Source organism: Phodopus roborovskii, unplaced genomic scaffold, assembly GCF_943737965.1.
Source record: "Phodopus roborovskii unplaced genomic scaffold, PHOROB, whole genome shotgun sequence".
Lineage (NCBI taxonomy): Eukaryota > Metazoa > Chordata > Mammalia > Rodentia > Cricetidae > Phodopus > Phodopus roborovskii.
In genome coordinates, this window is record NW_026126362.1 from 6,111 (window position 1) to 78,199 (window position 72,089).

At 38.1% G+C, this 72,089-nt stretch overlaps 1 protein-coding gene across 1 annotated transcript; it reads right to left on the minus strand.

The window, feature by feature from the left end:
* Positions 1-7,799: 7,799 nt before the first annotated feature.
* Positions 7,800-48,466, minus strand: LOC127218702 (RUN domain-containing protein 3B-like). The gene is made up of 4 exons (XM_051179706.1): positions 48,359-48,466; positions 21,664-21,782; positions 12,307-12,428; positions 7,800-8,061 (listed from the first exon to the last, which is right to left on the minus strand). Exons 1-4 carry the CDS (start codon positions 48,464-48,466, stop codon positions 7,916-7,918), a joined length of 495 nt encoding a protein of 164 aa, XP_051035663.1. The 3' UTR covers positions 7,800-7,915.
* Positions 48,467-72,089: the final 23,623 nt, after the last annotated feature.

Genomic DNA, 72,089 nt, shown 5'->3' on the forward strand with positions numbered 1-72,089 from the left:
TTATCTTGAAACCAATATTGGCTCCCTCTTTTATGTTCTCTCTCTGTCTCTGTCTCTCTCTCTCTTTCCTATCTTCTATTCCTAACCAGGCTCAATCTTCCTGGTCGCACATGTTTTCCTTTCCTCCTCCCCATTTTCTCCTACATCTCTCTCCATTCGCTGTCCTCTCCCACTTCACCTGAGCTCTGAGGGACTTGTCCCTTCCCAGTTCTGTGAGGGACTTTATTTGAATCTCTTAGAATACACATTGTATCCTAGTTCATCTGGTGATGTGAATTATAAGCTGGTGATCATTTGATCTAGGTCTAAAATCCATATATGAGTGAGTAAATACTATGTTCCTCTTTTTGTGACTGGGTTACCTCATTCAGGATGGTTTCTTCAAGTGCCATCCACTTGCCAGCGAATTTCAAGATACCATTATTTTTTTCTGCAGAGTAGTATTCCATTGTGTAGATGTGCCACATCTTCATTAACCATTCTTCAATTGAGGGGCATCTAGGTTGCTTCCAGGTTCTTGCTATTACAAATAGTGCTGCTATGAACATAGTTTAACAGATGTCTTTGTTGCATGGATGTGAATCTTTTGGGTATATGCCTAAGAGGGGGATTGCCGGGTCCTGTGGTAAACTAATTCCCATTTTCCTGAGGAACGGCCATACTGATCTCCAAAACAGTGTCCAACCGAGAAAAATGCTACTACCAAGAAGTCTTGCTTGTCTCTGTCCTTTTGTTTCTAAAACCCTTTCTTAAGCTTTTGTTAAGTTTTAAGTGGAAGTTCTTATTAGCCATGTTGTCAGTGCCATTATGGGTATGTTTTTCCCCATCGCCATTCCAGCCACAAATAACACACAGAGACACTATGTTAAATATAAAGCTGTTGACCGCTTACTAGTATTTCTTATTGACTAGCTCTGTCTTAAATATTAAACCATTTCTGTTAATCTAAGTATTTCCATGTGAGAGAGAGCCCGGCATACTATCCTCTAGGTCCGCCATCTTGAATCTCCTCCCTACTTCTTCCTCTCTCCATCTAGTCCCATCTATCTTGCTTTCCTATTGGCCATCCGTGCTTTATTTATTAACGAATAAGAGAAACATATTTACAGAATGACATCTCCCATCACACATCTAAGCAATTTCAAGACTTTCTCTCCAGGGTGAAGGTTTTAATTTTACTGGTACTCCAAATTCTTTCATATCACTGCACCTCTTACATATACTGAGAACAGAATAAATTTTGGGTAAAATATAAGAAAAGTATGCCTCTTTCCTGGAAATGCCATCCCCAGGGAGGTATAAGAGAGGGACAAACGGGGAGAGGAATACAAGTCACATGCCTGCCAGGGTTGAGGTCATGGCTGCTTAGCTCAGCCCACTTTCCCCCTAATGAGTTTATTACTGCTTCTTTGCTTGGTGAAGGCCAAGTTCTGCCTGTGTGCTGTGCTGTTCTGTGTGCCTTGCATTCTCTTTTGAGAGCACAAGGATGACAGGGGCACTGAAGACCTGTCTGTGGCAACATCACCACACTGGAAACACATTTAGGGAAGCATGAATTTAGTTTTCTCCAGAATCAATTAACTCCTATTCCCTCGGAGATGAGACTTTGCATCAACTAGGTAAATGGCAGATATAAGATATTTAACCAGCCTGGACCATCTCCCTAGTTAGCAAGCATGCCCAGGAAGTGCTAGCCCTGCCTGTCATCATTCCCCCAGGACTGCATGCCTGAGATGTTCCAGCCCTGCACATGCCCTGCTGACCAGAGCACACCCAGTGGGCGCTCATTCCACACTGTGTCCTGGTGAAATCAGCACTCCTGTGAGGCTTCAACTCTGTTCATGACCTCTATAAGGTAAGTGTGTCTTCCCACAGGCTTCAGTCCCCACGCCATTCCCATCACCCTGGTGAGACAGCACAGCTTGCTCAGGAGGCTATAACCTTGCCTGTCACTCTGTAAGTCAGTGCATACTTGAGGTTTCAGCCCTAAGCACCCCACCCTATGGTGATAACCTAGTATCTTGTATACAAACACTTGCTCTGACAGAGTGAGTTTAAAAGAAAAGAATGAGTCCAACCAACAACTTACTTCAGATGAGCAAGAACACAAGAACCATGAAATCTAAGGCACCTTAACACTTCCAAAAATTTTCAGTTCCATTGCAATGTCCCCAGGGAAGTGAATTAGGTGGGAAAAAACACTTAGAAAGAATGTAAGAATGCTCAAAGAATTCAAAGACAAAAGCAAACTCTTGAAAGAATCCCAAGAGCCTGAGGCATAAGGGCACTGACAGGCAGCATGAAAGAACTCAACCAGGAGGTGGAAATCCTGGAGATAAACCAAACTGGTCACAGGAAATGAGAATGAAGTCAAATAAAAAAAAAAAAAAAACCCTGTGGACAGCCTCACCAATACTTCAGATCACGAAGGCCAGAAGTCCTGAGCTTAAAGACATGACAGAGGACCTGGCACATTCCAATAGCTAAAAACAGTAACTAACTGTGTGGGCTGGGCTTTTATCTATTTAGGACACAATGAAAAGTTCAAATTTAAGAATCATGGCTATAAAAATATGTGAAGAATTCCCTCCCAAAGTTTAAAACTGTTTTCGACCAAATCATAGCAGAAAATCTCCCTTTCTTGGGCAAAGGGATGCATGCTTCTGAGGACATAAGAAGCACTTAGAAGAACCTCTCAGCCTACTGTAATTAAAATTTCAGAACAAAAAGAATATATTGATGGAAATTTAAGGAAACAGAAAATATATTGAGAGTGGTAAGAAAGCTGCACTAAGCAGGACCTTCAGGACAGATCTTGGCATAACATCTTTCAAGTTTTAAAGAAAACAACTTCCGACCCCATCTATACCAGCAAAGTAATCAGCCACAGTAGAGAGAGAAAGGAAACTTTCCATGACAAAAACAGACTGAAGGAATTCACTAAACCAACTCTGCAAAGGGTACGGGAAGGAATTCTTTGGACTGAATAGAAAGACAAACACACCCACAGGCCTTGCAAACCACTTTAGATGAATAGGTAAGCAAGAATAGGAAACACAAAATTCTACAAAATCAACAAGATGACAAGACATAAATATACAGCACTCAAGTATCACTCTAAATAGTTATGATCTCAATTCCACCACTGAAGACATAGATCAATAGAGTGTATTAAAATGCAAGACTTATCTTTTTTTTTGTCTTCAAGAACCTTATTTCATAAAACACAAATGCTACCTTAGGGGACAGGATAGAAAAATGTATTTTGAGAGAATGGAAGCAGGAGCCAAACAGGTGTTACTTTTTTATTATCTGACAAAACAGACTTTAAGTCAAATCTACTCAGAAGAGATAAAAAAAAAGGGGGGGGCTCTCCTTATCGATTAAGTAAACAATCCACTAAGGAGACATTACAATCCTGAACATTTCAAGTGCAGGTATCTCTAATTTCATAAAACAGGTCCCAGTAATTGTAAAGTCAGAAGCATAACAACAGTGGTAAATTATGAGAGCCCATCCTAATCAACTGACAGGAGATCACAGACTGGATGGATTTAACAGACATCTATCAAGTATTCCATCTAAGCACTGCAGAAAATGCATTTTCCTCAGGAGCCCACAGAATTTACGTTTAAACCAGATATTCTATTAGGACAGAAATTGTGTCTTAACAAGTATAGGGAAACTGAAAAAGCTCCTGAGTTCCATCTGACCACAATGAATGGACTAAAATGGTGGATCAACAGCAAGAGAAAGTACAGAAAAGTTGCCTCAAATGATGGACTGGTCAATGACGATGAGATGAAGAAAGGAATCCAGAGTTCTTAGAATAAAAATAAACCAAAACACCAAAACAAAAATTTAATGACACACCTGAGGGACTTGGGAAAACCAGAAAGGCCGAACTCAAAGTCAGGTTGGAAGAAATAATTAGATCAGGGCAGAAATTAATAAAATGCAAATGAAAAACACCAAGAGTTAATGAAAAAAGGAGTTGATTAAGTTAAATAAGATCAACTAAATTTGCCAAAAACATGAGAGAAGGACTCGGATTAATAAAATCAGAGATGAAGGGTGAGCCATTATGACAGATATCAATGAAATTCAGAAATTCAGAAAATTGTTGGGATATATATATATACTGTTAAATTGGGAAAATCTAAAAGAAACGGATGAATATTTAGATGTATATAACCTACAAAAACTAATGCAACATTAAATAATAAACAGTTGCATAACAATCGATAGAATTAATATAGTAATAAAAACGCTTGAATTAAAAAAAAATGTAGCCAAATTGAGCCTTCCTCAGTAGGAAACACTTAATAAAATTAGTTGCCTTTTAATGAAAATTTAACCACCAAATAAAGGAGAGGAAGAAGACACTAAGCTTAATTCTCTAGAATAAAACCTTAACCCAGCCCTTGTACACCAAAACACATTTAAACAAGTATATAAAAATCAGGTGAACATCAACTATGTGCAGTTTACAACAGATTCAGACAGTCTTTGTACAATTTTTAAAAAGCCTGTTTACTACTATACTCTACCAGATCTTCAAAGAACCAATACAAGGCTTCTCAAACTTTTCCATAAAATAGTAAAAGACAGAACACGACTAAACTCATTTTATGAAGCTATAGTTATCCGGACACCAAAACTACATAAAGACACATGAAAAAGAAAACTATAGACCAATCTACTTGATGAAAATAAACCCCCAGACCTTCAGAAAACATCAATCATTTTTAGAAAGAATATTGAAAGAGTGCAATATTAAGATCTTCAGATCACTGTCATAATGAAACTTATTATTACATATAATGAATATATGCTATTACACTTAATCCACTTCCAATTTACTGGTTTTAGCATACTAATGAAACAGCTTTCTATTGTGATTATCAAACTTGGTTTAAAATTCATATTACAGAAAGAGCACTTTGCCTGATTGCTAAAGTATGTTATTAGAGTCTGAAGGTCATTGCCTGCTGCCTGCACAAGAAAAAGAACTTAGACACAGTTTAGGACAGAGTTTGTCAGAAAAAAAAAATATTCAGCTTTCTTCTGCCTTGCTTTAGTCATGTTACCATGGGAGGGGGTGGCAGCAGGAAATGCACTTATGTAGATAATACTGCAATGAAGGGACTCTTTGGTAGGAATCCCTGAGTCCATTATATACCATGGGCAATGTCCTGAAACTTCTGGAAAGTTCCAAGAAATGCCCTTGAGGAGGATAAAGGAGAAATTTGTTCTATATTCAGTGAATTTTAACCTTATCTTTATTAGAGCAGGTGACTACAAATTGCAATTACATCACATAACCACAAGATGACAATGTGTATTTTCGGGACTATGACTATAATTTTGGTGGGATTTTGCCTGTAAGCTTCTGTTTGATTTAACTTTCCTTATCTTCCCCTATCCTTTAGTGCTTGAATTATAATAACTTTAGAGTATATCAAAATTTCTCTCAGCTTCATATTATATGGGACCTGTCCAGTCAGTAATTCTAAAAATGTCATGTGGTCTATAAAGAGTATTTAAAAAAAAGTACATATATAATTCAGCTTGAATAAAAGGATTTCTTCAAATCACATTCATTAGTATTTTAGGTATAATTAATCCACATTATTCATTATATTTGCTGGATTAGAAGTTCAGTGAACCCTTGAATTGGGTAATTATTTTTGTCAAGGAACAAGACCATAACTGTATTATTAAAAAAAAAAAAAACTTTAATATACATGCAAAAAATATAGTACATCAAGGCAACAAAATACACATGGAAAGAGACATAATTCAGCATTCTTTGAAGGGTTCTGGAAAATAAAGACTACCACTGAAAATTAAAGGTTGAGGCACACACTGTTTATTCATGCAAACATTTATAAACTGCCTCTGGTTTGAAATGAACTGCAGGAACCTGAATTTCATAGTAGCAGATGAATTTTATACCAAAGCCACTATCCTCAGGTGTCATGTCTCAGCCTGTGGTTTGCAGCAGGGTTACATGCACAAACTAGCATTTCTATCTGACAAATCTGAAAAAGTGTACCAACTAGGGAATCTTGCATTGCCTCCTACTTTATAAAAAAATGTATCAAAAAATTGTAACAAGGCTTTAATATATGAAAGAATCAAAACTGTCAGGTGAGAGCAGGTCAGGATGATAAAGCATTAAGCATTTAGTTCTTAGGAAAGTGGAGGCATATGTATGACCAGCCTGAAATTCTCCAATTTCTCCTGACCATCTATTTCCTCATTCCCTCCCTCAGGCCCAAGGTTTTCATCCTCTATCCCCATACTAATTAAAAGTGGCTTTGGACGCTGTGTTTTTAATATAGTGTACACTATTCAGAACAGCTGGAGGTGTTACTTTTTCCAAGAATGTATGCATCTGTGCAAGTATTAAAGCTTTCAGCTATGGGAAAAAAGCTCTCAGCATGTTCTGAAACATCCAATACAAAATCTGTCATGAGCTCCCAAGCCTCGTTTGCCCCAGAAATGACTATGTGTATACTGCCTCCCTGTAAGACTGAATCACACCACTATTAATTACTTCATATTCCACATCATGAGACTAAGCTCCAAGCATTTCCAAGAACCTCCAATCCCTACACTTTGGACACACAGTCTTATAGGAGGACCAACTTCCTCCATGTCAGAGCTGCTAGGTTTGAATATGAAAATTAACAAACAAAAACACCTCATGAAGTCCGCAGTAAGTTTTGTGACGTCTTCATGTAAACAGCATAGAAAACTTCTTTGGCACACTTGTTTTCCTCATCACTCACTACAGAAAACATATTTCATACATTTTCAATATGGTGTGATTTTTAGGGACATGTGTAGCTGTTTTAAGAACTACAAAAAGATTTGGAAATATGGCTATTAAAAAAAAAAACACTTTTCCCATAGACATAGGATTTTTAAACACTGAGATCAGTTTTTAAAATGAGGTCATGGTATAATTATAAAGGGTGTGACACATCCAAGGTGTAATTAATTATTGCACACGGGGGAGATAACATTGTAGCTCAGATGTATATTCAGTCAGGTATGCTGGTCACACAGGAGTTCTCCATTTAAACGTTTCTCAAATCCTTAGTTACACTGGAAATTCTGATTTAAATGCCACCTTTCCAACATCTGTTTTGCATTTTGGAATGGTTCCGACCTCTCAGGCACACCTGATAACGTTTTAAGATCGATAATTTAAAAAGAAAATCCTGAGAAGATGCATCTAAGAAATGTATTCATTTTCTTAGATATAAAATGTTTTTCTTAGATATAATATGTTTTTCCTACATACCTTACTAATTAATTCAGCAAATGCCTAAAAAGGTACATAGTTGCAAAACTGTGAAATGCTAAAAGTTGGTACCCAATGATAAATGTTAAAAGGAAAACTAAAGAAGCCATTGTGGTTCTGTGGCCGGGAGCCTGCTCCTGTACAAACACATTGTGTGGACACTGGAACTTAGGAAATACTTAACGAAATTAGTTGTCTTCTGTGCAAATTTAACCACCAAATAAAGGAGTGAAAGAAGCACTCATTTTAAGTCTTGAACAAAACCTGAGCCCAGCCTCTGCACCAAGATGAATGTAAACAAACAAAGATATAAAAATTATTTAACAACTTTGTACAGTTTACAATGGATTCAGGCCTTTGAAAGATTCTTTAAAGCCATTTCAATTTCAAACACCTTCAATGACAAACGTAAGATTTTTAAAAAAGAAAAATGGCAGACTATTTTCCCTCAGACTTTACATGGGCTGGGCTGACATTTCCAAACAACAAAATGCCACACGTGTTCCAGAATAATATAAAATTTCAAACATCTCTCCAGCAGTCAAACTTATGGAAACTGAATATATACAATACAGAAACTTTGGGTTTTTCCGTAGTCTTTCAGGATGGAGTTCGGCCTGGACTTGTCATCTCAGCTGTGGGGCTAGCAAGGCAGTCATTGGATTTTAGGCTCGTGAGGGATTTGTAGCTTGCCACTGATGTTAGTGACCCACAGAGACCAAGCAGTGAGGGAGTATCTTCTTTACCTGATAGTTAAGATAAAAATCACACAGAAGTAACAGCCTTCATGAATCACACAGCGAGACCATAAATCCATGAAAAACTCCCATAGCTGGGGAAATCCTTGTAGGTCTCTGGACATTTCTCTAGAGTCAGTTTTCTATTCAAACCTATATTGACTCCTTCTATTATGGTTATCTCTTTTTTTGCTCTCATTTATTCGTCCCCTGACTCAGTCTTCCTGTGACCCCCCCAACTAACAATCTGAGCAACAATGGAGAGGCTACCTTAAATGCCCTTCCCTGATAATGAGATTGATAACTAATTTACATGCTGTCATAGAGCCCTCATCTAGAGGCTGATGGAAACAGAAGCAGACACCCAAAGTTAAACACTGAGCCAAACTCCAGGAATCCAGTTGCAGAGAGGGAGGAGTGATAAGAAAAGAGTTCAAGACCAGGCTACAGAAGCCCACAGAGATAGCTGACCTGAACAAGACTGACAGCTGGGAAACGAGCATTAGACCAACTCAGACCTCCTGAACATGGGTCTCAGTTCGAAGGCTTGGGCAGTCTAAGGGACCTCTGACAGAGGAACCAGGATGTATCCCTGGTGCACAAAAGGACTTTGGGAGCACATTTCCGGTGGAGGGATACTCCTTTAGTCCTAGAGACACGAGGTTTTAATGATCCCTCCTGGAAGGCCTCACCATCCCTGTGGAGTGGGTGGGGAATGGGATAAAGGGGGCTCGTGGGGCATGGGAGGGAAGGAGAGGGAACTTTCCACTAAACATGCCCAGTGAAAAGCTGGAGATGAAGAAGTTCTAGAATTAAGCATTCACGACTAGCCTGAGGAATGGTTTGATTTCTCAGCAGGCTGTCATAATAAAATAAAATAAAATAAAAGCCAGACAGTGGTGGAGCATGCTTTTAATCCTAGCACTAGGGAGGCAGAGGTAGGCAGATCTGTGAGTTGAGGCTAGCCTGGTCTACAGAGTGAGTTCCAGGATAGCCAGGGCTACACAGAGAAACCCTGTCTCAAAAAATGATAGATAGATAGATAGAGAGATAGAATGAGTAAAATATTCTGAGACTACTATGAATAACTAAAGTCCCCTTTATTCTTTTTTACAGGTAGACAGGGAAAGGAGATAATTTAAAAAAAAAAAAAAATGTATGCTTAAAATTCTAAAAGAAGCAATGAAAAATCTGAAAAAAAAAACTGAGAAAATAATTTGATTTATAATATAATACAAAAGAATGGCATACATAGAAGTAAATTTAACCAAATAATGAAATACTTATACACTTAAAAAATTTTTTTCCCCATATGTAGCTTATTCAGGACAGACTGACAAAGGCTATTCGGGCTTAATGAGAGCAACTCTCCTAACGGTGAGTGGAAATAATACAGAGATCTATGACTGCAAATGCTGAGAATCAAAAATAATGAAGGGCTCATCCCTGATTAAGATACTTATACCACTTAGGGCTCAAGTAAGGGGGAGCCTGTGAAATGCCAACTCCTCAACACAAGGTCAAAGCAATCATGTGAACAACTCTGAGCAAATGTGCCTACTGGCACTGGGTCCACACATGTTGTGGCCTCCCAGCAGTCAGCCATGGAAAGGAAGAAGCTCACAGGGTCCTACACTGGTCTACTGGCAACATAATGGATTCTGGGAGAAGAGTCAGAGACATAGCATCTACTTGTAAAGGCCCCAGGGAGCAAGGAGTCTCTGATGGATAGTTATAAACACAGGGGCGTTCACACAGCCCTAGTTAAACTCTGTGAGACACAAAACAAACAACAGTAATTATTATGAGAAAAAGATCTGTAAGGAAGGGGAGGGGCCTGCAGGTATGGGAGGAAAATGAGAGGCTGAAGGGGTAACCAATATTTATTAAAACATGTATGTGATTATCAATAAACACAATTTATTAAAAATACACTTTGATTATACTTAATTATTATTTATTTACAAATGTGTGGGACATGTTTATAATCCCAGAGACCAGAGTCAGAGTCAAAAGGATTACAAATTTAAGGTTGGTGTGGGCTACAGAAGAAACTTTGTTCTTAAGGCCAGATATGTTAAACTACTCACTAATACCAAAGCCATTTCCTTCCTGTCTTTGTTAGGGTTACTATTGCTGTGATGAAACGAAACACCATGATAAAAGCAATTTGGGAGGTGAGGGTTTGCTTGGCTTATACTTCCATAACCTAGTTTATCACTAAAGGAAGTCAGAGCAGGAACTCAAAACAGAGTAGGAACTTGGAGGCCTGAGCTGATGCAGAGGTCACAGAGGGGAGGTGCTTACTGGCTTGCTCAACCTACCTTTTTACAGAACCCAGGACCAGCAGCCCAGGGATGGCACCACCCACCATGGCTGGGCCCTCCTTTATCGGTCACTAATGAGGAAAATGTCCTATGGGCTTGCCTACAGCCCAAATTTTTCGAGGCATGTTGTGGGACATTATTTTAAGGTGTGTTATATTTGTATATGCTGTGGAACATTTGCTTAATGTGTTGCAGTCTTTTATGTTTCACTTGTTTAACGCTGGAAGCTGTGATTCTTTGCGTGTCTAAAACACCTGATGGTCTATCCCTTGTGCACAAAAGGACTTTGCGAAACATCCCCCATGGAGGGATAACTGCCTTAATCTAGAGACAGGAGGGAAGCCCTAGTCCTTACTTCACATGACCTATCAAATCTACATGATCCCAACTGGATGGCATTCCCCTACATATGGAATCAGGGTGGGGGGATGAGAGGGGAGGGTGGTTAGAGTGCATGTGAGAGGGCAGAGAGGGTAAAAGGGACGGAAGGAGGGAAGGAGGGAGGGAAGGAGGGAGAGGGAACTGGGATCCACACGTAAAATAATAAATTAAATTAAAAAAAAAAATTCTTTGACTCCAAAATTTAAGTTGAAGGACAAGTTACAGGGGAAAAGGATTTCTATTTTTGTTTCCACAGAAAATGAAAAGATGTGGATTCCTTCCAGACTAATGTGGTTTGATCAAGCCAGACCGCCTGAAACAGAGTAAGAGGTGATCCTACATTCAAAACAGCTGGACAAAGCAGCCTTACAGACTACAGCCAGGATTTCTGAATCTTCTTCGAATCCCCCACGACAGTGCCCCTTACCAACAGGAAGTAGTTTGGAAAGAACAACGCCCATATTCCCAAATATTGTGTATAAATGTTTGTTTTCATTTAAATGGACTTTGTTATATAAAATAAATTTTAAAAAATTTAAAAAAAAAAACAAAAAAAAAAAAAAACACCTGGAGAGCAGAATGGCCAATAGCAAGGCAGGAGAAATGATAGGCAGGGCAGGCAGGGAGAATAAAGAGGAGGAGAAATCTGGGAAGGAGGAAGGATCAAGATAGAACAGGAGATAGAGAGGAGAAAGTCAGGGTCCAGCTCCCTTGACACTTAGCTAGCCACAGTGTAAGAGTGAAAGTAAGTGACACAGAGGAAAAGGAAAAAGCCTAGAGGCAAAGGTAGTCAGTATTATTGAATTTAAGAAAAGCTGGCTCCTGGAATCCAGTTGCAGAGGAAGGAGTGATGAACAAAGGGTTCAAGACCAGGCTGGACAAACTCACAGAAATAGCTGACCTGAACAAGTGGGAACTCATGGATCCCAGTCTGACAGCTGGGAAACCAGCATAGGACCAAACCAGGTCCCCTGAAGGTGGGTCTCAGTTAGGAGGCCTGGGCAGTCTATGGGGCCTCTAGCAGTGGAACAAGGATGTATCCCTAGAACTTCAGGAATTTCCCATGGAGGGTTACTTCTATAGCCTAGAGACATGGGGGAGGGCCTAGGCCTGGCCCCAAATGACTTGACAGACTTTGAATACCCCTCATGGAAGGCCTCATCCTCCCTAAGGAGTGGTTGGCTGATGGGATGGTCAGTGGGGGGGGCATGGGAGGATGGGAGAGAAAACTGGGATTGGTATATAAGATTGTTTCTCATTTAAATAAAATTTAAATATAAAAAACAATTACATGACAAACAGATAATTAAAAAAAAAAGAAGAAGAAGAAAGAAAAGAAAAGCTGGCAAGCAAAGGCTGGGTGTTTATTAAAAAAAAAAGAGTAAGATTTCAGGTGTCATTGTGTCATTTACTCCAGGGGGTGGGGGAGGAACAAAAGAACAAAGAATAAACAATCAACAACAGAGACATTTTCTTAATTGTGGCTCTCTCCTCTCAAATGACTTTAGCATGTGTCAAGCTGGCATAAAACTAAGAACACACTTACCTTCACCAATGAAATTGAATGAGTCTTGTTTCCCATCTCCTTCTTGTGAATGGCTGGGATCCAGTGAGGCCTGAGAAAGGCTAACTTCTGCTGATAACTGTTCAAGGCTTTGGTAACTTTTACTGAAATAAGGATAAAAAAAATATATTGAAATTTTTTTCTCACTAAAGAGAATATCTTGTGATAGTACTTAATGGTTTATAATGCATTAAAATTATAACTAATTTTCTCATAGCAACTTCCCTAAAGTTTGCCTTTATCATGGTGTTTATGTGACTTCTCTTACCTACTTTGGAAGCTTCTCTGTATTGTTCATTGGAAAACAGAAAAGAATAATAATTTGTCAAGCAAATTAACATTATCAAATTGATTACCTATTCAGACAATTAAAATAGGAACTTCTAATCTAAGGAATACTACCAATAAAGAAACAAATGGCACCAGGCAGTGGTGGCCCATGCCTTTGACCCTAGCACTTGGGAGGCAGAGGTAGGTGGATCTCAGAGTTTGAGGCCATCCTGGTCTACAGAGCAAGTTCCAGGACAGCCAGAGAAATGTGATCTTGAAAAACAAACAAACAAAAAAAACAAAACAAAACAAACAAACAAAAAACAAACAAAAAACAAATGGCATAATTTAATGATGACTATTATTTCGAATACTTCGGGATTTTTCAGTGCCTCTGACAGCTGCTATGCAATAAAATAATTATTCTATATTCCTTCAATTTAAAAGTTTAAAAATGTTAAACTTAATGGCATAATAATTTGCCATTAAGACAATCTCCTTCCCTTGTCTGTTTGGTGCTTTAAGACCTTTTTGTATTGGGCTAATTACTTATAAATTAATTATATCAGAGAATATTTCAGTTAGAAATCAAAAGTTAATAAAAGCTTATTATTAACCTTTCCTCAAATTTCGTTTTCAGGATAAGGCCAACAAAAAAGGTTATTCAGGTTTGGTGTCTTTTGTAGTTCATGTAAAATCAGAACTGATCACTGTTTACCAACACAAGCACACTAAGAAAAAGTTTTTCAAGATGAATGTCTTTCATATAGTAGTCAAATCCTATATAAAATCCACAAATATATATTTTATAACATTTACAGGGAAGCACATATGAATCAAATTATCTCTTTTTATAGTTGTCATCAGCAGACACAAAAGTGTTTTGAAATCTGGGTACAGTGACACATGTCTTCAATCTTAGCACTTGGGAGGCAGAGGCAAATGGACTTCTGTGCATTCAAGGCCATCCTAGTCTACATAGCAGGTTCCAGGCCACTCAGAACTACAGCATGGGACCCTGTCTGAAGGAAAGCATTTTGAATACTTATGTACAGATATTATCTTAAGCTGTTAGGACTCTTAACTAAAAAGAAGAGGAAATAGAAAAGTATTCCTTTACTAAAAGTAGATTGTATATTAACAATATCTTGAACACAAATTACATTAATAATAACAACCAATACAATAACAACAACAAAAGGCAGGAGCCAATAAGTTTACTAAAAATAATAATTGCTATAAATTGGTTCTGTATTTATTTCCCATCAGTCTTATTAAGATAAAATTTTATAGTCTGTTGTGGTGATGGAATGCATTTATTAGGGATGAAGAATGAGATGGCAGAGTGACTTTACTAACCTACTTAATATAATGTTCTCAATTTACCTTATTTTATTTTTTAAAAAGATTTCCTTATTTATTTATTGTGCAGACAGACTGCTGTCTGGATGTTTGCCTTCATACCAGGAGAGGGCATCAGATCTCATTATTGATGGCTGTGAGCCACCATGTGGTTGCAGGGATTAAATTCAGGACCTCTAGAGCAGCCAGTGCTCTTAAGCTATCTCTCCAGTCCCTGTTCCTAATATATAATAAGATGGCTTCTCAAATGTTTAGCATATAAAAGTCCTTAGTGATAATTTTAAATTGGGAAACTTCTGATATAGCAGATAATACATCTATAATCTATATGCTATACAAGAAAGTGATACCCAATATTTGTAAAGCACTTGCACCTGCTACAATACAGTGCTATACATTTAAATTAAATTTATATGCCAGATACTTGTATGAGCATATGTACACTATAAAATTTTATAGTACCCTAGGAAGTTATATTATTATTACCTCTATTTTGTTGAAAGAAAACAGGGTCCCACTTAGACTAAACAACCCTAGCAGTTTGGCACTGGATGTAACTATTCCTCTAGCTACTGTCATACCCACTCTAGCCTCAGGAAGAAGGATCTGCCTTCCTATGTCATTAGGGAGTCTTCTCAACTTGGCTTTCATTAAAGTCATATTTTCTTGGCTATAGATGATGGTAAGAATGTCACAGTTTGTTTTTATGTGTGTATGTGTGTCTGTTTACACCTGTGCATCATACATCACAGCAGGGCTCTGACCGAGTTTTACTATAGGCCTCTCCATGTTACTTGAGATGAGGCTGCTCCCTGACATGGAGGCTTGTTGTTTTGGGGCAGCTGACTGTTAAAATCCAGCCCCAAGCTATGCTTGGGTTACAGATAGGAGCAGCTGCTGTGGAATATTTCTTTACACCATGTGAAGACATGTTACTGTGACAGGTTTAATAAAAAGCTCAATGACTAATAGCCAGGCAGGATTTCTTAGGCAGAGAGGACTCTGGGAAGAAGAGAGACAGAGACTCTAGGAGACAGAGCAAACAGGATGGACCTTCTGGAGATGAGGTAAGGATGCCATGAGGGAGGAAATAAAATAATAGAAATGGGTTAACTTTAGTTGTAAGAGCAAGTTAGAAACAAGCCTAAGCTACTGGCCAAGCTTTCATAATTAATGTAAATCTCTATGTCATGTTTTTGTGAGCTGATGGCCCAAACAAAAGCCTGACTACAGCAGCCATGTCCAGCTTTTCAACAGGGGTGCTGGGAATTCAAACTCAGGACCTCATGCTTACAGACTCAGCACTCTTAGCAACTAAGCCACCTTCCCAGTCTAGAACACAGGATTCTTTTTTTTTAATTTTATATAACAAAGCCCAATTAAATGAAAACAAACATTTATACACAATATTTGGGAATTTGGGCGTCGTTCTTTCCAAACTACTTCCTGCTGGTAAGGGACTGTCATGGGGGATTCGAAGAAGATTCAGATGTCCTGGCTGTAGTCTGTAGGGCTGCTTGTCCAGATTAGAACACAGGATTCTAAAGGGTAATTTTAAACATTTCTTCACAAATTATTTTCTATGTTCAACACATAAAATTCTCACCTTTAAACTGATGGCTTAAGATGAGTTTCTGGCATTTTTTTTTCATTATAAGAAATGTATTAATATTTTCAATTTAAATTCATATGCAGAAACATTTGAAAACAAAAGACAGGAATTTATTGAATACCTTAACAGAGTTTGGCAGCACATACTTACAATAATCTTCAGTTGTGCCACTTACTGGAGGGAGGGAACTTTGAAAGAGGCCCTAAGAATTACAATGCTGGATGAGCTTCCCATAAAGCTGAAATTCAGAGGAACTTATGTTGAACCTTTTTAATTTTTCCCAGTTAGTATCAAATTTTGAGTTTATAGTTGCTACTTAATCAAGGGAAAGGAAGGGAAGAAGTAGGAAACAATGATGGTTTAGAACAACAAGTATTTCATCCCAAAATCTCTTTATTCATAAGATATTAGTAACATTACCTGACTATACTCTGCCTCCCTTATTATAGATGAGTACAAACCCACCAGCAGGAAGGAGACTTCACCTTCAGATGATGAAGAATGGTGTTTAGATTACATATTCTTACCCGATTTCTAATGACACATCCTCATAAACATTTGTAGGTTTGTAGGAAACTATCCATAGGAGTTCTGCTAAGTCCTGAGAATTCTAGATTCATTAACATAAGATTTAATGTAGCCAAAGGGACACGTCAACTAATAACATACTGCTGCTCCCCAGAACAGAATTTTTAAAATATAAGTAGTTTAAGGGCATAAAAATGAGAACCCAGAGCAGCGAGAAGCACACCTTCTGGAAAAGAACTTGTAGTTTATTACATGTCACTAACAATAATTTAAACCAGAAAGAATGGTATCATATGTCATGGGTAGTTATATATTTGCTCAAAAGTCAGTAATTCATGTTATCTGGTATTCACTGAACAACACTCCATATGATACAAAAATGGAAGTGAGTATTATTTACAAGGAGAAATTGTGTACATGATCAACACAATCCACAGACTCAGAGAGGCTAAGAAACAAGGAGGGTTATGGGGGGACAGACAGATTTCCAGGGAAGGGGAAATAGAACAGAGTTTGTGGGTGGACTGTGGGCAGGTGGGGATGGGAACAGGAGGGAACAGGAGGGATCAGGTGGGGAGGGGACAGAGAAAGAGAGTTCAAGGAGAGATGACTGGAATTGGGGGTCATTTAGGGAAAGATAATGGAAACCCAGTACAGTGGAAACTACTTGGAATCTATGAGGGTTACTACAGTGAGGACTCCTAGTAACAGGAGTACAGAGCCTGACCCAGCCATCTTCTGTAACCAGGCCCAGGCAAGACTTCCAGTAAGGGACTGAACACCAACCCAGCCTCAAAATGCTCAACCCACAATCTGTCCTGGCTCCAAGATGTGCTGGGTGAAGGGTAGTTCAGAGCTTATGAGAGAGGCCATCCAATGACTTGTCTAACTTGAGACCCACACCAGGAGAAGAAGCTCATGCCCCATGCTCCTTGGAAGGCCAGGATCCTACCACTGACCTAGGATAAAACCAACCAAGTCTGGCCATAGGGGCGGGGGTCAAGAAGTCAATAAAATGACTCTTAACAATGTTCTGCTATACTCATAGATGAGTGCCTAGCCCAATGCCATCAGAGAGGCTTCATCTAGCAACTGTGGGAGGAAATGTACAGACACACAGGAAGTACTGTAGGAGCCAGAGGGTGGAGGTCACCACAAGAACATGACCCACAGACATCAATTAAGCAGGGCTCATGGGGCTCACAACTGACATGACAACTGCAGAGCCTGCATGTCCTCTGTATATGCTGTGATTGTTTAGTTTTTTTTTTTTTTTGTTTGTTTGTTTTTTGAGACAGCATTTCTCTGTGTAGTCCTGGCTATCCTGGAACTCACCCTGTAGACCACATTGGCCTTGAGCTCAAAGAGATCCACTTGCCTCTGCCTCCCAAGTGCTGGGAATAAAGGCATGCATCATTACCACATCATTATCTTGGGGTTTTGTGGAACTCCTAACAGTGGGGGAATGAATGTCTCTGATTCTTTTGCCTGCTCTAGGGACCCTTTTCTTCCTACTAGGTTGCTTCATCCACCCTTGATAATGTGTTCAGTTGATATCCCTGAGAAGCCTGCTCTTTTCAAGGGAAGCAGAGGAACAGTGGATTTGGGGGAGAGTAGACGTGGGGTGGGGCTGTGAGGAGCGGAGGGATGGGAGGCTGTTGATGGGCTATATTGCATGAGAGAAGAAGACAAAAAAGAATTCATGTACATGATATTCACAGGCATATATATGTACATGTAAACAGAAAAGCTATTTTTAATTCTTGTTTATCTTAGGGACATGTTAAAATAATAAAATTGTTGGGGCTGAAGAGAAGGCTCAGCAGCTGAAGAGCATTCACTGGTCGTCTAGAGGATCCAGGTTCAATTCCTGGCACCCACATGGCATCTCCCAGCTGTAACTCCAGTTACTGGGGTTGTGGCACAACAGACACATGCACACAACACACACAAAAGTCACCATCACTTCTTTTGCTTGCAAACTTTAACAGCCAGTTTCGTATTCAAATGGAAACCTAATTCAGGCCTATATTTTAGTAACAGTAACAACAAGCCAAGTTTCCACCAACCCAGAGGGCCAGCTTATCACATCACCCCCCCCCATACAAGACCAATGCCTCTTCCCTCCACATTCAAGGGAGGGTCACACTTAAACAGAACCAATCAGATATTATCTCTCTTTTGCTTTCTTTCCTTTATATAAGCCACTGCTCTGCTGCTGGGTGGGTGTTATCCAAACCTGCCCAGTGCTGCCTCATTCACTAATTTGCCAGTAGCTCAAATAAGTGCGGTTAAGCCCAACTCATCCCAAGCTTGCTTCTGACACTTTCTTCTTGAATACATCTTAGGCTAGTTGTTAAGAGTAATCTACTAGATCTTTGGGCATTGCACATCCTTTGCAGGAGAAGCTTATTAATACCAAAACAACTGAACTGTAAGGCCAGCTGTCAAGAGAGCTAGCAGTCCTTATTAAAAGAGACCTCACCATTCCCTCCATAATTTGTAGATTTTCACAAATGGTGAAAAGGTCTGCTCAGTTTTAATCATCTATAGAAAGCTCCCTATCCTGAAAATGCAGACCTTCACTTTTAAATGAAGTAACTGAGATTACATACTCTGAACTACTAAAGATAAATCAATTTTCGTTAAGATTCAGAAAGCATATCTTGGAATGTGAGATAGGTCTGCACTCCTTTGTATGGAAAATTAATGAAGAAAAACTCATGTCAACTATACTCACTGAGAAGTATTAAGTTCCAGAGGGTGCACTTGACTGTTAGACAGGCCTTATTTTGGTATTATAGATGCAGAAAGAGAAAGGGAAGGGAAGGAAATATCACACAGCAGTGGCTACTGACAACTACTGAGTCTGAACTCCAGGTCCAGCAGACCCTGTGCACTACAATGCTACACTTTTTGCTGAGGGTCATCAAAAATAGTAAGAACATAATGAGGATAAGTCAAGTTAATGGGATAATACTAGAAAAGGGCACTTTCCTTCCTCAGCTGATGTGAGTCAAAAAGCACAAACTAAATTCATGCTGGATAGACAGGCTGGTCCACTGCCTCCATTTCAAGACTGCTGAGATACTGCTTCATAAATGTGTTACCATTACACAGGAAGACATAAGCTAGCCATAGACATCCTCTGCTTGTCATTCTTTATTTTAAACCTTTATTGATTACTACAATTATATGTGTGTGAGTTTGGGTTCATTTCTGAGCCAGGCCCATTCTGGGTTCTTTATCTACCCAACACATAGGTAATGTGTGAATAGGTAAAAGCACACATCTACTGTCAAAATATTTTACCTTTTTATAATGATGTGTACATTGCAAAGAAAGTCTTATTTAGTTGCTTTATTAATGCAATTCCAGTGTGTGTGTGTGTGTGTGTGTGTGTGTGTGTGTGTGTGTGTGTTCATGTTTATATGTGTGGGTGTCAGTAGCATGGGCGCATATGGTTAGAGGTCTGAGATCAACCTTGGATGCTATTCCACAGGAGCTGTCCACCTTGGGTTTTGAAAACAGACCTGAGGCTTTCCAGCTAGGCTGGGCTGCCTTTTTAGTGAGTTCCAGAGATCCATCGTACTCTGTCTCCCCAAGACTAGAATTACAAGTATGACCAACGATACTCAGATTTTTACATGGGAGCTAGGGATAAAATATAGGTCCTCATGCTGGCATATTCAACACTTCAATGACTGAGCTCTGTCCACTGCCCTTGTCACAATAGTGAGCATGTGTACATATATGCATATGTATGTATCCATCTGTGTGTGCAATGATGTTCATATGCATACGTTTGGACAGGGTCTCTCACTGAACCTGGAGATCTTGGGTTGGACAAAACTAGCTGGCCAGTGGTTTGCAAGATCTCCCTATCTTTGCCTCCCCAGAGTTAGGATTATGTGTATGTAACACTTCTGACTTTGTATATGTGTGAGGGAGATCCAACCTCAGGTCCTCATGCTTACACGACTAGTTCATGAATAGTTCATCAACTGAGCCATAACCCCAGCATATCTCTGTAAATTTAAGAGTCTCCCATATGTCATATAAAAAAGTAAGTATACCATTTATTTCCATAAAGTATATCATAAATTTGATACAATAGACCAATACAAATATTGTTCTATCAATTCAGTATGACACTGAAAGCATAAGCTATAGTTACCTGAACTGTTTTTTTTTTTTTTTTTTTTTTTTTTTGAGACAGAGTTTCTCTTTGTAGCTCCGACATCCTTGAACTAGCTCCGTAGACTAGGTTGGCCTTAAACTCAAAGAGATCCACCTGTCTCTGCCTCCCAGGTGCTGGGATTAAAGACATGTGCCACCACCGCCCCCCCAGCTATTGTAAATTTTTATATGAGTATATAAAGAAACTCTGCTTGTCTATGGAATGCCCAAAGCCCCTTGAGTCAGATGAAATGGTTTAATAGATGAAAAGAATTCTGATTTATTCCACAAATAGTCTGTTCACCTCTACTTGCCTTTAACAATCAATAAGACATTGAAGAGCTCAATTTTCTAGTACTGCTTTTAATAACAAAAAGTCAAATTTAATTTGCACTCTATCCTTGTTAAACAACAATCCCAAACATCATGAGAATAAAGAAGGTGGAAGTTAGGCTTTTGCTAAAACATGTCTGTTCGAGTAACTAGTCAAAATGCAGAAAAGATAGATGAGTTCCAGACAGACAAACAGAAACACAGGAATCCTAAGAAGCCTAGGTAAAAATGTGTGACTCTGCCAGTGATTTCTAAGCACAAGGACATTCTAAGAAGAGTAGACAATGCAGGGGAGAGAAGGATGGAGAGAGAAAGAAAAAGAGTAAAAAAGAGAAATAGAAGGGACAGAGATAAAAGTGAAAGGGCCTTGGAGGGAAGATTAGGGAGAAAAGTTAGAAATTTAACTGAAGAGCAAATATAGCAGAAACAAATGATTAAGATAGAAAAGTGTTACAATCCAAAAGATGCTAATATAACTTGATTTTCAAAATGTAAATTATCTAAGATTTTTCATCTTATTCAATACCCATACAATGTGGCCAAATGAAAGGCTGAACATTAGGACAAAGAAATTACAGCTCAGAAGCAGAGTGATTGTATTATAGGTTCTAAAAAAATAGACTGATTAAAATGAACAAAATTCAGAACCTCTGAGAACTGGATGGATACTTTTAGGAGATGGAATATGGCATTTTAAAAAAAACAGTATGGAAAATTAATTTCAGGCTACTACATCTTAATGCTAAAATGTAAAAATAAATGCCTCATGAAAACAAGTGCATAGATACAATTGAAGACTGAATGGAAATATAACATAAGCAGGAGACAGCTGGTCTGGTACTATTACCTAGGAATCCCTTAGTTATTTTGCTGCACCAGGATGCCTTAGCTTCAAATGTTAAGACATCTGCTTCTTAAGGGACCTCATCAAAGGAGTCCTAAAGCCTATCTTTGCTAATAATAAGTTCAGAAAAATAACTAAGATGCCAAAGTGGATAGCCACATGTTTTGGTACAACTACATGTGTAATTAGTTGGAAAAAATATTACACTTACTCATACCACTGTTTATTGTGTTTTCGGTAAAGCAACATATCCAAGGCAACAGCATTGACATCCGAGCTCCTGGGGAAGGCCACTGGTTGGAGAGGTGGGCAGTTAACTCTTGCCTTGATCTTAAATCATTATTCTTTAGCACTGTCCTGTGGATATTAAGATGATGAGTGCTTTTGTCTTTACTCTTTTTCTATTCTCTCAATGGCAGGGAGCCTAACCGGTACTTAGGCCCCTAAGTAATCATTTACAGATGGTATGACTACAGACTGAGCAGAAACACAGCAAGGCTGCCTGGGGCTCGGACTGTTTCCTCTCCTGAAGAGCACATGCTTTTCAGACTCTCTGTGTTGGTTAGGATAAATTACTACTACTGAAAATCACACCTTCTGTCTTCTCCAGTGAGGTGTTGCTAATGAATTAGAGGGTTCATCAGCACTTTAAACTTAAATCAAAAATAACATTATCCTAGATATAGACTATTAGATGCTAGCTAAAACACAGATTCCTAAGGATTTCCTAGTTTAATAACTTGGAGTAATAATTGAAAGTAATTTAACTCAAGTAAAAAAGATAAGTTATTTCAATGAAAAAGTAGAAATATATGAAATTTTAAAATGCATGCAATACATTTTAAGGAATATTTTTATCTTAAAAATTCATTTACTCATTTCCATTTTAATTTTTTAATTATGTCTGTATGTGTATGTGTCTGCATGTGGTATGAGAACATGAATACTGAGCCTTTTGGGGCCAGAAGAGGACTTCTGGTTCCATGGAGCTGTCTGATGAGGATGGTGAGATCTAAACTCAGGTCCTCTTCAGGGGCAACACTTGCTGCTCTTAACTGCCAAGCCATCTCTACAAATCCATAAAACTGTTTTTGATAGAAATGACTATTAATAAAGTTTTATGAAAATAATGAAATTAATGCTAAAACTGTACTGACTGCAATAATCAACTGACAATGTTTTAACATGTTTTTCTTCACTTTTTAAAGAACTATTACTTGACAGGAGCAACTTGCAAAAGATTTAAAATTTTGGCAAAATTTCAATTTAGACAAACCAACTGACTATTGTCATGAGTTCAATTCAACATTGAAATTGATTTAAAAAATTAAAAGCAATCATCTTACTGTATCTCTAAAACCTTACAGAACATCTTGGCAGCATGTATTCTCAAACAGGAGTCTATGACCTTTGTATACTGTCAAGGGAAGGAAAGTTATGTATGCCTACTGCTAACCTCTACCCTACTAACTAACCCACAGTCCTGTTCTGGGTGCTAGAGAGGGGACACTGAGTAGTTGGCAGCACAATCCTACACTAAAGATAACTGGCCAGCACAATCATCTAAGTGCCAATACATAATAACCATGATTATATGTCTCTAATGGGCTATGGTATATTTCTGATTTCACACAGCATAAAGTAACTGTATGTTAAAATACATGTTTTACTATATACAGTAAGAAACATAATCTAATATGTCACTAGACTTTTGTCTCATTAAACTAGAAAGTCAGTGAGAATGAAACTTACTCAGACACTTTTTTTTCTGCCACAATTCTTTTCACTAGAAACAGACTTAAAACTCATTTAAAGGCTTTCAAGGTATTTTAACATTGTTTACTTACTAAAGACAAAATTTTACAGCAGTTTTAAGATTGTTAGAAAAAGAAGTAATAAAGATTACTGGCCTGATAATCTACCACAATGTTTTGCACTATTTGAGCTTTCTTAGTAGATATTTATATATTATGTATTTGCTGCACTGGAGGTTTATAGTGAATACCAATGGAGAACTCAAGTTCTATGTCATGAGCATATCTCAGGCAACATTCCCACCAGGGTGTGAGAAATGTAATTGTGCCTATGTTAACACTGGCAGAGTTTGTTAAGGGTGAGTCACATCACAATTCCCAATTTATAAAGCAGTTTCTTTTGCAAAGGGAAGCAACTTTAGATATCATAAAACAAAACTTGTTTCACAAAGGTTACAACACGAAAGTTGTCCAGAACCAAACTTTTGCCTAAACCAAAACTTTTGCCTAAAACCAAATTCAGGAATTATCACATATTTAGTGTATTGGTATATAGGGGTATAAGGATAACTTAAGAGTTTGTTCTCTCCTTCCATCATATGGGCTGTGGGAAAAAAAAGCTAAGGTCATCAAGTTTGGGAACAACTGCCTTCACTAACTGAATCATCTTGCTGGCCCTCAGTAATATCTTTAGACCTTTGTCCTTAGAAATCTCAATGGTATGTTTCTTTGCACAGCTACTTGGTCCCTTGAAAAGAGATAAGAGACCTCAGTGTGTGGCATAGTTTTGGTTCAGGTAGTACCTAATCAACACTTTTTATGGGAAATGTGCAAATAGGAAGTCCTGGCATTTGCCCTACTCCTATGAAACAAAGAGGCCCCTAGAGAATTCTTGTACAGTAAACTGTAGGTAAGTTTCCATTCTTGGGTACACCACAGAACAGGCAAATGAGTTAAGTTACATTAAAAATTCCATTCCATATTTTAGATATTGACAAGGATCTAATCTGAGTGACAAATAAGGAGGGCTATTCATGTGTGGGCCCTGATTAAGATCAGCAGAGAACTTTCCATAGTTTCTACTTTCAGCTTACTTGTCTCTAGACATACTTCTCCATTCTACTATCCTGAAAACTTGTAGCAGTTTCCCAGTAAATGTCATTGTACCCAAGAATTAACTGCAGATGTTTTCAAACTAAACAATCCCATAATTTCCCTTAAAATCATACCAAATTCAAAGCAAGATCTATTCAAAGTGAATCAAACAGGGTTTGTAAAGAGGAGCCTAGCTTAAAAGTAACTTTACATTAAATTACCAAATACCATGTTAAATCAGTGACTAATGATAAATACGTATTATTTCACATTCCACTAAAAACTAGTATAGAAATTAATTGGCTAATCTAAATGCAGAAACATTCTATATGATTGAAATAAACCAACTTATCACTCACAAAAAGGGAAAGATTCTACAGAAAGGATCACTAAAGAAAAATTTTAATCAAACAACAATTTTATATATATATATATATATATATATATATATATATATATATATCAGTTAAATTTGAAAACTTTTATGGTATTTATCTCTAAATAAATAAAAGCTCATTTCTCTTAGGATTTTTAACAGAAAGTATCAGGGAATTTCATACCTCAATGTAATTCAGTCTTGACGAATATAAAGATTAAAAGATCAATAAAGAAAGAACTTCATTACATGGATTTTTAAGCTGGATTTAGCCCATGAAGCTTAACCATTCTGATATATCTGATACTGAGCAGTGACATCAAGAGGTAAGTTAGGTTCAAAGTCCCTAAAGGAAGGAAACTTGTCCCAAATCTAAGTTTACTTAGATTTTTACTTACTATTGAAAAGTTATCATCTTCTTGCCTATGTCCTTTAAACACTAATCATATCTCAGCTGTATTTTAAAAGTCCAAATTCTAGGGCTTGGTGGTTAGAAGTACTTGTTGTTCTCCAAGGGACTCAAATTTGGTTCCCAGGACCCATGTGGGTAGCCGTTTCTGGCCTTTGAGGATAATACACTCACAAATGTACATAAAGAAAAATAAAAATATTTTTTAAAATGCAAATTCTATCCATTCCTCAAAACTGACTTCTCTTTCTGATTCTCCCATGAAGATTTTTAGCCATTTTACTTGACCACTGTAATATATTCTAAGAAGGTCATCCTCTCTCCTTTATCTTATTCATTTCTCAGATCAAAGGCATGCTTGTGTTCACGATGACCTCACACTTATATCAGTTGGATAAATACTATAAAATTTATGATCCTGTGCCCTAAGGGAGTTAACATCTGTGGTTCCAAGTATTCATAAAAGTCCAAAAGGTCCATGATGTGAAGCAATTTTAGTTTTTCAAGATAGGGTTTCTCTATGTAGCTTTGGCTTTCCTGGAACTCACTTTGCAGAAATATTCTATATGTTTCGAACTCATAGAGATCCATCTGCCTCTGCCTCCACAGTGCTGGGATCAAAAGCATGTGCTACTACCTCCTGGCAATATGAAACAATCTTTAATTATGATAAAATAAAACATTTGACTCATGGAAGTCAAGATGTAAGTTTTAAAGTTGACTATCAAATTGCACCAGGACTGACTATTTTTTGAATGCATCCATCCAGAAGCATTTTTTGGGAACTAACTTACTTCCAAAGGCAAAAGTGTTGCAGATGATGCTCATAGGAGATGTTTAAGTCACAGACTAATATACTAATGCCACTTAATCCATGCATGGACCAACCAATGGGCTTGAGAGTACTTAGATATCTTACTTGTTCTTCTTATGTCTTTTTATCTTCTACTGGGGGTGACAGCACAAGAATGACCTTCATCACATACTGGTGTCATGCTTTTGGATTTTCTGACTCTAGAACTGTGTTCTTTACAAACTGCAGTTCTGGGTACCCTGTTACAGCATCAGAGAATGAACTGAGATAGCACTCCAGTAAACTTGAGACTTCCTACCTATGACTTGTCTAATGTGCCTCGATTCGTGGTTTGTATTCCACTTTTCTGAGTCATGGCATACTGAAAAAAATCCCTTTATGAAATTGAAGAATATATTACAACTATAGTAATGCAGATTTTTAACTGAAGTTCAAAGAAAGAAAGAGAAAGTCACCAAAGATGAAGTAACTTCACTAGAAATTACTAATACCAGGGGGAATTTGAACCATCATCCATATTTACTAGACTACTCTTAGCCACTGCTCTAAAGCAAGGCAGCACTGTGAAGGCAGAGAGTTTTACCTGCTCTTCTGTCACCAGCACATGGGATTCGGCCTGCCTAATCATATAATTTTTTCAATTAATGCTTACCAAATGAATGTGAGAGCATTTAAAAAAGGCAAACATTAAACACAAGCAAGAGTAATGAGAATGAGTATAGTTTTATCCATGGAATGTTTTATAGAAATCGGAGAGCCCCAATCAGTAAAGCTCTCCATATACAGTTCTAGCTAGTAGGTAATGAAGGATTAACAATGAGGTAGCACCACTGCATAAACCCCAATTAATCAATGACTGAACTGCTTTAGGTATTGTTCACTCATGGCTCAAGGCTTTGGAGGAAAGGCTGGTGTGAACTTTCATGAAGAGAAGTCAGTTGACACAGTCTGAAACCCAGATTTCATCCATATGATCACTATGCTTCCTAATATGCCATGATATGAACTGAAGTCATATTACCTCTAAGACATTCTTGTCCAGAAAGCTCATTTAAAATTTACATGAGTCCCTTGAGAGTAATTTTATTCCCTGAACACACATCAGAAATTCCAGGGAAGCTTTTTAGTATACATTTGCCTGAATTCTACCTTTTACCAAATAAAGCAATAACTGGTCAAGTCTCACTCCTTGTATGATTTTTCTCTTGTTATTTTATTTACATTACACATAATAAAAGGTTTATATTAAACAACTACATCATGGATAAAGAGGAAAACAATGGGGATAAAGGAATAGGGAGAAATAGAGTGGCAGAGAGAAGACTAGAGGGGAGGAAAAGATGGGAAGAAGCAGAAATCTTACATTACAAATTCTCAAGGGAATCCAGGAAAATGTGCACTTAGGGACATTTGTGAAGAACTGTAACTATAAGAGCAGATCGTCCAGATCTTAGAAGCCGAATGGGAATAAATTAGACAATCACTTTCAGTATTTTTTTTTTAACCTTAATGCAAGCCATCAACATCTCTCTACTTTTTCTGCCACTGCAAACATTTACTTACTTTTTCTTACTACTATATCATCTATTTGAACACATGTCTGGCTAATTACAGAACAGATAGGCTTATTGTGATATTTATGGTCTCTCCTGATCTCCATTCCTTCTCAAGTTCTTTCCATATATGTGATTTGGAACAAGCAGAACTCATTGATCTGGATGCAGAGGATCTACTTTACAGAATATGGGCATGTCTCAAGCTTTAATGAGTCATTTAAACACCTGGGGAATCTTATTAAAATTCAGTTCTGAGCCTGCCCTGGATTTCAGTAATCTGTCCTGAAATGATGCTAATGAAGCCAGTGATTTAGAATAAGGAACACATGGAGGTTATCTAGTAGAACTATAAGTAGAGTCATGCAGTCACTTGAGATATCCTAGTAGTAATTCTGATTCAATAAGGTAAACTATAGAAAAGATATTTTTAGAGAACTACAAAAATTTTGTTATTAATGAAGACTGGATGATAAAAGAAATGCTTCTAGTTTTATTGGCCATGATTATGTGAGAAAATGTCTAGTTTTTAGAGATGTAAAGGATGTAGGAATGAAAACACATAATTTGCCTCAGAAACAATTCAGAAAAGAAAATTGACCAGTCTGCATGATGGCTAACTGGGTTTATTGTCACTCTTTATAAGCATTTGACACTTTATCAATGAAAACATTTCTAGCTCTAGGTTCCAAATTATACTTTTTAAATTTAAAATTATTTTGTGGTAAAACGTACATGATATATAGCATCTTGCCAGTTTTGATGACACAATTTTGTGATATTTAACACATTCATAGGATGTAAAACCAAGAGCCATCATCTACCACTTAGACTTTCCTCCCTTCTTGTTGGTTGAGGGATTTCTGGGCCTTGCATGTGGTAAGCAGGCATTCTGCTTTGAGTTACAGCCTCAGCCATATTTTAACTCTTCATTTCAAGATAAGGTCTCATTAAGAGATAAGGTTTCTGAGGTTGGCTTTGAACTAACTGCACAATAAGCAATTATACAATAATGGTGATTTTCTTCCCAGCCCTAAAGAGGTGCTACTGGTGTTTTCCTTTTTTTGGGGGGGGGGGTGTTCTGTGCGTTTTGAGGCAAGGTCTCACTTTAATACTACTGGCTGATCTGCAATTCACAGAGCTCTAACTTTGCCTTCTGAGTGCTGGTATTAAAGATACTTGCATATTCTATTAATTCTCTGTCAGATATCTAGCTGGTAAAGATATCCCATTCTATGGGATTCTTCCTCAACTGAAAGGGATTTTTTCCTTAGCTCATAGAAGCCTTTTAGTTTTATGTGGTTCCATTTGCTAATCTTTGGTCTTACATCCTTTGTAAATAAGTTCTAGCAGAAAACCCTTTTCTACTTTTTTTTTTAACCTTTTTTTTATTCTTTTTTTTAATTTTATTTAATTTGATATAACAGTCCAATTAAATGAAAACAAACATTTATACACAACATTTGGGAATTAGGGCGTCGTTCCTTCCTGCTGGTAAGGTGCGCTGTCTTGGGGGATTCGAAGAAGATTCAGATATCCTGGCTGTAGTCTGTAGGGCTGTTTTGTCCAGCTGTTTTGAATGTAGGATCAGCTTGTACTCTGTTTCAGCGATCTGGCATGATCAAGCCACATTAGTCTGGAAGGAATCCACATCATTTCATTTTCTGTGGAAACAAAAATAGAAATCCATTTCCCCAGTAACTTGTACTTCAACTTAAATTTTGGAGTCAAAGCATTTTTTTATTTTAGTTTAATATATTATTTTACATGTCAATCCCAGTTCCCTGTCCCTCCCTCTCTCCCTCCCTCGATCCCTCCCTCCCTCCTTCCCTCACTTTTTACACTCTCTGCCCTCTCACATGCACTCTAAACACCCTCCCCTCCCATCCCCCCACCCCGATTCCATATGTAAGGGAGTGCCATCCAGTTGGAGTCATGTAGAATTGACAGGTCCTGTGAAGTAGGGACTAGGGCTTCTCTCCTGTCTCTAGATTAAGGCAGTTATCCCTCCATGGGGGATATGTTCGCAAAGTTCTTTTGTAAACCAGGGATACATCCTGGCTCCACAGTCTGAGGTCTCTTTGACTACTAACTCATTCTGCCTGAGACCCATAATCAGGGGTCCTTGAGTCAGTCCCATGCTGGCTTCCCAGTTATCAGTCTAGTGGCCATTAGCTCTTCCTTGTTCAGGTAAGCTGTCTCTATGTGTTTCTGCAGCATGGTCTTGTCCTCTCCATCTGTATCTGGGTTCTAGTTCGACTCAGTGTTTATGTATGGGTGTTTGATCCTGTTTTCAACAGACATTAGTTGCGGACTTCATGGAGAAGTTAGTTGTTGATCTCACTCTCTGGGAAGGGCATTTATGCTAGCCTATCCATGGAAGCTCAACTTGTTAGTTGGGAGCACTCTTATAGTTCTCTAGACCTTTCTTTGTGTTCAATTTTATCTTGAAACCAATATTGGCTCCATCTTTTATGTTCTCTCTTTCTGTCTCTGTCTCTGTCTCTCTCTATCCTATCCTCTATTCCTAACCAGCCTCAATATTCCTGGTCGCACATGTTTTCTTTACTCCGCTCATTTTCTACTACTTCTCTCTCCATTCGCTGTCCTCCCCCACTTAACCTGAGCTCTGGGGGACATGTCCCTTCCCAGTTCTTGAGGGACTTTATATGAATCTCTTAGAGTACACCTTGTATCCTAGTTCATCTGGTGATGTGAATTATAGGCTGTTGATCATTTGATCTAGGTCTAAATCCATATATGAGTGAGTAAATACTATGTTCCTCTTTTTGTGACTGGGTTACCTCATTCAGGATGGGTTCTTCAAGTGCCATCCACTTGCCTGCTAATTTCAAGATACCATTATTTTTTTTCTGCAGAGTAGTATTCCATTGTGTAGATGTGCCACATCTTCATTAACCATTCTTCAATTGAGGGGCATCTAGGTTGCTTCCAGGTTCTTGCTGTTACAAATAGTGCTGCTATGAACATAGTTAAACAGATGTCTTTGTTGCATTGATGTGATTCCTTTGGGTATATGCCTAAGAGGGGGATAGCCGGGTCCTGTGGTAAACTAATTCCCATTTTCCTGAGGAACCGCCATACTGATCTCCAAAATGGCTGTATGAGTTTGCACTCCCACCAGCAGTGGAGGAGTGTTCCACTTTCTCCACATCCTCTCCAACATAAGTCATCATTGGTGTTTCCAATTTTAGCCATTCTGGCAGGGGTAAGATGGTATCATAAAGTTGTTTTGATTTGCATTTCCCTGATGGTTAAGGATGTGGAGCATTTTCTTAAGTGTCTTTCAGCCTTTTTGATTTCCTCTATTGAGAATTCTTTCTTCAATTCTATACCCCATTTTTTAATAGGGTTATTTGGTGCTTTGTTGACTAGTTTCTTGAGTTCTTTGTATATTTTGGTGATCAGCCCTTTGTCGGATATAGGATTGGTGAAAATCTTTTCCCAGTCTGTGGGCTGCTGTTTAGTCTTGTCAACTGTGTCCTTTGCCTTACAGAAGCTTCTAAGTTTGAAGAGGTCCCATTAATTAATTGTTTCTTTCAGTGTCTGTGCCCCTGGAGTTATATTCAATACCTATTAGTTTAAGGGTACCTCCTACGTTCTCTTCTAAGATGTTCAATGTGGCTGGATTGATGTTGAGGTCTTTGATCCATTTGGACTTGAGTTTTGTGCATGGCAACAGATATGGGTCTATCTGCAGTCTTCTACGCATGCTCATCCAATTGTGCCAGCAGCATTTGTTGAAGATGCTGTCTTTGCCCCATTGTATAATTTTAGCTGTTTTGTCAAAAATCAGGTGTTCATCGGTGTGTGGATTAATATCAGGATTTTCAATTCTATTCCATTTGTCTACCTGTCTATTTTTATGCCAATACCAGGCTGTTTTCAGAACTATAGCTCTGTAGTAGAGCTTAAAGTCAGGAAGCGGTGATGCCTCGTGATGTTCTTTTATTGTATAGGGTTATTTTGGCTATCCTGGTTCTTTTGTTTTTCCATATAAAGTTGATTATTATCCTTTCAAGGTCGGTGAAGAATTGTGGTGGGATTTTAATGGAAATTGCATTGAATCTGTAGATTGCTCTTGGTAAGATTGCCATTTTTACTATGTTAATCCTACCTAACCAAGAGCATGGGAGATCTTTCCATTTTCTTGTATCTTCTTTAATTTCTTTCCTTAGAGTCACAAAATTTTTATTATATAGGTCTTTTACTTGTTTGGTAAGCGTTACACCAAGATACTTTATGTTGCTTTTGGGTATTGAAAAGGGTGATGTTTCTCTGATTTCTTTCTCTGCCTCTATGTCATCTGAAAAAAGTAGGGCTACTGATTTTTTTGAGTTTATCTTGTATCCTGTTAGTTTGCTGAAGGTGTTTATTGGCTGTAAGAGTTTATTGGGTCGCTTATATAAACTATCATATCATCTGCAAATAGAGACAGTTTGACTTCTTCCTTTCCAATTTGGATGCCCTTGATCTCCTTTTGTTGTCTTATAGCATTAGCTAGAACTTCTAGTACGATATTGAAGAGATATGGAGAGAGAGGACAGCTTTGTCTTGTTCCTGATTTTATAGGAATTGGCTTAAGTTTCTCTCCATTCAGTTTGATGTTGGCAGTTGGTTTGCTGTATATTGCTCTTATTATGTTTAGTTATGTTCCTGTTATCCATGACCTCTCCAAGACCTTTATCATGAAAGGGTGTTGAATTTTGTCGAAGGCTTTTTCCGCATCTAGGGAGATAATCATATGGTTTTTCTCTTTCTGTTTGTTTATATGGTGAATCACGTTGATAGATTTTCTCATGTTAAACCATCCCTGCATTCCAGGTATGAAGCCTACTTGGTCATGGTGGATGATTTCTCTGATGTATTCTTGAATTTGGTTTGCCAGTATTTTATTGCATATTTTTGCATCGATGCTCATCAGGGATATTGGTCTGTAGTTTTCTTTCTTAGTTGTGTCTTTGTGAGGCTTGGGTACCAAAGTTATTGTGGCCCCATAAAAAGAGTTTGGCAATGAACCTTCTGTTTCTCTTTTGTGGAATAGTTTGAGTAGTGGTATTAGTTCTTCCTTGAATGTCTGGTAGAATTCTGCACTGAATCCATCTGGCCCTGGACTATTTTTTGGTTGGAAGGCTTTTGATGACTGCTTCTATTTCATTGTGGGTTATAGGTCTATTTAAGTTGTTTGTCTGTTCTTGATTTAATTTTGGTAAGTAATAGTTATCCAGAAACTTGTCCATTTCCTTTGAATTTTCAAATTTTGTGGAATACAGGTTTTCAAAGTATGACCTGAAAATTTTCTGGATTTCCTCTGTCTGTTGTTATGTTCCCCATTTCGTTTCTGATTTTGTTAATTTGCATGTTCTGTCTCTGCTTTTTCGTTAATTTGTATAAAGGTTTGTCTATCTTGTTGATTTTCTCAAAAAACCAACACTTTGTTGCATTGATTTTTTTTTGTATTGTTTTCCTGGTTTCTGTTTTGTTGATTTCAGCCCTCAAGGTGATTATTTTCTGGCATCTACTCCTGCGGGGTGAATTCGCTTCTCTCTGTTCTAAGATTTTCAGTTGGGCTGTTAATTCTCCTATGTGACTATCCTCTGTTTTCTTCACATGGGCACTTAGTGCAATGAACTTCCCTCGTAGCACTGCTTTCAAGGTGTCTCATGAGTTCGGGTATGTTGTATCCTCATTCACATTGAATATTAGAAAGTCTTTAATTTCTTTCATTATTTCTTCTTTGACCCAGGAGTGGTGCAATTGCACATTGTTAAGTTCCCATGAGTTTGCAGGTTTTCTGCTATTTGTCAAGTAGTTGAATTCCAGTTTTAAAGCATGGTGGTCCGATAAGATAAAGGGACTATTCCTATTCTCTTGTATCTGTTGAGGTTTGTTATGTCACCTAGTATGTGGTCGATTTTAGAGAAGGTTCCATGTGGAGCAGAGAAGAAGGTATATTCTTTTGTCTATGGATGGAATGGTTTATAGATGTCTGTTAACCCCAGTTGAGACATAACTTCTGTTAAGTCTTTTGTTTCTTTGTTGAGTTTCTGATTTGTGGTCCTGTCTAGTGTTGAGAGTGGTGTATTGAATTCTCCCACTATAAGTGTGTGAGGTTTTATATGAGCTTTGAGTTTTAGTAGTGTTTCTTTTATGAATGTGGGTGACTTTGTATTAGGGACATAGATGTTCAGAACTGAGACTTTGTGTTGATGGATTTCTCCTGAGATGAATATGAAATGACCTTCTTCATCTCTTTTGACTAATTTTGGTTTGAAGTCTAACTTGTTAGATATTAGGATAGCTACGCCTGCTTCCTTCTTATTTCCATTTTATTGGAAAATCGTTTCCCAACCCTTTACCCTGTGGTAATGTCTATCTTTGAAGCTAAGATGTGTTTGTTGTATGCAGCAGAAGGATGGATTCTGTCTTTGTATCCATTCTGTTAGCCTGTGTCTTTTTACAGGTGAGTTAAGACCATTAATGTTGAGGGTGAGTAAGGATCATTGATTGTTGATACTTGTTTGATTTAGGTTTGTTGTTGGCAGTGGTATTGTGAATATATTAGTTCTGTTTCACCCTTGGTTTCTGGTGTAGTTGGATTATCTGTTGCCTACATTTTTGTCGGCGTAGTTACCTTCCTTGGGTTGGAATTTTCCTTCTAATATTTTCTGTAGGGCTGGATTTGTAGATACTTATTGGGAAAATCTGGTTTTGTCATTAAATATCTTGTTCTCTCCGTCTATATTGATTGAGAGTTTTGCTGGATATAGTAGCTAGGCTGGCATCCGTGTTCTCTTAATACTTTTAGAACATCTATCCAGGACCTTCTGGCCTTGAGGGTTTTCATGGTGAAGTCAGGTGTAATTTTGATAGGTCTGCCTTTATATGTTACCTGTCCTTTTTCCTTTGCTGCTCTTAATATTCTTTCTTTATTCTGTATGCTAGGTGTTTTGATTATTATATGTCGAGGGGTCTTTTTTCTTTGGTCCACCCTATTTGGGGTTCGGTATGCTTCTTGTACTTTCATGGGCATGTCCTTCTTCAGATTTGGAAAGTTTTCCTCAATGATTGTGTTGAATATGTTTTTGGGACCTTTCAGCTGGGCTTCCTCACCTTCGTCTATGACTATTATTCTTAGGTTTGGCCTTTTCACGGTGTCCTACATTTCCTAGATATTTTGTGTTAAGGATTTGTTGGATGTATGATTTTCTTTGGTCGATGAATCTATTTCTTCCAGTTTATCTTCTGTGCCTGAGATTCTCTCTTCCATCTCTTGAATTCCATTGGTTATGCTTGTGTCCGTACTTCTGCGAATTTTTGCCCAGGTTTTCAATTTCCATCATTCCTTCCATTTGTGTTGCCTTTATTTTCTCAATTGCAGTTTTCAAATCTTGAACTGTTTCCTTCACCTGGTTAATTGTTTTTTCTTGGCTTTCTGTACTTTCCTTAAGGAATTTGTTCATTTCTGCCACTTTTTTGTTTGTTTTTTCCTCCATTTCTTTAAGGGATTTTCTCCCATCTTCTTTGAGGGCCTCTATCATTTTTATGATGGTAATTTTTAAGTCGTACCCTTCTGCTTCCTCTGCTTTGTTGTTGTGTTCCATTCTAGTTGGTGTAGATTCCCTAGATTCTGGTGGTATCATGTTTGTCTTTCTGTTGTTAGGTGATCTCTTGTATTGCCTTCTTCCCATAGTTTCTTCCAGTAGGTGTTGGTGGTGTCCCCCCCCCCTCAGTATGGTACTTCCCCGATGGGCTTATGTGGGTCTGAGATTCAAGATCTGTAGCTCTGTGTGGTCCAAGCTCTCTAGGAGGTTTCTCCGTAGACAGGATCCAGGGGTGGGGTCAAGGATGAGGATCCAGAAGAAGATGCGAGCAGGCATTCACAGTGGACCTCTGGCCAATTGCTCTGGCCAATAGCTCTGGCCAATAGCTGGTGGAAGAGGATGAGGGCTGATCTGGAACTTGAGAAGATTTTGCAGGGTAGTGGTATCTCAATGGCGCTCTCCAGCTGAGACCTCGTTCTTTGGCAGAGGCCATGATTTGGGGGTCAATGATCTTGCCTGCAGGAACTCCGAGTGGACCCACATAGATAGGCGGATCTCTGGGAGGGCCCAGGCCTCCAGAAGAGGACTGGAGTCGGGATCAGAGACCAAGCCGGTGGAAATTACGGGTGGTCCTGCGTGGATAGTCAGGTCTCCTTTGGTCAGAGTTGCTCCGAGAAGTCTCCGGGTAGGGTGGACTGTTGGCTCCACCCTCTGTCCCAGTGCTTAACCAGAGGGGCAGGACCGTGGGGGGGTAGGGCACAAGGTTGTGGGGGTAGGCTGGAGGTTGGGATGGGTGGGGGTGTATCAGAGCTCCAAGGGTGCTCTTGATGGGGACTGGAGACAGGAGCAGCAGGATCAGGGGCCAACCCAGGGAGTTCAGGCAGGGGAGGGGGAAAAGAGGTTGTAGGGGACAGGCAGCCCAGATTGGGCCCAGACTCACCTCTGGCCAATAGCGGGCAGGCGGAATAGGAGGAGGGCTGAGCTGGAACTGTAGTTGGTTTGTGCAGGGTAGTAGGATATCACTGGCGCTCCAGCTGAGACCTCGTTCTTTGGCAGAGGCCAGGATTTGGGCCCCTTTTCTCTATTTTGTATCTTGTAGGGAACTGTCTGTTTATGACTCCTGACAGCTTTAGTGTTTCAGGTTTCCAGGTCAGTTCCTAACCGAATGTCTTCAGAGAGTCCTCTGCTGGCAGCTAATGGGAACATTAGGTGGTGAGACAGCCCAAATTGGAAATCTCCCATCTGGTCCTTCCCTTTGGAGCTCAGGGAACCCCACAAAAGACCAGGAAGAACTGTAGAAGCTAGAGTGGTGCCACAGCACCTTACTTTTCACATCAGTTATAGGCTCAAACTCAGGTCCAGAACTTTACCAACAGAGCCATTTCCTTAGTCCTCAGTACATGTTCTTAGTATCTGTTGTAATGTGGATAATGGAGTAGTTAACTCATATTAAAATGATTGTAAGTTAAACTTTTATTAACAAGTATCTTCTGCTAAATGTATAATTGACCAGATGATTATGATAGGTCATAACAACCGTTTCTAAGTAGACCACAATGATAACCTTACACCCTCTTGCCAGTATCTGTACATCTTATCCTAAACTGTGAACCAAGAAGCAGAGCATCACTGACTTAATTTCTGCTGGCTGATGGATGACACCATCACTATTTACATGAGGCACAGAGAAATGGTTAGTTCTTGAATTACCCCCAACAAAGAGTGAGTCTTTGCTTATACTGTCTAGACTCCATTACAAGACCTCACAGAAAATGTTACCACTGCTAAAATTTAGAAGTCATTAACAAGATAAATGCATCTTCGGAATTCTTAGTATTTTATTGGTGTTAAATAGGACAAAGCGTTCATATTTTACACATTGTTCTATAGATGTCTATTTCTGAGGTTTGCAGGATGTGTTTTACAACTTTTTAGACAGCAAATCTTCTTCCCAAGACTGTAAATCTGTGGTTGCTAACAAACTGTCCAGATTACATATGACACTCTTTAAACAACCCAGGGATTGATGTCAACCTTCACGTCACTATTGCAAACTCCTTGCAAGAAAGGATCATGTGTTCTGTGCTTCTGTTAAACAAGAGATCCCAAAAGCATACATATAAAAGACTGTTAAATACAGATAAATTCATTTGCCCCACTATAACAAATTATATGTATATTGATCCAAAGTATATGTAATATTTTAAGTTTGATATTCATTTTATTGGATGATGTTCTTTGGCATGAACCAGAGTTAAAATTTATTGAAATAAAATAAAAAATCAATCTGAACATTCTTAATAATCCACCAAGTGAATATTTTCTTTATTTTTGAGGTGAAGGACCAGCATCTTCAAGACATTAATTCAGAGCAAGCTTACAGTAGACAAGGACATAGCTATTAGGGATTTGTGAAAACCTTCAAAATACTCTTGAACTATATGTGTCACTAACATAGAGAGTTATTAGAACTACAACATGTTCATACGTTATAAACATTCAAAAACATAATCCAAGAATAATAGTAACTGAAACTGCATTTATTAAGAAATGTTGCTGGGTGGTGGTTGGTGGCACACATCTTTAATCCCAGCATTCATTAGGCAGAGGCAGGAAGATCTCTGATTTTGGGGACAACCTGATCTACAGACCAAGTTTCAGGATGGCCAGGGATATACAAAGAAATTCTGTCTCAAAAAAAAAAAAAAAAAAAAAAAAAAAAAGAGAATTTTTTTTTTTAAAAAAAAAAAGCAGGGCCTAGAGAGATGTCTCAGCAGCTAAGAACACTGTCTGCTTTTCCAGATGACCCAGGTTCAATTCCCAGCACCCACAGGAAACTCACAACTGCCTATAATTCCAGTTCCAAGGGACACCTTCACACCAATGCACATAAAGTTATTTTTTTTTAATCAAGAACAGATACTCAAACCACATAGGAACAAACAATATTCCTCTTGGAATACTATACTATTGTATTTCAATATTTTATCTTCTCATGGTTACTTTTATCTTCTCAGAAGGAGCAAAATAACTCCAGTATCCAGCTGTAATTCAGGGTTCATGACGATGGGTAAATGCCCTCAACAATAAGGGGGAAATGTTCACTTTGTCCTGATAGCTGCAAAAGTAGTCACACTATTCTGCATCTTAAATCTAATCTGCAGTAACTAATTAATGTACTTATTAGTTAATGTTAATATTATTAACAATTAATTAGCTAATTTAACAATTCACACAAGGTATTTGCATCAATTAAGCAATAAAATGAGAATATTCATATAACAATTATCTCATTGCCCTCTAAAGTATTTTATGCATAGGGGTCTTGTGAGACAATTTCAAACAAAAATATCTGAAGGTTACAGCTTTATTACTTCAAGGTAAATGTTTAACTTCTTTTTTTATGATTGTAAGTAAAATTTATTTTTTTCTTTTTTTTAATATTTTTTCTTATTTTACATCTTGATCCCAGTTCCTACTCCCTCCCATGCTTTCATGCCTCCCACCGAGCACCCCATCCCATCCCCCATCCACTCCCCAGGGAGAGTGAAGCCATCCATGAAGGATCATCAAAATCTGTTAAGTCTAAATGTTTAACTTCTAACTTCAAGAAAAGTCCAATTTTTATCAATGGATATTTTTGTTCTCCCCCCTCTAGACAAGGTTTGTCTGTGTAGCTTTGGAGCCTGTCCTGGAACTAGATCTGTAGACCAGGTTGGCCTTGAACTCCAGAGATCTGCCTGCTTCTGTGCCCCTAGTGCTTGGATTAAAGTTCTGTGCTACCAATGCCTGGATGACCAATGGATACTCTTAAAAATATTAGTTTTATTGATTTTTTATGATGCTTAGTCTATATGTATGCCTCTATCCCATATCAATGCCTGCTGTCCATGGAGACCCAAAAAGGGAATCATATCCCCCTGGGATTGGAGGTATAGAGAGTTGTGAACCTCTATGTAGGTGCTGGGAATTGAACCTGGGTTACTTGGAAGAGTCACTGATGCTCTTAATCACTGAGCCGTCTCTACAGCCTTGGACATAACTTTCTATGTGTTGCTTTATTAATATTGCTTTGGTTAAAATCTTATTTAAAGGTATTATAAAGTTCCTTTGCAAAACCAAAAGGATCTATAACATAGTTTTATTTTACTATACTGTAACACAGGAGAAGTATTTTTGCATACTAAAATATGAGAGTTTTCATTTAAATTAAAAAAAAACATAAAATAAACTTATCAAAGTGAAATTAATTTTTATTTGACTTTATTTTTAAAGACAAAGTCTTGATATATAATAGCCCAGGATGGGATCAATCTTATGACCCTTCTCAGCTCCTCATTGGTTAAGATTAGAGGCTTTATGAGTCCAACTCATAAAGACTGATTTTATAATGAAAATAATTAGACAAGCCCTGAGTGTTACTTAAAAAAGTATCATTACCTTCTTAATCTTTTAATTATAAAGGAAAATCCAGCCATCTCTATTATTTTAATCTTGCTATTTGGATGGAGTGTGTTAATCTGCCCTCCACTGACACGATGAGCCCTCTACATTAGACAGGAACAATTGAGTGGACATAATCATTTTATCAACATACAAACTCCTAAAAATATTTTTAGGCTTTTATGCTTACTTATAGAATTTTTTACTTTAAAAGCCTACTCTCCTGCCAGGTGTGGTGGTACACTTCTTTTCTCACATTTGGAAGGCAGAAGAAGGAGGATGTATTTCTGTGAATTCGAGGCCAGCTTGTTCTACATAGTGAATTCCAGGACAGCCAAGGCTACACAGTAAGACTCTGTATCCAAACAAACAAACAAACAAACAAACAATCAATCAATCACACCCAGGAAAGAAATGAGTAAATAAATAAGCAAGTAGGTAAAATAGAAAGCCATCTGTCATGTTTAATTGGCCTCATAATATCTGTCATAGATTCTGTATAAACTACAAAGAGGGACAGCAGTCACTATACAAGAGACAGAGTATTTCAGAATATTTGTTCAACTCATTAAAATTTATATCATTAATAAAGAGCCAACAGACTTCAGATGCTTTTGGGTGTTACACTCTTAAGGCAAAAGTAACTTCCATTATTTTTAAGGGGGGAAAAAAGGTAAGTTTACCAAAGCAAAAACAAAAAAACAATACAATACAATAAAAATCACTGGCCTTTTTTTCTTAATCAGCATCAATCTCCCATGAGACAAGCAGAGAAAATGCTCTGAGTTTAAAGTGACTGAAAAAAACAGAAACAAATAGAAAATACAACCTTGAATTGTATTTGGTGACAGAGAAACAGAACTGCACTGAGGGATGTTTTTAGAACAATTAATGAAACTGAAATATGAATGATGGAGAAGATTAGAGTACTTAAACAATCAGACCTTTTAAAAGTGATTCATGAACATTAGCTATCTACAAGAATATCTTTATTCTTAGTAAACTTTAGACAAACAGAAGCAAAAGGCACACTAATGTATACAACATCCAAATGGTTAAAAATCCACATGTGTGAGGAGAAAGAGAGGATTACAAGGCAAATATTAAAATCTAAGAAATCTTAGAAAATAAATATGGAAAGTGTATACCAATCCTTGTATTTTTTTCTGGAAGTCAAATAATATTTAAAAATCATTTATTTTTTTCCTTCCTATGCATATATATATATTTTTTATTTAATTTTATATAACAAAGTCCAATTAAATGAAAACAAACATTTATACACAATATTCAGGAGTTTGGGCGCCGTTCTTTCCAAACTACTTCCTGCTGGTAAGGGGCGTTGTCTTGGGGGATTCGAAGAAGATTCAGATATCCTAGCTGTAGTCTGTAGGACTGCTCTGTCCAGCTGCTTGGAATGTAGGATCAGCTTGTACTCTGTTTCAGGCAGTCTGGCTTGATCAAACCACATTAGTCTGGAGGAAATCCACATCTTTTCATTTTCTGTGGAAACAAAAATAGAAATACTTTTCCCCAGTAACTTGTTCTTCAACCCAAATTTTGGAGTCAAAGCGTTTTTTTTTTTTTTTTTTTTTAATTTATTATTTTAAATGTCAATCCAAGTTCCCTCTCCCTCCCTCCCTCCCTCCCCTCCAGCCCTCCCTCCCTCTCTCCTTCCCTCCCTTTTACACTCTAGGCCCTCTCACATGCACTCTAAACACCCTCCCCTCCCAACCCCCCACCACAATACCATATGTAGGGGAATGCCATCCAGTTGGGATCATGTAAATTTGACAGGTCCTGTGAAGTAGGGACTAGGGCTTCTCTCCTGTTTCTAGAATAAGGCAGTTATCCCTCCATGGGGGATATGTTTGCAAAGTACTTTTGTGCACCAGGGATACATCCTGGCTCCACTGTCTGAGGTCTCTTAGACTGCTCAGACCTTCTGGCTGAGACTCATATTCAGGGGGGTCCAAGTCAGTCCCCTGTTGGCTTCCCAGCTCTCAGTCTAGTGGCCCTAGCTCCTCCTTGTTCAGGTAAGCTGTCTCTATGTACTTCTACCACATGGTCTTGTCCTCTCCATCTGCTTCTGGGTTCTAGTTTGACTCAGTGTTTATGTATGGGTGTTTGCTCCTATTTCCAACAGGCATTAGTTGAGGGCTCCATGGAGAAGTTAGTTGTTGATCTCACTCTCCGCGAAGGGCATTTATGATAGCCTTTTCCACGGGAGCTGAGATTGTTAGTTGGGAGCAGTCTTGTAGTTCCCTTGACCTTTCTTTGTGTTCAACTTTATCTTCAAACCAATATTGGCTCCCTCTTTCATGTTCTCTCTCTCTGTCACCCACATTCGTAAAAGAAACACTACTAAAACTCAAAGCTCATATAAAACCTCACACACTTATAGTGGGAGACTTCAATACACCACTCTCAACACTAGACAGGACCACAAATCAGAAACTCAACAAAGAAACAAAAGAATTAACAGAAGTTATGTCTCAACTGGGGTTAACAGACATCTATAAAACATTCCATCCATAAACAAAAGAATATACCTTCTTCTCTGCTCCACATGGAACCTTCTCTAAAATCGACCACATACTAGGTGACATAACAAACCTCAACAGATACAAGAGAATAGGAATAGTCCCTTTATCTTATCGGACCACCATGCTTTAAAATTGGAATTCAACAACATCACAAACAGCAGAAAACCTGCAAACTCATGAAAACTGAACAATGTTCAATTGCACCACTCCTGGGTCAAAGAAGAAATAAAGAAAGAAATTAAAGACTTTCTAATATTCAACGAGAATGAGGATACAACATACCCGAACTTATGCGACACCTTGAAAGAGTGCTACGAGGGAAATTCATTGCACTAAGTGCCCATGTGAAGAAAACAGAGGATAGTCACATAGGAGAATTAACAGCCCAACTGAAAATCTTAGAACAGAAGCGAATTCACCCCGCAGGAGTAGATGCCAGGAAATAATCAACTTGAGGGCTGAAATCAACAAAATAGAAACCAGGAAAACAATACAAAAAATCAATGCAACAAAGACTTGGTTTTTTGAGAAAATCAACAAGATAGACAAACCTTTATACAAATTAACGAAAAAGCAGAGACAGAACATGCAAATTAACAAAATCAAAGGAAATGGACAAGTTTCTGGATAACTATCACTTACCAAAATTAAATCAAAAACAGACAAACAACTTAAATAGACCTATAACCCACAATGAAATAGAAGCAGTCATCAAAAGCCTTCCAACCAAAAAATAGTCAAGGGCCAGATGGATTCAGCGCAGAATTCTACGAGACATTCAAGGAAGAGCTAATACCACTACTACTCAAACTGTTCCACAAGATAGAAACAGAAGGTTCATTGCCAAACTCTTTTATGAGGCCACAATAACTTTGGTACCCAAGCCTCACAAAGACACAACTAAGAAAGAAAACTAAAGACCAATATCCCTGATGAACATCGATGCAAAAATACTCAGTAAAATACTGGCAAACCGAATTCAAGAATACATCAGAGATATCATCCACCATGGCCAAGTAGGGTTCATACCTGGAATGCAGGGATGGTTTAACATGAGAAAATCTATCAACGTGATTCACCATATAAACAAACACAGAGAGAAAATCCATATGATTATCTCCCTAGATGCAGAAAAAGCCTTTGAGGAAATTCAACACCCTTTCATGATAAAGGTCTTGGAGAGGTCATGGATAACAGGAACATAACTAAACATAATAAGAGCAATATACAGCAAACCAACTACCAACATCAAACTGAATGGAGAGAAACTTAAGCCAATTCCTCTAAAATCAGGAACAAGACAAGGCTGTCCTCTCTCTCCATATCTCTTCAATATCGTACTAGAAGTTCTAGCTAATGCTATAAGACAACAAAAGGAGATCAAGGGGATCCAAATTGGAAAGGAAGAAATCAAACTGTCTCCATTTGCAGATGATATGATAGTTTACATAAGCGACCCAATAAACTCTACCAGGGAACTCCTACAGCTGATAAACACCTTCAGCAAACTAGCATGATATAAGATAAGCACATGGTCCTCTTATTCAGTTTACTTCTAATATGACTGGGTGAATGCATTAAAATGTCCATGTGTAAAATATGTGATGGAAGCTCCAGAATTATATAACTATATTGTCAAAGAAGTATATATTACAATATGAGTATTATACTTCTTTGTCATACGTGTATGTGTTATTTTAGTATTCAATGACCTATGACTATGTGCACATCCACTTCACTCAGGAAGTGTTAGCTTTTCTAAATCCTTCTCAAAAGTGTCTCTACATAGATGTAATGCTGGACACCTACAGGAACCTCACTGCTACAGTTAAGACTGAAATTTCCTTCATTTTTTAAAATAGGGGGCCAACTGTTTCTTGATTATTGACACTATTCTGTAATTTTGATTGAGAAAAAGGAAAAATGGGTGAGTGAGGCATAGTTGTAATGTTCATTGAAGTTATTACTTAAATTTTTTACAATTTGTAAGAATACATCATTTATTACCTGTTATTTCAGACTACATTTGGGATGACCACAATATGGAGGATCATTGCCAAACTTCTAGAAGCATAGAAGGCAAATTTTCATGTGCAAATTTATGAAAATTTGGCTCTGAAGATATTTTAATGTATTCTGAAAATATTATTGATGAGCCACACTTAAAAAAATTAAGATTAAGAAGAGCTACAGTGAAAATAAACACAGGTTAAAGTACAGTGATGATTCTCTTTTTCTCACAAAACCATGTACGTCAGTGAAAGGTAGGTTTTCTGTGTTTGCAAAGCACTCATGAAAAATGAGAAGGAAACAATGCCTTAACCAATTCCACCTTTTGAATTATAGCACCCTGTGATCTATGCTGTAGATATGCCAGTCTGTTTAGTTTCTTCCTATTCAGATATTTTAAACAGTATACATATTTCATAGTTGTTAAGTATATGTCCAAGTCCTTCTAAGAAAAAAAGTTTGTAGTTAAGCAGGCATTACTTTTATCTGTGTGACTTTGCTTTGTCTATTGATAGGGTCAGTTCATGAGTATCAAGAAGGTTGTTTAGAGAACTCCTAATCCCTATACTACATGTCTGTGAGGAAAAGAAGCTTAAAGTGTGTGGAGGCAATGTGTAATCCTTTTATTTGTTATTCTTACTTTAATAAGTATATTATATGTTGAGTCAGGTAGTTGTCCCCCATGCCTCTAATTCCAGCATTCATGACCAAGAGGGAGGTGGACCCCTAGTATACAAAATGAGTTCCAGGCTAGCCAGGTCTACACAGAGACATTCTGTATCAGAAAAGCTACAAAAAATGAATATATGTTACTCTAAATGCAAGCCAGGTGAAATTAGATTATGGAAAGAAGCAATGCACATCTCTATTAGGACAGTGAGAAGAAATGAAGATAATTTGTAGTCCCTACTTTCAATGCAAATCTCAATGATATCACACCATCGTCTACACCCAGCTCAAAATAACTTCCAAATTTTATCCAGCAAATCTGCTCATTCTTCATTCACTTGACATGAATATTTAAAGAAAATCACTGAATCTACGTTAGTTAGGATTTGTATGCTGTGTATAACATCTAAGACCACCACAACTCTTTTTGTTGTTTCTCAGACAGGGATTCTCTATGACTTTTAAGGTGGTGCTGGAACTAGCTATTGTAGAACAGCCTGGTCCATAACTCACAGAGATCAACTTGTCTCTGCCCCTTGGTAAAACTCTCCCAGTCAGGGATTCCAACACTAGTCCCACACTGCCCCCCCCCCATGACAATCAGGGATGGAATACTCACCACTCTGCTTGCAAGGAAGAGATCCCCCCACAAATCTTATAAAGAAAACATTTAATAGGATTGGCTCACAGTTTCAGAATTTGAGTACATTTTCATTATAGCAGCGAGCAAGGAGCTACATCGTGATATTCAGGCCACAGTAAGACATCTTATATACTTGCCCATATCCAAAGCATAGGAAACCCCAAAACCTATCACCAGTGGTACTCTTCTTCACAAAATGCCAAAGTCACTGCAACAAAGCTCCTCCTTCTACTACTGTCATTCCCTGTGAGATTATAGCTGCAATATCATTCAAACCAGCACAATGCAGCAATCATGACCATTTTTTGTGATGGATACAACAGCTGATATCCACTCTGTTTCTCCTTACAGTGCATACAATAAACTATTCTTTATACTCTGGTCTGAAGGCAGCATCCATGTTCCACATGCAAATCCTTTTGCTCTAAGTGCAATGGACAGTAAACTTCATGACTAATATGGACAATTTTAAAACACTGTGGTCATACTTCTTTGTCATGTTATTGAGATCATTTTTGATGTAGAAGTAGATTATATTTTAAATCAATGTGCAGTGTTACAGATTAATGAGTTCTGTTTATTAAATATTTCCTTAAAAGCAATTGGTATCCTCAAAGATACTTGGTCCAAAATAAGTAAATAAATAAATAAATAAATAAAATACTTCTACCTTCTGAGGGTATACAGTCTCTTAATTTAATGAGGTGTATTTAAGAGGATATAAAGGGCATTGCCACACAAAGCAACATACTGGGATCAAAGCAACTATTGTCAGTGAGAAAGCAATGAGAATATTAATTCTGAAATGCTGGGAGTAAAGCTGTTCTAGATTTTTCCTTTCCAGTGAGAAATTACTCCATAGATTAAAGAGGTAAATAAAGAAAAAAAAAAGTTCTCTGTAATGATAGCATGCAACCATCTCAAGCTAATGTTCAAAGAGGAGAAAGCCTACAACAGATTATTTTTGAGACTGGGTATCTCGGTTTCCCTCTGCTATAGCCTTAGTTTTAGTGGGGCTAGCTCTATAGAGCATACTAGTCTCAAACTCACAGAAATCTGCCTGCATGTGACATCTAAGGGCTGGGATTAAAAGCATTCATTATCACTGTCTGGCTCCTAAAACATATTTTGCATTCCACAAATGCTGCCACTTTTAAGTTCTTCCAGGGTCAGATGCCAGCTGACAGTTTGAAGAATTTAAATATGGTCAGGAAACTGCAAGTCAGGCCAGTAAGGCCATAAAAGATTTCAACAGAAAAGATAGTACCATAATTATTTCATAGTACACCAGTGACATACAACAGCAGGTCACATTTTAATGACAGCTTCTGACACAGATGTGCCAGAAGATGAGGGAGGTAGGGAAGGAAGAACAAAGAAAATATAAAACCTGGGGCAGAGAGGTCTTGCTTAACTTATATCTTATTCGATGTAATCTTTTATGAAGAATTGCCACCTCTTTATGACTTCCAGGGTGAAATGGAAGGAAATGGGGGAATTCTAGAAAGTCAGCAGGAGTAAGGGTTGTGTTCTCAGGATCTGAAATAACACCTACACTAAGGCCTTGGCCATAACTTTTGCATTCCCTCATAAGCGTCTTCCTTGTTTTACAGGAGGAGCTCTATTTTATTCTGCATATCTGAGGGCATGATGGAAAAGTCCTAAGGCAAAGCCCCCTGGTTGTTACTGTTTCTGCCAATCAAGTCTCTAGTTTTGAGAAGGAGCATTGTTCCATCTCCATGATTGAGGACCTAAACTGAAAGTCTTGCTTGCTCAGTCCAGCCCTCAAAACAAAATGGGTTTCCCTTTCAAACAGTAGTCACTTGGGTTTATCTTTCCCATCTGGGAGGACTATGATTTTTCTGGCCCTTTCTGGAACATCAGGCCCTAATGTTCACTCTGTCCAAGCAATGCCACCTGATCAGCTTCTAAAAGTCTTATTTTGTCAAAAGGAGATGGGCCTGAGGGCTCTTTGTGAATCAAGACTTTCTCCTTTGTAATGGTTTGGAGCCAAATGTCCTGGACAATCCTAGAGATCAAATCTATATTTTAGCATCCTAATCTCTAACAGGCCTTATTAGTACACTATTCATCTTTGGGCTATTTTATATTCAGCACTTCCTCAGCTAAATTCTCTTTTGTGGGTCTTACTGTCCCTACAATTGGTAAGCCTTTTATATGAATAATTCTACTTTTCCACATCACAATTTAGTAGTGGAGTGCAATCCAACACAAGAATGCCATGTATGGACATGTTCAGTGTCCCAAGCCTATAATATAATTCTCAGGATACAGAGGTGTATACTCTATGAGTTTGGGAGTAGCCTGCTCTACAGAGCAAATTTCATGTCATGCTCCAATGATATACTTAAAAAAAAGGTTGTCTCCCTGGAACCAGGATATATACCTGGAGCATGAAATGACTTTGGGAGCTCATTTCAAATGAAGGGATACTCCCTTAGCCTAGAGGCAAGAGAAGGGCATAGTCCCTACTCCAAATGACTTGACAGATTTTTGACTCCTCCTGGAAGGAATCGCTCTCCCAGTGGAGTGGGGACAGGAATGGGACTGGAGCTGAATTGAGAGGCATGGGAGGGAGAGGGAACTGCATTAAATATGTAAAAAAAATATGTAAAAACAAAAGAAAAAAGCAATATTGATAATCAAAAATAAATAAAGTATGTATAGAAATAAAGAAAAAATGAAGATAGGACTGAGTCCTTCCTTTTCTGTGTAAAAACATAAATTATTTTGCCACATCAACTCTCAGGCCAGTCTGGGAATGTATGGGATCGGCTGTGAACTCAGGAGACATGTCTATCCACTTAGTTCCATGCATAATTTCCAGCTTCCTGGTCTTGCACACCCACCACTGGTCCTCTACTGGAGTTCCTGGCCCCTCTCATTGATCTGCCTAACTCTGAGGGACCACGTTGAATTCCTGCTGGCAGGATCCTTGACACATATCTCAGGGCCTCTGCTAAAGAGGCCTCCCTGGAGAGTGCCAATTCCCAGGTAGATCCACCTACCCGTTCAGAAACATCCTGAGTATCATCAGCCCAGCCTTGGTCCCTTATTGCCAGGCCTTCGCTAGACGAGAGTCTGGGTCCAATTTGGGCTGACTCTCCAGTACACATTTCCACAGGATTTCCCTGGGTTGGCCCTGGATCTCCCTGCCCCTGTGTCCTGTCCCCATCGAGAGAACTCGAGTTCTGATACACCCAAACACACACCCACTGAGAGCCTACAATCCCCTTACCCTGTGCCCTACCTGGCAAATTGTCCCACTGCTCTGGTTGAGCATTGGGACAGAGGGTGGAACCAACAATCGAGACGCCCTTGGGGAACCCTCTGGGTATGGCTTGAACACACAAGTCCAGCCTGTCCATTCAGGACCACCAGTAATTTCCACCTGCCTGGTCTCTGACCCCCACCTCTGGTCCTCTACTAGAGTTATAGGCAACTCCCATTGATCCGCCTATTATTGTGGAACCACTCTGAGTTCCTCCTGGCATGTTTCTTGACCCACACCTCAGGGACTCTGCTAAAAAGGGTTCAGGTGGAGATTGCCAGGCTTAGGCTAGATCTGAATATAGGCACAAGGAACCTCCTGAGTCCTAGGTTTTGGGAACTTTGACCCACTTCGACAGTCTGATAGAGTCTGATTGCTGACCCACATCGCCAGGAGTCTGCCTATGGAGAGATGTCCTAGAGAACTAGGAGCACCAAGAGCTACAGTCGTCAAACCTTTGACCCAATGAAGCCCACCAGGGAAGTACCATAGAGAGAGGGAGAGGCCCCAACAAAACCTACTAGAAGAAGCTATGGGACATGACAATATAAGAAAACACCTCACAATGGAAAGACAAGCATGATGCCATCAGGATCTAGGGATTCTATACCAACTAGAATGGAACACAGCAAAGCAGATGAACCAGAAGGGAATGACTTAAAAAATTATCATCATAAAAAATGATAGACACCCTCAATGAAGATGTGAGAAAATCCCTTAAAAAAGTGGAAAAAAAATAAAGTGGAAGAAATGAAGCTAAGAAATGATAGCCAAGAAAAAAAAAATCAATTAAATAGGTGAAGGAAATGGTTCAAGACTTGAAAACTGAAATAGAGAAAATAAAGGCAGCACAAACCGAATGAATGCTGGAAACAGAAAAACTGGGTAAAAGAACAGGAACTATAGATACAAGCACAACCATCAGATTCAAGAGATGGAAGAGAGAATCTCAGGCACGGAAGATAAACTAAAGGTAATAGATTCATCGACCAAAGAAAATCATAAATCCAATAAATCCTTAAAAAATCATCCAGGAAATGTGGGACACTGTGAAAAAGGCAAACCTAAGAATAATAGGCATAGAGAAAGGTGAGGAAGACCAGCACAAAGGTGCCGAAAATATATTAAACAAAATCATCAATGAAAACTTTCCCAGTCTGAAGGACATGCCCATGAAAGTACAAGAAGCATACTGAACCCCAAATAGGCTGGACCAAAGATAAAAGACCCCTCGACATATAACAATCAAAACACCTAGCATACAGAATAAAGAATATTAAAAGCAGCAAAGGAAAACAGACAGATAACATAAAGACAGTCCTATAAAAATTACACTTGACTTCTCCATCGAAACCCTCAAGTCCAGAAGGTCTTGTATACAAGTTCTTGTATACAATGTTCTACAAGTATTAAGAGACTACAGATGCAAGCCCAGGATACTATACCTAGCAAAACTTTCCATCATTATGGATGGAGAAAACAAGATATTTCATGACTAAACCAGGTTTTCCCAGGAAATATCTACACCTCCAGCACTACAGAAAGTTTTGGACGGAAAACTCCAACCCAAGGAAGTTAATTACACCCACAAAGATGTAGGCAACAGATAACTACACCAGAAACCATGGGTATAAACATGGTCAAATGTATTCACAATACCACTGACACCATCAAATGTAAAATAAACAAGCATCAACAATCAATTGTTCTTACTCACCCTCAACATTAATGGTCTTAACTCACCTATAAAAGAACCCGACTAACTGAATGGATATGAAGACAAAATCCATCCATCTGCTACATATAAGAAATGCATCTAAGCTTCAAAGATAGACTTTACCTCAGGGTAAAAGATTGGGAAATACCTCCCTCAAATGGACACAAGAAGCAAGAAGGTGTGGCCATCTTAATATATAACAAGTTAGACTTCAAACCAGAAGTAGTCAAAAAAAATAAATAAATATGGTTATTCCATATTCATTTCAGGAAAGATCCATCATCATGAAGACACAATTCTGAACATTTGTGCCCCAAATACAAAGTCCCCCATGGTAAACAAACAGCCAACCTCAAACTGAAATGAGAGAAGCTTAAGGTGATTCCTCTAAAATGAGAAATAAGACAAGGCTGCCCTCTCTCCATATCCCTTCAATATTGTACTTTATGTTCAAGCTAATGCTATAAGGCAACAAAAGGAAATCATGGGGATCCAAATTGGAAAGGAAGAAGTCAAACTGTTTCTATTTGCAAATAATATGATAGTTTACATATGTGACCCAATAACCTCTACCAGGGAACTCCTACAGATGATAAACAACTTCAGCAAATTAGCTGGACACAAGATAAACTCATAAAAAAAAATCAGTAGCCCTACTTTATGCAGATGGCAAAGAGGCTGAGAATGAATCAGAGAAACATCACCCTTACAATAACCACAAGTAACATAAAGTATCTTGACGTAGTGCTTACCAAACAAGGAAAGACATACATAATAAGAATTTTCTGGCTCTAAAGGAAGAAATTAAAGAAGATACCAGAAAATGGAAAGATCTCCGAGGTTCTTTGATAGGTAGCATAAATATAGTAAAAATGGCAATCTTTCCAAAAGCAATCTACAGATTCAATGCAATCCCCGTTAAAATCTTACCACAATTCTTCACTGACATTTAAAGGATAACAATAAACATTATATGAAAAAAAAAAGACCAAGGATATCCAAAACAGTCCTGTATAATAAAAGATCTTCAGGAGGCATTACCATCACTGACTTTAAGCTCTACTACATAGCTTTACTCCTGAAAACAGCATGGAATTGGCCGAAAATACAAAAGTAGAACAATGGAATCAAATTGAAAATCGTGACACAAGCCCACACACCTATGAACACCTGACTTTAAACGAAATGGCTAAAAGAGTACAATGGAGCAAGGAAAGCATCTTCAACAAATGGTGCTGTAACGACTGGATGCGAGTGTATAGAAAACTACAGATGTACCCATGTCTATCCCCATGCACAAAACGCATGTCCAATGGATCAAAGACCTCAACATTAATCCAGACTCACTGAACATCTTAGAAGGGAAAGTAGGAGGTACCCTTGTACAAATTGGTATATGAGGCCACTTCCTCAACATAACTCTAGGAGTGCAGACGCTGAGATCAACAATTAATGAAAGGGAACATTTCAAACTTAGAAGCTTTTGTATGGCAAAGGACACAGTGGATGCGACCAAAAGGCATCCCACAGACTAGGAAAAGATTTTCACCAATACTACATCAAAGGCAGATCTCCAAAATATTCAAAGAATTCAAGAAACTAGTCAACAAATCTCCATATAACCTCATTAAAAATTGGGTACAGAAATGAAGTGAGAATTCACAATAGAGGAAATCAAAAAGGCTATCAGACACTTAAGAGGGTGTTCAACATCCTTAGCTATCAAGGAAATGCAAATCAATACAACTTTGAGAAACCATCTAAATCCTGCCAGAATGGATACAATTAGAAACCCCAATGACAGATTATACCTGAGAGGATATGGAGAAAGGGGAACACCCACCACTCTGGGTGGGAGTGCAAAATCGTACAGCCATTTTGGAGATGAATATGGCATCTCCTCAGTAAAATGGGAATAAGTTTACCACAGGACCTGGCAAATCCCCTTTTAGTCATATACCCAAATGATCCACATTCATGCAACAAAGACATGTGCTCAACTATGTTCATTGTGGCATTATTTATAATAGCAATAACCTGGAAGCAATATAGATGCCCCTCAATTGAGGAATTGATAAAGAAGATATAGCACATCTACATAATGGAGTACTACTCTTGAATCTTGAAATTCACCGGCAAGTGGATGGCCCTTGACGAAACCATCCTGAGTGATGAACATAGTATGTACTCACCGAATGTGGATTTTTGACTTAGAGCAAATGATCTCCAGCCTATAGTTAACACCACCACAGGAACTAGGATACAAGGTGTATTTTAAGAAATTCATATAATGTCCCTCACAGAAGGAGGAAGGGATAAGTCCCCCAGAGCACATGGAAGGTGGGGGGCAATGAATAGAGAGAGAACTAAGAAAAATGTAGGATAGGAGAGGAATGCATGTGCAACTAGGAAGACTGAGTCAGGATAGGCGTAGAAGACAGAAGGGAGATTCAATGTGTGTGAGAGAGACAGAGAGAGAGAGAAAGAGAGAGAGAGAGAGAATGAGAATATAAAAGGAGGCATTATTCTTTTGAAGAGAAAACTGAACCTAAAGAAAGATCTAGAGACCTATAGGACTGTTGCCAGCTAACAATTTGAGCAACCATGGAAAGGCTACCATAAATGCCCTTTCCAGATAGAGAGATCAACAACTAACCTATCCATCATCACGGAGCCTTAACCTAGTACCTGTTGGAAACAGAAGCAAACACATATATGTAAACACTAAGTCAAACTAGAATCCAGATGCAGATGGAGAGGACAAGACCAGATTTCAGAAACACACAAAGACAGCTGACCTGAACAAGGAGGATCTAACGGCCACCAGATTGATAGTTGGGAATCCAGCGTGGGGTAGACTCAGGCTTCCTTGATTATGGGTCTCAGCCAGAAGGACTGAGCAGTCTAAGGCACCTCAGACAGTGGACCCAGAATGTATTCGTGGAGCACAAAAGAACCTTGCAGACACATCCCCCATGGAGGGATACTGCCTTAACCAAGATCCGGAGAGAAATCCTAGTCCCTACTTCAAATGTCAGGACAGATCTACATGACTCCACCTGGATGACATTGCCCTACATGTGGAACTGGGGTGGGGAGATGGAAGGGCAGGGTTGTCAGGGTGCATGTGAGGGAGCAGAGAGTGTATGTGGGAAGGATAGAGGGAGGGATGGAGAGGCAAATGGATTTGACATGTAAAATAAAAAATAAAAAAGTAAATTAAAAAAAAAAATTCCCAGGCCAGGAAGTTTCAGGCTTCTGGTATTGCAGAACATCAGGGTAAACAGCACCAGGCCCCTCCTGGTACAGAAGCCCTAAGCCATTGTCATCCAGGAGCCATGCTGGGTTGCTGATGGCCTGGGTGCCAGAGAGAAGAGAAAATTTGAATTTCTATTGTGGGGGAATTATGGAAGATGCCCCTTGCCCATCCCTCCTCTCCTCAAGTGGCAGTGACTGTGACAGGAGGAACCACAGAGCAGCATGCAGGTACACAGTGGGGGTGAGGGTGGGGGAGTTGGAGGATGAGGGGAGTGTTGAGGAGAAAAACTATGGTAAAGTTATTTATGTCAACTAAAAAAATACAACTAACAAAATATATGGTAAATAGATGTGATGGCTATGTGCAGAGTTGGCAGTCTGAAGCAAAGAAGACAAAATAAGATAACTGTTGTCTAGTAGACTGGACAAATGGGCCTCCAGATTTATAGGTGAATGCAAGTTAGCAAAGAAGCACAGAGAACATCAGAAGGAACTTCAGGTGTTATGGGTATGATACCACTTCCCTGGGCTATAAAAGGTAGAACAGGAAATAGGATTGGCCAGATCTAGAAGAGTCGAAAAGAAATAAAAAATAAAATTATAATAATGAAAGATAACACAAAACGAGAGATGACATACCCCACTAATCCATAAAAGGACCCAATAGTTAAGAGAGCAGAGGGTGTAGAGAGGCTCAGGGGAAAGCACCATAGTAAGAAGGTACAGTCAGGAATTAAATAAATAAATAAGATTTCACATCAGACATGCCCCTCTGATTAAGACACAGTGATAAGATAAAAATAAAGAAAAAGAAAATGAGAGATTTTTCTACTCTACATATGTCTGACAAAATAAGAGGAAGAGACTAAAGATAATGTTAAAAGATATAGAGGTTTGAAAAAAAAGATGTAAATAGTTGGGAGGAAGATGTAAACTGTTTTCTATGGGCTCTCATATCTACAAATAGAAATTTAAGATTAATAATATGAGTTAAAAACTTTGACCATATCAAGTTAACTATTTAAAAGTTCCGTTTATTTCTCTCAAGAAAAATATATGTACTTGTTAAAAAGTTCTTTCTGTGTTTCCTGTTAGATACGTATTTTTACTATAATAATAGAGCTAAAACAATAATGATTTAAATATTTTACTGTCTAATGCTAACAGTCCTCAGTTCAAAATTTATCTCTGGTGGCTGGTCATTAAATTCAGATTATCATAAAATCAGTTGTCCTTTTAATATAAATGACATTAATACTGTTTTTTGTCTAAAGCTATTAGTTAAAAAGTTACAATTAGTGACATTGGAAATTAACATAATTCAACAGGCACCAAGGTGCTAGTGGATTTAAAGACATAAAGGGTGCTTAAATTTGATGTTACAAAAAGAAATTACAGGATGTTTAATTGTTTCATAAAACAGGTTTTAAATATTTAAATTCAGAAAGTTACATAATATTTGTGCTTTTATTACATTGGTAATGTTTTTATTTAAATCAAATGGCTAAAATTTAAGATCACACAATATATTGGTTATACTAACCAAAAGTTGAGATGCTCATTTTTTTTATGATACAGAAGGCAATCCATCTTTGTTTTGGCTAAATTTGGTAAGCATAATTTATTTAGATAAAGCGAGTCACATAGCTGTTTTATGTTTCCCTGAAAAGTGTTTCAAATTAAAATCATTATTTTTAAAGCTAAAACTGACAATGAAAAGCTGGTAACCTATTATAAAATGTTAAGAAACACAAGTTACTAGTCATCCTTATATAGCTGTTGATTATAGTCAAACTAAGTATTAATTATTAATAGGAATAAACCTCACTCTGTCTCCTATACATGTTCTAAAAATTTAAGCTTAAAACATGTAAATGAAAACAAACTTTTCTATTCAGATCTACCTAGAGAGACTTCTAATACTATAGAGATCTGTATAGAATAAGGCATTTAAATATTAACTAAACAGCTTTAAAAATATCAGAAAAGCATAACAGATCCTAACAATGATGTGAGGTCACTAAAGAAGATTATGGGACAGCATGGATTGTGATGACACTGACCAAGGAGCAAGATGCTCAAATACAATGTCAGCTGCCAGGTAGGACCCAGCTCAAACTGTGTTTAGGCTACAGGGTACTGGGAAATTCTTGGCACCAGAGAAAATGCCTAGAGAAAATGAGGCCAGACTTTTCTATGTTCCTCTTCCACAGAGAAAAACAAACAAAAAACAAAACAAACAAACAAACAACAAACAAACACACACACAAAAAAAACCCTCTCACATTATGTGCTTGGTGAAAAATTACTCACCTCCATGCCATAGACAATTGATTATGGCTTGGAATGTAAAGAATTGTCCTTGTCATTTTTTTTAGATAGATTCAAAATACATTCAATAGTATTGATGGCTGGACTAACCATAATTTTGTCACCTTGGCAGTATTAGGCAGCCTTTTATATGGCTCTAAATAAGGATCTAAAAATATAAAGACATATAAGCCTCTTTTAGAACATTTCTTTATTAATTATTCATACAGTGTTCTGCCTGCATGTATGTCTGCTGGCCCAAAAAAGAGTGGCACGTCTCATAATAGATGTTTGTGAGCCACAATGTATTGTTAGGGATTGAACTCAGGACTTCTACATGAGCAGCAAGTACTCTTAACCAATGAACCATCTGTCTAGCCCAAAACATATAAATCTTAAAGATATAAAAATAATTTACAATATAAAAATTCAGAGCTTAACTTTTAATTAAGATATGATAAGCTAATTGTTCAGTGACTTCCAACTGTTTAGTTGGAACTCAAAGTTTTATGATTTATTTTGGGTGTCATCAAAGTATAAATATGAAGGATGTTTCCTTAGGCCTAAGGCACCACTGACCATTCTATACATGGAGCTATCTTGACAGAAGAAAAAGCTTCTAATGCAAACCTGTAGTTTTTGCTAGGACTCAAAGTCCTGCTGTTTTACAGATACCCAATATGTACTTTTTCTACAATATGGATTTCAGCACAGATTGGTAATGGTAATATATCTAAAACATTTATGTCCTTCTATACAACAGAGTTTATATAGGCTTCAGAGGATCAAATGTCATAAAGATTAGACCCACTTCTTACAGGTCAAAAAGACTGCTGATAATTACAGCTATCCTGAGGATGAAATTTTCTCCCTGGTCTTGCTGTCCTTCTTGATCCCTAAATAGTTCCAATCAAATATATATATTTTAACTTCTATTCCCAGATTAAACATGTCACAGCAGATTTGTGCTTTTGGCAGATGATAATCAGTTGCTGACTACAGCCTGCTCCTCAATAGTGCTCTCCCTCGACATACTATGAACCAGCCCAGCCAATGTGAATCTTCAACAGATTCTACAAACTGATGCCTCTGATAAATATTCCATTTCCCAGAATCCCCTTCCTTTTGTTAGTATTGTCTAGCATTTTTGCCTACTTGCAACTCAGAAAACACTGCAATAGTAAGCAGGAAGTAGTACAGGCAATGTCCTTGAAACAACAGTAATTTGATTTTCAAATAGCTGTCACCTGGAGTTCTATAGCCTATAAATCCTCCTTGAGCAGCTTTTTGTAATTGGAAAACTAACCACACCCATTTCTCAGAGGGTGGCCAATGCCCCACAGGTTTGGTAAAGTCTGTTGTGTTTTCTCAACAGTCAACAGCCTGCAGCAGGCACTCTTCACAACTGAGGAGTGGCAGAGAATACTATTGAATTGGGATTCCCTTTGGCTCACCCCAGTTGGGACTGCAACACAGCAGAAGGTAGGGAGAGCTTGAAAGTCTATTTCCAGGCTCTGATGGCAGGTCTCTGAGGTGCTGTGAGACAGCCAACCAATTTGGATAAGGTGAGAGAGGTAATTCAGGTACCAACTGAATTTCCCTCAGTGTTTCTTGAAAGGCTCATGGAGGCCTTTAGGCGGTTTACTCCCTTTCACCCTACTTCAGAAGCCAAGAGAGCTTTGATGACTCTGGTCTTTAGAGGGAGAATGGGCGTGACAGAAGACAGGACAGAAATTTGACTAAAATCTTGGCCATAGTAATTACAAAATTTTAGAGCAGGCCCTAGACAGTCAGGAAGCCTGGCCAACAGGACCCTCTTGACAAAGACTAATGTGCATATTGTAATGGGTGCCACAGAGCAACTGCAATATTCATGGACTACCTGAAGAACAGTGGACCTTGTTGTGGGCCAGGTATCTCACTTGTTCCTGGTTATCCCAGAATGCCCTTACCCTCTGTTAGGAAAAGACATCTTATCAAAGTAGGAACCTGGATTTATTTTGACTCTGAACAGCCATCAGTAACCAATAAACAGGGGAGGAACTTGATCCTGTAGCCAGAAGATGATCTGGCTCTCTAAAAGCTATGGTGGCCATGGCGGTACTGGTCAAAGATGCTAACAAGCTAACTTTGGGGCAGAAAGTAACTACAATAGCCCCCCATGCACTGGAGAGCATTGTCCAGCAGCTCCCAGAGTGATGGATTACCAACACTCGCATGACGCACTGACACACTACCTGACATTCTTCTGCCTGAGGAGAGTGATGAACCAGTGATTTGTGACTGCCATCAACTGCCGGTTAAAGAGACTGCATTTCACAAAGATTTTACAAACTTCCATCTGGCCAGGGAAGCACTGACCTTGTTCACCAATGGGAGCAGTTACCTTCTAAAAGGTAAAGAAAGGGTTGGGGCAGTGGTGTGAATGAAACCTGCACTGTTGGGGCCAGCAGCCTGCCAAAAGGAACCCTCAGCATGAGAAACTGAGCTCGTGGCCTTAACACAGGCCCTGCAGCTGGCCAAAGAAAGAATTTGTAAACAACTACACGGGCAGCAGTTATGCTTTTATAACTGTACATGTGCACAGGGCTATCTGTAAACAAAGGGGACTTGCTATGCTTCAGATGGAAAGAACCTTTACCTTACTCAGAAGTGTTAGAGTACATCCAGTAGATACATTGACTAACACACCTAGGGGCTAAACATCTGCAGAGACTGGTTAGAACATCCCCTTATGTTCTGAGACTATTGTGGGTGGCGACTCAATAGTAAAACATTGTGTGCCTTGTCAGCTGGTTAATGCTAACCCTGCAAGAATGCCTCCTGGGAAGAGTCTGAGGGGAAGCCATCCAGGCACACACTGGAAAATGGACTTCACGGAGGTAAAGCCTGCCAAATATGGAACAAGTACTTATTAGTCTTACAGACACCTTTTCAGGATGGATACAGGCTTACCCTACAAAGAAGGAGACACCAATCATGGTGGCTAAGAAAGTACTGTTTCCCAGGAAAGACAGGGACTGTCCAAGATGGTGGGGGTTAATTGGAAATTAAATTGTGCATACAGACCGCAAACCTCTGGGCAGGTAGAAAGGATGACTAGAACCATTAAAGAGTCCCTCACTAAATTGACTGTAGAGACTGGCATTAATGACTGAATACCTCCCCTAACTTTTGTGCTTTTCAGAAATTTAGCCTAATTTTCCCTAGACTCTGCCCCCTAGCAGTGAGTAGGAAAAAGTCACTCTTGACTGTTACAACAGGGCAATTTACTGACAGTACCTGTGAATGAATGAGAACAGGAAATGAGTCATGCCATACTACTCAGAAGCCCTAGAGAAAGCAGGCTTCCTGGGCTAAGTGCAGGCTTGGATAGCTCAAATTGATTGGACCACACTAGATGCTATGAGATGATTGGTTTGTGATGTGCGGGCTTTTTTGTAACCCTAAAAAGCTGTCTGAACCCCTGTACCCAGGGTTCCCAGTCCTCTACCCCAAGAGGAGTATGGCTGTGGACCGCAGTGCACTGGAATATAAAAGACCTCATGCTTTTGCATCAAGACTGCTTCTCATGAGTGATTTGGGGGGGCTGCCTTTCCTGAGTCAGGACATGAGGGTCCATGCCCTCCACTCGTCTTTCAGTATCTGTAAAACAGCAGGAATGTCCTAGAGTCCTGGAAAAACTACAGATTTGCATTAGAATCTTGTACATTTTTCTTCTGTCAAGAGAGATCCATGTATAGATTGGTCAGCAGAGCCATAGGCCTGATGAAACATCCTTCATTTTTACACTTAGATGACCCCAAAATAAATCATAAAAATTTGAGTTTGTGACGAAACAGCTTGGAGTCACTGCTCAATTAGCTTCTCAGAACTTAATTAAACGTAAAGCTCTGAATTTTTATATTGTAAATTATTTTTATATCTTTAAGACTTATATGTCTTGGGCTATAGAGATGGCTCATTGGTTAAGAGTACTTGCTCCTCATGTAGAAGTCCTGATTTCAATCCCTAGCAATTACATTTTGGCTCACAAACATCTATAATGAGATCCGGCATAATCTTTGGCCTGCAGACATATATATGCATAATTAAAAAATAAATGTTCAAAAATTACTTTTTTATCTCTATATTTTCAGATACTTATTTAGGAGCCCTATTAAGGCTGCCTAACACTGCCAAGCTGACAAAGTATGGTTAGCCCAGCCATCAATACTATCAGATCTGAGAAGGATGTATTTAATTAACTGTTGAATCTACTAAGAAAGAATGACAGGGACCAGTCCATATACTCCTTATACATAACCAGCTGTATATAGCATTCAGAGCAGAAGTTTTGTACTAAGTACATAATGTGAGAGGATTTTGTTTGTTTGTTTGTTTGTCTTTTCTCTGTGGAAGAGGGACATGGAAAAGACGGACCATATTTTGTCTAGGCAAAGGTGGTGCAAACAATTTTTCAGTAACCTTCAGCATTTACAAAGTATCAGCTGGGTCCTACCTGGCAGCAGGCATTGTATTTGAGTATCTTGCTCCCTGGACAGTGTCATCACAATACTTTCTGCCCGACACTCTTCTTTAGAGGCCTAGGGTCATTGTTAGTATCTGTAATTCTTTGTCTGATATTATTACAGCTTATAGTTAACATTTAAATGCCTTATTTTATACAGATCTCTGTAGTATTAGAAGTCTGTCTAGGTATATCTGAATAGACAACTTTGTTTCAGTTACTTGTTTTAACCTTAGTCATTTAGAACATGTATAGGCGCTGAGTGAGGTTTATCCCTGTTATTAATCATTAATAATTAGTTTGATTATAACCAACAGTTAATTTATAAGGATGGCTAGTACCTTGTGTTTCTTAACATTTTATAATAGATTAAACATATTTTATAAAACTAGAACTTTGTATTGCCAGGTTTAGCTTCAAAAATACTGATTTTAATTTGGAAGTCTTTTAAGGGAAAAATGAAACATGTATATGACCTAATTTATCTAAATAGCTTACGCTACCAAACTTAGGAAAAAGAAGGACAAATTACCTTCTGTATCATAAAATCTGAGCATCTCAACATTTGGTTAGTATTGAGCTCACGGCTTTGATATTAAATTTTAGCCCTTTGATTTAAGTACAAACATTAACAATATAATAAAAGCACAAATATCCTGTAACCTTAAAAATTAAACATTTAAATATGTTTTTAAAAACAATTACACATGTAATGTCTTTTTGTAATATCAAAAATAAAGTGCCCTTTATGTCTTTAAACTCATCATGACCTGATTGACTGTTACATTTATGTTAATTTCTTGTGTTACTAATTTTAACCTTCTAAGTAGTTTCAATTTTTAAAAGCTTTAGCCAAAAAAAAAAAAAAAAAAAAAAAAAAGTAGTAATATCACCTACATTAAAAGGACATCTGATTTTCTGATCATCTGAATTTAATGACCAGAGCTCAGACATGAATTCTGAGCTGAGTATTTTTAGCATTAGACCACAAAGATGTTTAAACTATTTTTGTTTTAGTGCTATTCTTGTAATAAAACTTAGGTTTATAACAGGAATAAGATAACTATTTTCAGTCCATTAACATTTAGAAAGATTTAAAGAAAATATTTTATCATCTATCCTATCTTTGTGAGTCTAAAGTCCTATATGTAACATTAATCCTAAACAATTAAAAGCATAATCTTAACTATCAGTCTGCAAGTCCATCAAAGAACACAGAAGGATAGTATATAAACTCTAGAATTGAAAGGGACAACTTACCTGGTCAGTTCCCACGTTCTTCTGTGATGTTCCATCTTCAGCCTATAGAACATAGTGTGTCTGGCAGATTTCTCAGCAAAGCAAGAAATTTAAAAATCTCCCACCTGTGTTGACAGTTTATCTGCACATCCTGAACTCTGTCTAGCAGACTCTTCCATGAAGCAGGAACCATGTAGCAATGTCCATCTTGTATCAGCAGTCACTTTCCTGTGGGTCCTCATGTACAGTTTAAAGAGCATAATGTCAAACAGTCCAGACAAAAGCAGTATCTTGTCCAAATGGCTAATCATGCCAATCATGCTGTATTGGAGGCAAACTCCAGAACTTTTAACATGTACATATAATTTTCTTTAGAGAAATGGAAATTTTGAACACTTAACCTTGTATGTTCAAAATTTTAACACATAGTACTAATCTTAAATTGATATTTGTAGATATGAGATCCCAGAGCAAACAGTTTTCATCTTCCTCCTACCATTTTACGACTTTTCTTTGACCTCTATGTATTTTTACATTATCTTTAGTCTCTTTCACTCATTTTCTCATACATCCTTATCATAGACAACACTCTCCTTTTTAATTTTTCTTTTTTCCTCTTATTAATGACTTTTACTCAGAGTTGTGTAGTTGAAGTGAACATCTAATGTATTTATTTAAATCCTTAGTGTACCTTCTTACTCTGGTGCCTTCCCCTGAGCTTCTCTGTGCCCTCTGCACTCTGAGCTCTTGGGTCCTTTTTCTGCTGATGTGTGCTACATGAGCTCTCCTTTATTGATGTTTAATAATGATCAGGAGAAACAAATAGGCTGAATAAATGTTTATTCTTGGAAAAATAACTTGCAGCATAGAAAAAGGAATGCTAGCAGTTCCTGGTCCCAAGAATGCCTCCAGATGTACTCCTGTCCCGGTGCTGCAAGCAACAGAGCTCTGTGAGCCCCCCTCCCTCAGACTTAGTTCCCCCAGAAGACCGTCTGCCTTGTCTCCATACAAATGGGCATGAGAACAAAGTGAATATCTCACTCCAGTTCCCCTTTTAGTCTAAGAAAAGATTTAAGCTTGATACAAAACTATTTAAAACACAGAGAATAACAAGTGTGCTCTAATAATGGCCTCCCAGACTGATAGCTGGGAAGCCAGCATGGGACTGACTCAGGACCCCCTGAATATGGGTCTCATCCAGAAGGACTGAGCAGACAATGGAACCTCAGAAAATGGAACCAGGATGTATCCCTGGTGCACAAAAGGACCTTGAGAACCCATCCTCCATGGAGGGATATTGCCTTAACCTAGGGACAGGAGAGAAGTACTAGTCCCTATTTCACATGACCTGTCAGGTCTACATGATCCCACCTGTATGGCCTTCCCCTACCTGTGGAATTGGGATGGGGGGTATAAGGGGAGGGTGGTCAGGGTGCATGTGAGATGGCAGAGAAGATAAAAGGAGGGAAGAAGAGAGGAGGGAGAGAAGCAGAGGGAACTGGGATCAACATGTAAAATAATAAATTAAATTTTTTAAAAAAAGTAAAAAAACAAACAAACAAACAAGTGTACTCTAAGAAAAGGAAGATTGAGAACATACAATCTTAAGATCTAACTATGTAGTCCTAGGGTGAAGTCAAAACAATGTTTACAATAGATATGTCCTAAGCAAGAAAGCTTATGTCTAGTACCTAATATATCTAACTAGGAAGAGAGAATAATAGTTGCAATAATTTAATCTTCAACCTTATCATAGACCTGAGAAGTAAAAGAACAATAGTAGGGTAGACAGGAAGTGTGTATGGGCAACTTCCAAATGGTGCAGCATGCCACCTGGACAGTCTCACAGCAAGGTTAGTACACCCAGTTTTGGCTAAGGCCTAGAGTATCTGAGATACCACAACAAAAGCAGGGAGGTAAAAAGGCTGTCTTACCCTAATTTGGCAGGGCTCAGCAGTCTTCTAAGTCATGAAATCTATTCAGCATTGTTTCTTTGAGCGTCTGATCTTGAATCACATAACTTTCTAGAGATTATATTGAATCAGTAAGTCTCTTGATTTCTCCAACTACTAAATATTCCATATTTGTAATATTCTCATTCTTAGATATAATCTGAATGACATGCGAACTTCCTTTCAGAAACAATGTTCTACCTGCTAGCTTTTGATTATCCTCAGACATCGCACAGATTTTGCTGGTCTTTCCATCTGATTTTCCAGTTTTTAACCTTATTAACAGTTTCATTCAACCAGCAGTGAGTTGTGTCGGCCAGTTTGTTAATACATTGCATTGTTTCTGTTTTGTTTATTGAAGTATTAGACATGGGAAAAATTCTGTTTTCTAGTTGGTCATTTTTATGTTCCATGTTTTGTATTCTATCTGTCATCTCTCTATTTGCATCTCTAATATTCTGAAAATTTTTCTCGAAGCATTCTGTTTTGCCTTCTAATTTTAAGCTCTGCATTTTCATTTTCAATATTTTAAATATTTTTCCCAAACATTCCATGTTTTTTGTTCTGTTTTTCAGCTCTCTATTGCCATTTTAAACATTCTGAACTTTTTTCTAAGCATTCTATGTTTTGGCTTCTAATATTCAGCATTCCATTTTCATTTTCAATATTCTGAAAGTTTTTTGTAAATCCTAAGTTTTCATTCTACTTTTCAGCTCTCCATTGTTATTCTCCCTATTCTGAACCTTTTTTCCTAAACATTATGTTTTGTATTCTATTTGTAAGCTTTCTATTGTCATTTTCATTATTCTGCATTTGTTTTTTTTTTAGCTCTCTATTGTCATTTTTCCATATTTGGACCTCCTGTTACTAAGTCTCTGATGGTTTTTAAAATTTTGTTATTTTTTGCTCTAATCTCAAATCATTTAGAATATCATAATGTTGATACCATTGCTATTACAAAAAAACGTATATATTGGTTAAGCCATGATTTTCTCCCTGTTATAATTCCTTCTATATATGAAGGAAAAAAATTCTAAAATCTTGCATCATAATCATAAAATTATCCATCATAGGTATAGAACAATTGATCTCATATATTATATCATCTTAATTGTGAAGAATGTTGCAATTACCCTAGGAATGGCCTGCCAGATTGTCCAGTTTTCTTTGAGAGAAATACATAGTTCAGCCAGATGAGCAAGATGAGCCCAGATGACAACTTTTTGAAAAGGTAAACACTGTTTTGTTGAGGTGTTAGCAGAACAAGAAAGTCATGTATTTATGTCCTGACACATAAAGAAGGAACATAGCTCCTTCTCAAACCCATTAAAGAGCTTAGCAGATTCAGAATCAGGCTTGGGACCTAGACTTAGACCCTCAGGTATTGAGAATGAAATAGATTCCATCCTTTAACATAAAGAAGGTGCTTAGGAGAGAATGTAATTTTCTGAATCCAGGGTCTTGTTGGAGGGGTTGCTTCAAATCCTGTGAACACTACTCTTCCGACCACATGGATCTGGGGTTATCGGTCCCAAGGTCACTGAAGGCTTAGTCAGTAAAGTTGCCCAGATGCACTGTGTTCTCCTCATAATACGATGCTTGAGTAGCCTTCTCATGAGCTGGTCACATTGAAAGATGACTCTTACTGACTTCCCTAAAAGTCTCCCATTTCCTTCCATCTCCCCCTGAAAGGAGAGAATAGGAAGCTATTCCTTATAAGAAGGTTACTTAGAATAAGACAGTCATTAAGCAAGAACTCCTTCCCCAGGTTTTATCTTTCATTGTTCTGCCTTTCCTCTTTCCCTCATCTGCACATACCTCTACCCCAAGACATGTCAGTGAAATGTGAACGCCTGTTTCATGTTACTCATGTAACATTAAATAATTATTGTCCTAATTTTTCTGTTGAAGACTTTAATTGCCTTCCTGTCCTTACTTGCTGTTTCTTATTACTATTTAAATTCTTCAAAGTTTCAGTTTTAATCTGACTATGAAAGATTTAAAAATGGTGGTATATATATAATACAAAAGTCTGTTTTAGGATCCAGATTGTAGTGGTGCTTGACTTTAACCCTAGTACTTGGAAGATACAGGCAGGCAGAATTCTGTGAGTCTGAAACCAGTGTCATAAACAAAGCTAGTCTCACTACAACTAAGGATATTGCACTGGGAAACTCAGTGTCAAAATCACCCCAAAAATCTGTTTTAGGCTCTGTCCCCTTTGCCCATTAGCCATAAAATGATGCAAGTTATCATTACAAAGATATTCTTTATTTATCTCTTAAGTCTATGGACTTAAGTTATTTCTCATTGGAAAGGCAAAATCTAGAACAGCTGCACTTCCAGCTTTTTAGAATTAGGTTTCTGAGACAGGCTCACTCTTTTTGACATAGATGACCTTGATTCCAGTTTGCTGCTTCCAGGGCAATATTCTTGCTGTTCTCTTGATTATCCCTTCTTAAATAAGTGAATATATTCCTTCAGTATATGTTTTTGGACTAATCATATTAAACAGTTTATTTTTGGATATGAATTATATAAAAATATTTAGTAAACCGAACTCATTAATCTATAATACTGCAATTTGATTTTAAATATAACCCACTCCAAACTCACAAATGATCTAAAAATACCAGAAGATGAAAAAATTTTGTCCTTTGAGTTTAAAATTGTACATTCACGTTATGGAGTAGACTATCCATTGCACTTACAGGAAAACAAAAATTTCATGTGTAGCATGCTTTCTGCCTTCAGACTAGAGTAAAATGAATAGTTTTCCTGAGTGTATTCCAAGGGAAACAGGGTAAGTAATCAGCTGCTTAGTTACCATCATGAAAAAAGACCCTGCTTCAGGAAATATCAGGTTTGAGTGGAATTGGCTGATGATATCATAGGGAGTGGGGTGCTATTAGAAGGTGAGGCATTGCTGCAGTTAGGTTTGCATTTTGGGAAGAAGAGCATCACTGATGATGAGCTTTCAGGGTTCTCATGTTCTGGATCTGAGTAAGTGTGTAAGATGACGTCCTGTGTCCTGTGTATCAAGATGAAACCAGCATCACATTCTTCTTCCAATCATGTTTTCTCTTATGATGACAATGGACTGGATCTCTGAAATGTGAGTCACTCCAATTACGTGTCTTCTATATAATATCTCTCTTGGATAGTGTAGCTAAATATCTCATTGCTGCCTGTCATTGCTGAGACCGGAATTGGTTTCCCTGACTGGCAGAATATTACTCAGGAGGCAGAGTCAAGCAGATCTCTATTCATTGGAGACCAGCCTGATATATACGACTAGTTCAAGGACAGACTCCAAAGCCACAGAGAAACTCTTTCTCAAAAAAAATAACAAGAGGAATGTGGAATTTGTTTGTATTTATACACAGCAATAAAAAAAAAAATCTTAACTAATGCATATTCAGTGACTTTGTTCTTTTAATACCATTAGGGTGCATTAATTCATGTCACATGAATGAAGACAGATTAGTTTTGTGTGATCAAAATTTTTGGAAGGTTATATTGAGCTGGGCCATGTCACACAGGGTTCGGTCACTAAAAAAATTGCATGGATCACATTTAATCATGCCTGTAGTACCCTGTGCTGGGAAGAAACTACTGCAAATCCTTCAGCATGAGGTTTTGGGTGTTCATTGAGAAGCAAATACAGATCATTTATTGACAGTTTATCAAACCCTGTGGCTGGTATTGAGGACTGCAAATAAAGAGAGAAATATGAAAGAGTTGAGTTCATTTAAGAACTTTGATTTTGCTCTAGACACTGCAGAAAGAGGTGGGAGACAGAAGGAACGAGAACAAATTCCTGTTTTCCACTGATGGAAATAAGCAGTGTAGAGCCTGTAATCAAGTTTAGATGATTTACAAAATGCCTGACTGGCCATTTCTTTGTGTCCACAGACAAGGGTAATCAATAATCTGGATAATGAACAGATGTTATCATGAAAATAAATTGCAGGCTCTCTTGTAGAGAAAAATCCACGGAGGGCCTAGACCGTCTCGCCCCAACTCAGGAAAGAAAACCCCCCAATCACTCATGAGAAATGGTCTTGATGCAAAAACATGAGGTCTTTTATATTCCAGTGCACTGGAGTCCACAGCCATACTCCACATGGTGTAGAGGACTGGGAACCCTGGGTACAAGGTTCAGACAGCTTTTATAGGGTTACAACCATGCCCATGCATCACAAACCAATCATCTCATAGTATCCTGTGGGGATCAATCAATTTGAACTATCCATCCACCGCTTAGCCTAGGAAGTCTGCTTTTGCTAGGGCTTCTGGGTAGTGTGACAATGCCCATTTCCCGTTCTCATTCACTCAGAGGTGCTATCTTAAACAGTCAAGAATGACCTTTGCCTACTCATTGCTAGGGAGCATAGTCTAGGGAAAATTAGGTGAAATTTTTCCATCCTTACAGTAGGAGCTCTGATGTAAACCACTGCCATACAGCATGATAAGTGTCTAGGCTTCAGAGCAGGAAGAGCAGCTCTGCCTAGCTGTCATTTTTGTTGGGATTGTGAGCTACCATGTGACTTGTGCTGACCAGGGCAATGGCCTTTGTGCTCTGAGCCTACCTGTATATATGTTCCCTGAGGAGAATAACATAGCTGTGATATCATTATCCATTCTGGTCTGTGGTGGTTCAAAACTTTAATCCAAGCAATTGGGAGGTAGAGGTGTAGAGGTAGACAGATCACTGTGAGTTCTAGGACAGGCTGATTTTCAAAGAAAATTCCAAACCTACAGATAAACTCTGCCTTGAAAAAACCAAACCAAAAGAAAAACAAAACATAAACAAATATTGCTTTCCTCTGTGTATCACAGGCTTACTTTTGGCATGTTTTGCAACACACAAGGGAAAACTATAATTTTCGCTCATGGAATTTAGTAATATGGCATTCCACTTTCAGGTTTGTCTTACATGTGTCATGCACAATTTATAAATCAGTGGAAATAGAAGATGGGGATCATCCTTCAGCAAGTTTTGACCACTGTGCTTTTAACTTACCATTTCAAACAGGATAGTTGAAATCAAATAACTCTATTGTACTTAAGACAGTATCGTTCCTGCTTCAGGTTGCCTGAGCCTTGATGGTGAATGTCTCCCCATCTAAATTATAATTGATTTGGGCCCAGTCAGGTTTACACACACCCTTCAGGAAAGGAGTAAGTGTAGTTATAGAGTGCCTGAAGGCAGATCGTATGTGCAGTTATGGAGTGAGTTTACTGTTATGGGAAGTAATTCCTATTAGCCATTTATACATATTAATAGAAGTCCTCTGGCATTGCCCTAACTTTGGTTCTCAACCTAAGTTTAGTGAATGAATAAAATGGAGCTCTATGAGCCCCCATCCAATCCTCAGAGTGGGTAAGAACTTCCCTTGGGTGTCAATAAAGTCTAGCCTACCAAGCTGGGGGAAAGACCAAGCCATTCCATCTTGTATCAAGTTAGAACAATTTGTCTCACCATATGGTGTAGGTTCCAAAAGCCAGTTCATGCACCTCGGGTTTCATGCACGTGGTTTCACTGCCATGGTCCCTCGAACAGATCAAGTCACATAACCATCACTGACGTTCACATGGTTTAGTCTGATGCACTGAAAGTCCTCCAATGGTCAGTCCACGAGTCTGTGAGTTCCACTAGTGACAGAGTAGGGAATGTGGCATTGTGGGGAGTAGGCTTTTCCTTGTTAGAGGAAATGTCACTGGGTATGGGCAGAGTCAGGCATGATATTTTTATATACAGGATGCTGGCCAGTGTGTTATTGTACATCCTGTTGCCTCTGAGTCAAGATTTAAGGAAACTAACATCCAGTAAAACATTCACCTGAAGGCTGGTATGCCCCACCCATAATGATGATTACATGAATCTGTGAAATATTAAGTGAGACAATTCAATTAAACATTTTCTTTGTAAGAGATTCCATGGTTTGTAGTATCCTTCACAGCAATAAAAACCCTAACAAAGACAAATGTGTGTATCAGGGGCTGGGATATTTCTGGGAGAGCCTGGGCCTTATCATAAAATTTGTTTGATGTTCTATGAGTATAATTGTTCTGCTTAGCTTGTGTCTCCCTTTATGTCTATTTGTTTTGTTTTCTTTTTTTCCCTCAGTGCTATATGTTTTTTAAAGGGTCAAGAAAAAGTTCTATGTGAACTTCTGATTCAGTTTCCTTCTAGGTTGAATTTCTCAACACATTATAATGTCCATGTCATGAAATAAGTGTAGGAAGCACCAGAATTATATGACTATATTGTCAAAGAATTGAAGCCATTTACAATGTGTTTATCACATTTCCCTTTTTCACATATTTATGGGGTTATTTTAGAACATAGTGGCTTATGATGATGTACACATCAATTTCACTTAGGAATCATGGATTTCCAGAGTCCTTCCCAGAAAAATCTCTACAAAGATATGATGCTAGCACCCACAGGAACTTCACTGTTATAGGTAAGACTTAATTTCCCCTCATGTTTTAAAATAGTGGAACAAGTATTTTTTGGTTATTGATATCATTTGTAGCCAACATTGAGAAAGGTGGTAATCAAATGAATAAGGCATAGTTCTAAGGTTCATTGAAGATATTATATTAAATTATGTACAATTTCCATTTGTTTTTCATTTATTTTCTGGTATTATATTTCAGACTATATTTGTGAAATCCATAATATTGAACAACATTGTTAAACTTCTAGAAGATACAGAAGGGAATTTTCATGGACCACTTTATAAAAAGTTTGCCTCTGAAGAAATTCTTAATGTATCCTGAACACAAACACTTACCAAAATCTGAAAGAAGCAGAGTAAAGGTGTGGATAAGCACAGCTTAGACTTTATAGATGGGTCCTCCCTTTCTCACAAATACATTTATCCTGAGATACAAGTAGCTCTTCTTGTGTTAGCAAGGCATTCTCTGGAAAGAAAGACAAGGAAAATGCCTCTTTAATAGACAGCACAATTGAACTATAGCCCCTAGGAGAGCTAAACTGTTGAAATAACAATACATTTTATTTCATACCATTCAAATATTTGAAACAGTATACACATTACATCAGTGTTAAGTTCATGCTCAAAGAACTTCTAAGAAAATGTCTATAGTAAAGCAAGTATATATTTGTGGCTCCGCTAAGTATATTGAAAAGGTAAGTTTATGAGAATCAACATGCCTGTGAGGAAAAGAATGTCAAAGTGTGGGACGGTAATGTGGAAATCTTTGCATGTTATTCTTACCTTGATAAGAATGTCATATGAAAGATGTGTAGTTTTGAGCTATGCCTTTAATCCCAGCATTCATGGCAAAGAAAACCATGGATTTCTGTGCTCAAGGCCTTTCTAGTCTACAGAGTGAGCTCCAGGCAAGTCAGTTTAAATAGAGAATTCCAGTACTGTGAAATCCAAGAAAAAAGATTATAAATCACTCTAAATATAAGCCAAAAAATATTGAACATGGAAAGATGCAATGTACATCTCTCCACAGACAATGAGAAACCAAAGGTATTTAGTAGTCCCCACTTTTAGAATATTTGTTAAGGGTGAAAACACATTTAAAATTTACTAGTTTTCCAACTTCATTGGAAAGATATCAATAAACTCTCACCCAGAAAAGCCCTATGAGTATTGGGATGTGTGAATTACCTCCATTTGTCCTAGTGTAGTCTAACTTACACTACAAGAAATAGTATAAATACAGTAAGTGTGTTAATGCTCTGACTTCCTCCAGTTATTTACAACTAAGTGAAAATGTGCAATAAAAATGTCATAAGTATGGGTCATGAAATTAAGGTCTCTATCTATTACAGGGATCTTCATTTTTCTTTCTTCCTTTCTCACTACAGTATCTTCCTCTCCTTCCTTCCTCTTTCATTCCTTTCTTGTTCCTTCCTTCCTTCCTTTCTTTTACTTAGTTTACATTTCCTGAGGAGTTCCCTCTATGTTCATCAATCTCTCTCTTCCAACAACAAGCGCCTAACCACACACCAACACATCCTCCACCACTAAATCTCTGAAGTGACTTTGGGAGCAGGGACTAGGGCCTCCATCCTGACCCTAGGACAAGAAAGTATTACTTCATGGAGAATGTGCTCCCCATTTGTGCATTCTGGTACATCATGGTCCCATCATCATATAGTCTTTTAACTGGCTACAATTATTTTTGGTAGCCAGCCAAACAAAGGCACCAATAAGAAAAGAGTACTAGACACCAATATTCCACATGAACATTGACATAAAAAATACTCAATATGAGACTAGAAAATTGGAATTCAAGAAAACTTCATAGAATTCACTGCATCATGACCAAGTACCTTTATCTGAGGCATGTAGAGATGTTTCATAATAGGAAAATCCATCAATGTCATCCACCATATAATCAAACTGAAAAAAAAAATCATGTGATCATCTCAATGGATGGTGAAATGCTTTTGACAAAATCCAACACCTTTTCATGAAGAGGTCATGGA

Excerpts from the sequence above, each read along its gene's own strand:
- LOC127218702 (XM_051179706.1), bottom strand. The coding sequence starts at position 48,466 with ATGTGTACTGGAGAGTCAGCCCAAATTGGACCCAGACTCTCGTCTAGC. Across the intron at positions 21,783-48,358 it reads CTCAGGATGTTTCTGAACGG|ATCAAGGCAAGAGTTAACTG; the intron begins GTAGGTGGATCT and ends TAATGATTTAAG. Across the intron at positions 12,429-21,663 it reads CACAATAAACAGTGGTATGA|TAAAAGTTACCAAAGCCTTG; the intron begins GTAAGTGTAATA and ends TCCTTATTTCAG.